General features: G+C 36.2%; 2 protein-coding genes across 12 annotated transcripts in view; both read left to right on the top strand.

Moving 5' to 3' along the window:
- The first annotated feature begins 21623 nt into the window (after positions 1 to 21623).
- Positions 21624 to 63218, top strand: LOC110797121 (uncharacterized). Of its 3 annotated transcripts, none has more exons than XM_022002216.2 (29): positions 21624 to 21830; positions 22043 to 22306; positions 24766 to 24926; positions 25953 to 26018; positions 26578 to 26695; positions 26859 to 26968; positions 27070 to 27165; positions 35664 to 35784; positions 37070 to 37137; positions 38018 to 38104; positions 39344 to 39496; positions 39596 to 39691; positions 39877 to 39936; positions 40023 to 40141; positions 40249 to 40336; positions 41694 to 41798; positions 41881 to 41982; positions 42060 to 42112; positions 42210 to 42273; positions 42375 to 42509; positions 44137 to 44249; positions 44337 to 44430; positions 45842 to 46061; positions 47577 to 47707; positions 51063 to 51209; positions 51474 to 51602; positions 52683 to 52781; positions 60173 to 60211; positions 62692 to 63218. In XM_022002216.2, exons 2-29 carry the CDS (start codon positions 22066 to 22068, stop codon positions 62827 to 62829), a joined length of 3153 nt encoding a protein of 1050 aa, XP_021857908.1. In that variant the 5' UTR covers positions 21624 to 21830; positions 22043 to 22065; the 3' UTR covers positions 62830 to 63218. The 3 variants fall into 3 exon arrangements, with proteins under 3 accessions (XP_021857908.1, XP_021857907.1, XP_021857909.1); XM_022002215.2 differs by having other exon boundaries at positions 41878 to 41982; XM_022002217.2 differs by lacking the exons at positions 21624 to 21830; positions 22043 to 22306; positions 24766 to 24926 and adding an exon at positions 24983 to 25458 and having other exon boundaries at positions 41878 to 41982.
- An 8217-nt stretch (positions 63219 to 71435) lies between these two features.
- Positions 71436 to 72089, top strand: part of LOC110797122 (uncharacterized) — a 21503-nt gene continuing 20849 nt past the window's right edge. For 4 of the 9 annotated variants that reach the window (XR_008933082.1, XR_008933079.1, XR_008933077.1 and 1 more), the window contains exon 1: positions 71746 to 72089. This exon is cut by the window's right edge. The gene's annotated coding sequence lies outside the window, so the exon portion shown is untranslated. The other 5 variants (XR_008933080.1, XR_008933076.1, XM_056843850.1 and 2 more) reach the window with 3 other exon arrangements.

Genomic DNA, 72089 nt, shown 5'->3' with positions numbered 1-72089 from the left:
TCCCAACTGGATCTCATCGGTCAAACCTTGCTCAAACCTTTGAGCCTTTAGCTCTCTGTGGCTACAACCCCAGGTGCAAACCTTGTCAGGGCTATACATTTACTTTAGTATTTAGCGATGGTCATATTCCCCATCCTAAGGTTTATGAATTCCTGTGCTTTTTTCTTTGTCATAAAAGGTAGGGTAAAAATTTCCCCTTTAAGCAGTAACAAATGAATCCTAATTGAATCTCTCAGCAACGCTAAGCCTAGCTATATTCTCTTTCCACCATAAATCAGCCTCATGTTTTAGGTAAATGACAGCTTGACCTACTTTCATGTTTTCAGGGCAGTTCAAAGCCCCAAATAGTTTCTCCAACTCTCTAACCCAGTTCTCAAGGAAGGTATGGTCGGCTTGACCCTTAAAGTATGGTGACTTAACTTTGACTAGCATTTCAAACATGTCCCCAACAGAATCAGGACGCTCAGTTCTCTCCTAGGTCAGTCTTTCCGCCAAAAGGCGAATAACATCAGCTAACTCACTCTTGTTTGTCATTCTAGAGCGCGACTTGACATTAATATATTCTACTTTAAGTTCGATACATCACTTAATAGTATCCTATACAAAGTAATATCGCCTCAACAAACATAATTCACGTAAAATAAACAATAATAACAATGTGCAACGATTATTTCAAGGTAATCCCCTCGATCATTTACGAACGATATTCATATAAAAGATATTCAATTGAGGAGAAATGAATAAAAATTCAATCGTCACGAATAATATCCACAAAGGACATACAATTTGGGAAATAATGAGTAAAATTTAATCACAACAATTAAGTAAGATATTCCCATTTGCGTGCCCAAAATACACCCTTAATCCTTTGGATATTCAATAATCTAACTTTTATTCCTCGAAAGAATGTTGATAACAATTCCTAAATCATAACATTGTACTTGTCCTAAAATAAAATAAAGGTTCTATGACATAAATATAAACAACGGTTGGGCGAATATATTTTCTAACATTATTCTCAAACGTAACTAGATAGTAAACAAAGCTAGAGTGAAACACCATTTTTTTTATCTTTCGACTCCTTGTAGTTTTCTGTAATAAATAGTTCATATTCACATTCATCTTCACTTTCAACACTATAATAATAAACTCGTCTTATCTCTCTTGCGGATCTTCCTAGAACTTCAAGTTGAGGCTCGCCCTCTTCAGATTCAGGATCAGTTTCAACCCTTATAAAAGCATGGTAGATATCCTTTTAGTTTGACCAATAACACAGTCATACTCACGAATGGACTCATCTTCACTATCAAACACACCTACTCTCATTATCTCGCGCCAAGTGCGCTTTTGCTTGAGGTTACTATCGAAGTCAGATTCATAATCCATCACATTTTTGTCGTCGCTTAGAACGATGGGGTTGGAGTAGCTCCCTACTCTGTTTTCTTCTATGTCAGACATGGTTAGTGATCTATAACAATTAAACATAGTTTTTATGTTAGTAATTAGTACTCTCAATTACCGTACGATCTCATAATACATAATAAGTAAGAGCAATTGCAATCGTAACGCATAGGAATGACACAAATATTTAGCAGGCAGAGAAAAATACAATCATGTTGAACTAGCTATTTAATGCAGACATAATGTTTCTACTCTATATGCCCTTTCCTATACTACCCATCTGTCGTAATAATTATAGAACTAAAGCATTGAAGTAATTTAAATAATAAATAAAACAAGAATAATAGAAAAAGAAGAAATAAAATAAAATAAACGTTTAGTAAATTATTTTATTTTTTGTTATTTTTCAAATAAGAATTAAAATAAGTTCGAAAAGTAAGATTAATTCGAACAAAAGAATTTAGATTTCCTTAAAAAGAAATTCGTACCCTTAATTCAAAATAAAAAGAAAATCGAATAAATTTAAATAAATTTCAAATAAATTAAAATTAAATTTCAAATAAATTTCAAACAAAAGCACTTAATTCAACTAAAAGGTTTCGAATCCTAAATACAAATAAAAAAATTGGATTTTTAGTCAAAATGAAAAAACAAAAGAAAATTCTGACTCTTTTTTTTTAACGATAAAATAAATAAATTCAAACCTCTTAATTTAATAATTGGACCTTAATTCAACGAAATTCGTTTTCAGTAAATAATTAGTTAGTTAGGTGCCTAAAACTTAAAACGTAGACACGAAAAGTCAATAAAACCTATAGCTCAAAAATACCACTTTGTAACACCCCAACAATTCTCTTTTTCTAGAATAACCCTTTTTATAAATATAACTCTAGAGAACTATCAAAGTATTATCGCCCGTGTGAAAACGTAACGGCTTATTCAGAATTTTGCAGCTGAAAACATAAAACTAACTTTAGGTTTAAAAATAATCAATTACAGAGTTAATTCCCAAAACCAATCAACGAAAATAAAGTATTGTAGATAGTACGACAAGTTTAAAGTCCAATTTAACAAACCCAAGTCACTTAGCAAATCAAAACTAAATACAAGCTCTCTAATCCTGATCCCAATGATGCATTATCTTCAAACCTGTAGATGGGCAACGCTTATTGATCCTTAGGGACTGCTCACCAAAATGGGTCATCACATGATCAATAAGGCATAGCCATGATCAACACACTCAAACAAAGCACGTAATCAGCAAAGCTGAATATTACATACTAAATCAATAATAATCCTAACATGATTCTATTAAACGAACAACCCTAACATAATACTAATAAAACATAAGTAAGGGCAACCAAAACATATTAACTTGAAGAACATATTTGACTAGACTAGACATTTGTATCATTAACATTATTTTAATGAAATAGTCAATGGATCGAGTTGTCCAACTAGAAGTCTTCACTAAAGAAGACGAGGTACATGCGCGACTCCGTAACCTTAGTCACCTGCGATATCGAGGAACTTTTGAATAAAATAGAACACGGTGATCAATCCGGTCCCAGAAAAGGCCATAGGCGACCCATGGCCCCAACTCCTGATTGTCCGTCACTTCAGACATGCACAGTCTAAAGCTATTGCTACTCAGTTTCACTTTACATGATTTACCAATTTATACTTTGTTATGACTCATCAATCACATAAATCATACAATCAACAAGTATTCACAACTGTTTTTATCTTGGAATTAAATAAATGACAAAGCAGTCAATCAAGAATTTATTCCAATTAATTAAATCCTTCCTTTAATAATGGTTAACCACCTTTATGTAGGTGTAAAGTATCAACTTACTAAATAAGGTCCTCAACCCTCATAAAGTAGTGAAATGCTAAAGGGGAACAACGATCAATTGATCTAAACCAACATATATAAAATAATATAAAGTTCCCAACTGACATGCTTGCATCAATCATCCATGAAACATGTTATATTTCTCATAATAAACTCTATGTTCAACATGTTCATCCAACGACATTAAACATGTAAATTTCAACACAACCAAGTTCATGGACATATTTAATCCTGGTCTCAGTAATAGCACACATTCACAAACACACAGGTATGTACGTACCTTGTGTAAAAAAATGATAGGCCACCTTAACACTTTCAATAGTCGCCTACAGAGAATTCTCCGCCTAAAACCACCAGCAAAGATTCCCAATAAACTTCTAATCATTCACCACAATAATAAAGCATTCTAAATACATCCTAAACATATTTAGAACGTTCCCCAATATCAACACTTGGATATTTGATCTCCTAGCATAATAATTATTGAATTAATGATTGAAATTCGTTGAAAGCTCTTCAAAAACATCATACTTTAAATTTTTAGCAATATAAACTAAAGTATCATGCTTAGAACATAAAAATAATAGTTTCTATAATTCATACTCATTCTACCATGATTTAAAATCATTAAAACATTAAATGCTTTAAATAATTCAAATTCTTGTTTCAATCGAATTATGTAATCTGAAATTTAATAATTTAGTTATGCAAACAAGTAAATATGAAATTCGTAAATAAATCATAAAATCATAAACTTAACTCAAGAAGAACATAAATTGAATTAATAAAACATAATTAAACCATTAAATTAGCTTTGGGTTTTAAAGGAATTAACCAAAAGAGGGAGGGAGCAAGGCTGCCGGCAGGCAAGGCACAACGGTAGCAGGAAAGGTGGTCGCAAGCTGGGCGGCACGACTAGCGGGTACAACCGGCGGTGGTAGCGCAACTGGTGATGTATCTTGCGAAAGAAGAAAGCAAAGAAGAGGGAAGCAAGAAGAACGTTGGCCGGAGGCAGCAGCGATGGCCTGCGCACGGGTGGTCTGTGGCGCGGCGCGAGATGGTGGCGCGAACGACGGTGTCCTGAGGTGTCTGGTTGAGTGAACAGAAAACAAGCATTAAGGAGGAGAGAAAAAAACAAAATAAAGAAAAAGAAAAACGAAAGAGAAAGAGAAAATGGAAACGAACGAGAAGAAGAGAACGAAGGAGAGGAGGAAGAGAAAGAATTACCGGCGGCGAGGACGGTGGTGGTCCGGCGGGTGTGCGGTGGCTGGCGGCTTAGGGAGAAAGAGGGTTGATGGTTCACGTGTATGGCTGAAGGAGAGGAGGGTTTGCTGTTGCTTCTTTTGCTTTCACGTGAAATTTAAAAGGGGAGGGAGGAGTGTGTTTTGGGTTTTATTATTTTGGGCTTCACCCAATTGGGCAAGGAGTAGGATTAAGTCTGTTTGAATCCAAAACGGTTACGATTGTTTTCCAAATTCAATCGAACGTGTTTTCGTATTCGAATTCTTTTCAACGTAAAATTTTATAATTACTTTTGATTTCGTAAATCGTTAAAAATATTCAAAATGTAATAAAATAAATATACGTTAATTATATATTTATTTCTAAAATTCGTAAATTCTTATTTAAATATAATTAACTATACGTTAAAATATATAAATAACGTTTATAAATTTACGGGGGATTACAAGCCCTCCTCCCTAACCTACACCACCCTCCTATAATCCTACACCACACTATACCACCATTATCTCCACTCTCCTCCTACTCCCTCAACCCTCCTTACCACGCATCACCTCTCACTACCACCTTGTCCTCCTTAACACAAACAACTACTCATCCTGCACGCTGCCTCGTCCCCCTGTCTCCCACCACCTCCCACCACCACTTCTAGCAAACCTCCTCCACCAACCCAACCTCCTCAAGCTAAGAACAAAACCGACGAAGCCAAGAAAAAAACCAAAGACAAAACACGTACGAACCCAATAAAAGAGCAAAAACAGAGCAAAATTTAGCTAAATTACGCAATTACACATACCTAGGAACATGAGACGAACTCCATTGAAGCCATTACCGGTCGAGTGGAGAGAATTGCATCGCAGGTGAAGAAGGAGCAACGGAGAATTGCATGCGAGTGTGTGATTGTGAAGGTTATCGCGCGCCGGTGAAGAAGCGGCAGAAGAAAAGCGTCGGTTGTCTCTCGCCGGCGGTGGAATGGAGTGAAGAAGGATTGAGAAAATGTTTGTGTTAGAGGACAAGGAGAACACGCGGAAGAATGTTTTGCTTTAGGTTAAAAGTTGCATTTGCACAAAACTGGAGGGAAAGTTTTGATATATTTTTTAATTTTTTTTCCTCAAAGGTGGCGCTTGTGTGATAAGCGCGACTTACAAGGATTTTTCTACTAGTGAAGCGAAGTATATCGGATGACATTTTCGTAAATAAATTGTCAAAATATACAATCTCTTCTCTAATAAAGTTATTTTCTTACATTTTTATTTATTTTAAAATAACAATTATATATCTTAAGTTGTGTATCATTTACAAGATATTTACAAAATGTCACCGATATGCATATTTTGTTAATCTTGAACATTATTTTTTGGACACAAAATCTTGTTTACATAGGTTGTACAATAAATTACTGTACACCAAACACAATTAACGGGCCTTTATTGCTTTGGGCTGAACTCACACGTGTGAATAGGAATAACGTTCTTTTTTTTCTCCCTTCTCTCGTCATTCTCTTTCATGCTCTCTCCTCTCTCTCTCTCCTCACACTCTGTCCCTCTCCTCTTTCATTGAAGAATGAAGACAGTGATTCAATTATCAATTCAGGTTTGTCGATCTCCTTTGCTTTCGTTTTCTCTTCAATTAGATTTATTTTTCTTTCCAATTTTGATGTTAAGTCTATCTTTTCGGTCCTCGATTTGCAAAGGTTAATCAAATTGGGAGTAAAAAAACTCTGCTAGAAAAAATTGAGTTTCAAATGGCCTTCAAATTCTATATTTTCAAGGTAATTCTATATTTTTGATGATTTTTATGTGTATTCTAGTGATTATATTAATTTTTAGGGTTTGAAATTATCATGTTCTTTTGTGGGATTATACAATTTTATTAATGAATATCATTGCATATGCTTGTTGTTACTTACATTTGTCTAGCTTAGCCTTGATGTTTCATTTCTTTTAGGTGGTTTAATTGTTTATACGGATGTCTGGTATTATGAGATTATTGGTGTTGATATTTATGTTGTTTTTTGGTTAAAGTTATGATTTTTGTGGTAATAGTTACGTTTTGTTGGTTAATAGTTATAGTTAAAATAGTCATGTTTATAGGCTTATGGATTATAAATGTGTTAAGAGGGGGTGAAAATAGTCCCAATTTGGGTTCAATTCAATTCCCTGAACTAGAACTAACATAATGGGGAAAAACCTTTTCAAATTGGTTGGATTAGTTGGAAAGCCTATCAAGAATGATGCGTTTGAAATTGATGTATGCTAGCGTCCTTGTAGAAGTGCAATTAGGATAAGAATTTCCTGGGGTTACTTGAAATGCAGCAGGACGTATTTTATAAATGGAAACAAGTATGTTGTGGTGAATGCAAAGCAATGGGGTTGGGGGAATGACATATAATTAGCAAAAATAGCTCAGCAATCTGTATCACATAAAGTACGGGTTCCCAAGCCTAAACAGAATACCATGTAGATTGATTGATGCAAAAGGCTATCAGCTGGTTCAAAGAATTATGTATTTTAGTTTTTTGGTGTTCTGAAACTCTGGTAGACTCTTAATGTTCATAGTACTTGATTTTGAGTCTAATATCATGTCATATTACGTCTGATCACCCAGTGGAAACAGGCTTTTGAAATCGCCTTGTTTCTTTGCGTCATTAGGTCTTGGCTCATACTATATTAAACACTAAGTTATATCAGAAATCAGTTGTTTTCGGCTTTGAATGTTCCTGATATCTTTTTCTGTTGCAAACAAGAGATTAATCCTTGAATGCGGGTATAGTGATCAGAGTTTCAGTTCAGCAGAGGTACGTTTTCTTTGTTACCCCTCTTTCTGAAGCTCTGCCTACAGGATTGGACATTGGTGAGAAAATGCACGTGCACATTCAGATCATTTGCTAGTTGCTTTGTTGATTAATACATAATAAGTTAAGAATATACGAGATATTGTTGAGGGCTAGGTTACACCAAAACGGATACGGATATGGACACGGACACAATACGGGTACGGGGATACGCCATCTTAAAAATGATGGACACGGGGACACGGGAAATAATTGAAGGAAATAATGCCCTTGGTCCAAGTATGCATTCAATGTTAAGTCTAATAAATGCGGTTCAGTATTAATTAACAAGTTAATAATTCAGTGAGATCAAGTGAGCTGAATGCCTAGCTAGAGGCCGCTTCAGTTCAAGTGGAATTAATGATATTAATCCACAGCTTACTCTTGACTGAACCCGTAGGGTCACACAACTAGTACGTAAACGGATCAAGTATTTAATGGCATTAAATACTCCATCTATGGATATTCGGAATCGGCGGATCTTGGTTTCAGAGGGAGCTGAGATCGTCACAGGCAAGAAATGAATACTTCGGAAACGATGATATTGCCGGAAACGGAAATATGGATCATATCGGAAATATAAATATTATCCAAGTCGTAGATGTTGCCGGAAACGGAAACATGGTACGTATCGGAAAATATTATCGGAAATGGAAATATTGCCGGAATCGGAAATATTGCCGGAAACGGAAATATTGTCAGAATCGGAAATATTATCGGAATCGGAAAATAATTCTGGAAACGGAAATATTAAATATTTGTTCGAAACGGAAATTGATTCCGGAATCGGAAATATTGAATATTGTTCGTATCGGAAATGAATTCCGGAATCGAGAATTTAATCGGAAGCGTATCGTACGAATTAGCATCGGACGAGGCCTGCTAGATGAAGGCCCAGCATGAAGCCGGGCCATCGCCCAGCAAGCCAAGTGCAACAACCACACGCCAAGCATACGACCAGGCCCAGCGCAAAAGCCAGGCCCAGCCGTAGCTTGGGCGCGCGCGCGGACAAGGCTGCGACAGTGGGCCTTGCGCTGTGCGCTCGGCGTGGGCCGCAAGGCCTGCGTGCGGGCGTGCGGTGCTTGTGCGCCACTCGTGTGTGTTACTCGGAATCCTAAGGCTACCGAGATTCGTAATATGATTAAATCTAATCCTAATAGATAAACTTTGTTTAATTAGAATCCTAGTAGGGTTATAATTAAATAGATTTGTATTCTAATAGGATTATAATTCCTTTCCGTAAACTCTATAAATAAGTGCCTAGGGTCACATATTTACAACGAGTTTTCAAGTATTCAAAGTGAGTTTTTGAGAGAAAAATTCAGTCACACATTTGCCTAAAAGTGCCGAAAATTAATAGTACCTTAAGGGCGATTCTAGTTGGTCAATCTTAAGGCGGATCCGGACGTGCTGTGGACTATCTACGGAGGGACGACACTTGGAGTCCTAAAGACTTGTTCTTGTTCGGTTCGGTCGCAGCTAGGGAAGGCACGCAACAAAGAGTATGCATCTAAATTGTGCTAAATGATTATGTGTAAATAATATGTATTCCTGGCTTAATGGTTGTTTCCGCATGATTTATGAATTGTCATATGTATCATAACCTAACAGTGGTATCACGAGCCTCTTATTATTTTCATAATCTAAATTGCATGAACATGGTTAAATATTACAAATTTGCAAGAATTAAAAGGGGTGATTAATTTTCGTAATTGTTAATTAATTGCAAATTGCGTTTATTTAATTATACGTACGCAGTTTTTCGGCAGTTTCTTCGTTACTCATCCAAATCGAGTGATTTTTGTGTCAATTCCGCATGTAAAAGGCATTCTAAAATTTTGACAAAATTAGTATTTTTCTGCCGAACCCAGAATTCTCAAATTCGAAGCCTAACTATGACTTTTCGAAGGTTTTAGTTTTTTTGAATGCAAAATTTCGTAAATTTAAGATGTTAAATTAAATATTTGCGATTCTTGTTGATAAATCTTCAATTTTTGATTGACCTACTGTATATGTTTAACAAGTTTGAATGCCTAGCCTTGTTAATTATGCAATCTAATTTGTAATTATGATTAATTTGTTGAAAATTAGAATAATTTAGAATTAATTTGATTTTCATAATTAATTATGATTTAATTAGATACCTATGATTAAAAACCACCATAAAAATTGTAAATTTATGATAAATTTTAAATTTTTATGACCTAGGCTTGAATCCATGTTAATCAGAAATCAATTGAATAATAAATTTTCGATTTTTTCGCCCTAAAATTATGAAATTAATATTATTTATTAATTTGTCATTAATTTTAAATATAAAATTTTTAAATTTTATGCAATTCGTTCATATAACTTGCACGCACAAAGCAATGGACGCTACGTGTTACCCTTAAGGGGTGTTGTATAGTGCGGGCATGTGACGACGAGCAAGGGAGCTCGTCGCCCATGCGGCAAGAATGCAATGAGCAAGGCCATGGTGCACGAGCACAAGGCAGCAGCCCTGCCTTGTGTCGTGGGCTATGAGCAATGGACGAATGGGCATGGGCGAAGGCAAGGCACGACAGTCGCGTGTGGGCAGCAAGCGAGCTGCGCCACAACGCGCACTGCCTCGCACAAGCGCGCGCAGCCTCGCGCGCAGCGAGCGCAAGCTCGCGTGCCACGAGTGCTGCGCCCAGCGTCGATGCCTCGCGCAGCGAGCGCTGGCTCGCATCAAGCGAGTGCTGGCGAGCGCGCGCAGCGAGCGCTGGCGAGCGCGCACAGCGAGCGCTGGCGAGCGCGCGCAGCGAGCGCTGGCGAGCGAACGCAGCGAGCGACTGCTCGCGTGCATCGAGCGCTGGCGCGCGCGCAGCGAGCACAAGCTCGCGTGGAGCCTTGCGAAGGATAGCAGCAGCAGCTATGCAACGCAGCGCATGGGCTGCGCGCACATGGCCAGCGATGGCTGTGTGCGTGTGGCCCATGGGCGTGCGATGCGTAAGGTTGTTGCGTTACGATTAGATCGTTTTGAAATTTTAATTTGAAATTTTCAGTTTACGTAATTTTAATTAATTTTAAAATTAATAATTTAAATTATTTTTTTGGATTTTAATTTTGAATATTGTAATTATAAGAAATTTTATTTATTCTAATTATTTTACTAAAATTAAAATCATGAATTAATTTAAATACGACTGAAATTAAATTAAACTTTTTGGATTCAATTATAAATTTATATGAGCTTTAAATTTTAATTAAATTTGTATGTTTCCGGTTAGACTAGAAATACATTTTTATGTTTAAAATTAGTAAAGCATATGAATTTATTGGTTTGAGTGGGAGCCCTTTTTAGTCATAAACTCTTGATTAGGTCTACAAATCCTTAAGGTTAAAACAACTTGATTAGAATTAATAAGGACTGAATAATTGGTAGATTATTGGTGCCCTTGATTAATTGCTGCAAATGTTTACGTGATGCATAATGTGTTTTACTAACCAGCTATGTGGGCCATTCATGATAATGAATGGGTGAATGGTATATATTGTATATGTACTGTTTTGCAGGTTATGAAGTGACTAGTATGGCCCAAATAGGATACAAAATATGGTCTGCGTACCATTAATTTGAATGTAATTGGTCTAAAGTACCAAAGTTGTTTTTCAATTCAAATATGGTCTGCGTACCATCAAATAGTTGTAATTAGTTTTAATTATAGCTTATCCTATTTGAAGAAAATGGTGCCTCCCACGGAGATTTTCAAGACGGACTTTGAAGTTAAAGCTTCAAGATGAAGTCGGGCCATACTAGATCACATTTATCTTATGCATGTTTTAAGTTATTTATTGCGTTTAAATATGTCTTAAAATGCATGAGATCAAAAGCTTGATTATGTTGCATGATTAAGGATTTTAGTTCACTTAAAATCTAACCAACATAGTAAGAGCCTTAAGTTCCAAACTTAAAAATTGAGTTATAAGGTGCCATGCCAAAATATACACTTGCTTGGATATCCTTTACATCAATCTAGTAATAGTTTTCGCTCAGCGAGGTGTTACTTATTGGTCCTAAAGGGGCAAGGTACACAAATAATTGTGAGTACATGTTAGTTTTGGTGAAACTCAACGATATAAGTAAGGAGTCCTTTTATGTCGTGGCAAAATCGATAGGTTTACCTAATAAGTTCTTAGACGTACCTATCAACCAAGAATAGTTTCTAGACTATTAGCAAAAGGCTTTTGCTTACCTAAGATGTTTTAGGATTAAGTCGACAAACTGTGCTTAGTTCTTCAATGATTTTAGGATCTTGGAATCATTTTATTCACACCTGCCGGAACAATAAACTCGAATAAAATGCTAATGACTTGTTTAAATTGCATGATTGCTTTAATTTTCAAGTTATTATTCATGATAAATGTTTAGACTTTGCATGCTTCAATGTATGTTTTAATTATTGTTTATAATTAAATATCTTGCACTGCAATAAATCCTTTTAGAAAGGTAACAGTAAATTTCCTCGATTGGTAGTGAATCCAAGAACGATTCACGGAAATGAGAGAAAGTGAGCAATTTAAAATGTACGTTTCTTATAGCAACTTTTATGGTTGTTTTCGAACATCAAAATCGAATGGCAAACCAATTGGTGCTTGTGAATTCAAAATACAATGTAGTTTTGAGATCATAAAGCATTGAGTTTAATACGCTCAGCTTTACCAATGGTTAACAACCTAATATCTTTGTCCATTTAATTCTCGAATGAGTCTAGTCCCTAGACATTCGAATAGATCGATGCTTAGAGAACTTTAGAAGCTTCTGGTAAGATCATCTAGTTGAAACTTAATATTCAACATAAATTAAATGGTAAGAACCTTGTTGGGGTGACATTGGACATGTCTAACAAAGTATAAAAGTCAACACTAAAGAATTCAATTCTTAAGACTATAAGAAAGGGTACAAGAAATAGGAAAACGAGGAACAAATGAAAGGAATTTACGATTCCGTTTCTACCTATAAGTTTATGTTTAAAGAGAAGTGACCTAGCAATCAAACTTCCTTGGTATCATATACCGCTTGAGGTTCTTACTTCGGTAATAACTCAAACAATGGAAGCTAGGATACACTAATGACCTACAAGTGGGAAATAAAGCATGGCAATGCTACATTAGTTGTAGGGTCATCTAGTTTGTTTTAAGTCCTTTCAAAGGCTGGAACTTAATGGCTATTTTGTTCCATAATCAACATACCTAAATTTCTGTTTTCAAACACAGAAAGACTCACATTCAAGTAAAACAAAAACAATGTTTGTTTGTTTATTTGAATGAAATGGTCAATTACAGGATGAGTCAATATGCTTGATTAAAACAAACAACTCTTTAAAGAACTTTACTAGGTTCAAATCAACCCCTTGATTTGAGTTCCACTAAATCTTTGGCATTGTTGCTTAGACCATATCAACAAGTTAACATTCAAAAGCTCTATTTTGATGGACTTTTGAAAGTTCATTGATTTCTAGATCAATTTAAGACGACTAGTCTTACTTGTTGAAAGTAACAAAAGATATGAACTATTGTTAGAACGCCTAGACAATAGAGTTCAAAGCTAAAGAAAGATTTTATGACTTTATATGGATTTGAGTGAATATAGGTTTATTTACTCAAATGTGATATAAGTTGAATCTATTTGGCTAGTTCAAAGATTCAGAAGTATAAAATCCACTTGGCAAGAAATCATAAAGATCTAGGTTAGATCATGTTGATGATTACTTGAGACCAAATATGATCATCAATGATTGTGTGTTGTAATTTCACAATCTAGGTCCATAAGATATGGCATATCTTAGTTGGAATAATCGAAGTCAATTAGTACTTGATTAGATTAATGATGAATCATAAAGACTTTTCCTATAATTTCTAAAACAAAATGCTCAACTACAACCAAACTAAACCAAATTCGTCAAAGCTATTGAAAAGTAATTTCAGGATATCTTTTCAATTATATATATCTAAAGAGTTGCTAAACTCAGTGGGAGCTTAGTGTTTGTTATTCAACAAACTAAGGCCCAAGTCTAGATATATGTTTCATTGTGATTTATTCAAATGAGACACAAGGGTATTGTTTCTACAACGAATTTTTGAGAACATAATGTTTGTTTGCTCGAAATAATGTCCTTTTGGAGATTCGTTTCCAAAATAACAAGTGGGAGAAAATAGACCTCGAAAGTCTTCGAGGCGAACAACAAACATAAACGGACATTCCGGAGGCTTTTTGAAGTGCTTCAGAAAATCCGAACTTATTCTTTAAGGACTTTAGAAGTGGCTTTAAAGAATAGACATCTCTTAGAAGACTTTACAAGTGCTTCAAGGAGAATAGAATATTCAAAGGACTCTCAAAGTGCCTGTTGATATTCTATTGTTTAATGTTCTATACCCAAGTAGGCATAGAATTCAAGTCACTGAAACTATGAGATTCTTCTATTAGATAGTGAAGAAACATAGAGATTAGGTCAATGAAACTATGAGATTCTTCTATTAAATAGTGAAGAAACCTACAACTTGCAGTCAAACTATTATCATATAGATTAATGAGTTTGTGACTTGTAAGAAAGCTATGACGAAATATAGATTCCCTAAAATGGTTAGAGGCCATATATAGACTATATGTTTAATTGGTTAAAGGCCATAAAACATACTCAATGTTTTGATGACAAAATTGAAATTTTGTTGATTTGCAAGAATAGTTTCACACCTATTGGTTGCAAGTTTGTTTTAAGGATAAAAACCATCAAACATGAAATTGTGTTCACACACAAAGCGAGATTAGTTGCTAAAGGTTACAAGCACATTCATGGTGTGAATTGTGTTGAAACCTCATGCATAATCGTAATGCTCAAGTCTATAATTCAAGCAATGATTGCATATTGGTACATATAGCAATTGGATGACAAAACGTATTCCTCAATCAAATGTTGGAATAAACTATGTACATGGTATGTCATAGGATTTGTGGATCCAAATAAATGCTTGAAAGAGAAAGCTAGCTTATAAAATCTAAGTACAGATTTAAGCAAGCAATTGGGGATTGGAATTATATTTTAATGAAGCTAATAAGTATTTTAGTTTCATAAAATATACATGATTCTTATAGATATATAAGAAGTTTAGTGGGAGTACATAAAAACTTAATTGGTCCTATGTGTATCACACACATATCTCTCTATTGTAAAATAACATTCAAATGCTAATGACTTAGATTTGAGATTATTCATCAATGATGGACCATGGCGAAACTTAGTACATACTGGGTATTAAGATCTATTTACAAAGATCTTATGATATTGTTTTGGATTAAGTAATGGCATTTACTAAATCAAACACGAAAGTCTCCATTGGAGATATTCGACCCATATGAATAAATCTAAGTAAAGGATGTTTGAACTATGTATAAGCATTTACTAAGTTAAACATCAAAGAGTCTAAATGAGAATCTTAACCTATATTATATGTCAAAGAATTTAGCTGAATTTAGTATCTACTGAAACTAGATAAGCTAAAGTTACATGAATAGAATTCAATTGGGAATTATTCTGCAAAAGAATTTATCATGTATGATATAATATGAGGATTGCCAAAAACGTATCGTATGACTTTAGGCATGACGAACATATACCAATCTCTATTGATCTAAGTGAAGATCAACTAGATTGAGATCAAGAATACTTATGGTACTTGAAAAGGTACATAGGAATAGTTCTTGATTCAAGGAAATAAAGATATGCTAAATATTGATGCTACACGCATAAACACTGGCAAAGGATCAAGCAAGACCCTTTGGAGTTAACCATTGATAAGGACGAGCTATAGAGCATCGTGTTTTGAAATGGCAACATGGATTGGAGACCATGAGTTGTTGCGTGGGATATTAAAATATTAATTTCTATGTTCTAAGATACAGTTGGAAAGTAATCCACATATCTGTGAACTGCTTGGATAAGTAATTCCAAACAAAGCATCACTAGCAACCTATAAAGTTGAAGTAAAAGTACTTATTGCCTAAGAAGCAATAAAACAGGGTTGTTTATGTTAAAGAGTTCTTCACTGAACTTAGGTAGATCACATGTCTGCTGGCTTGATGGTTCTTCATTGAAAAATGCGTAGAACCACTCTTGAAGTAAGAAAGACTAGATCACATATTAAACATACTCAAAAGATCTTATCATCTATCTCGAAGAACATTCGATGAAAAGGATATTAAGATTGGCAAAGCATGATAACTAAACCTATGCAACAAGTGAGAAACAACACTCACATTGTAGCACTGGAAATCAAGCATAGCTTTGAATTCCATGAACTGTTTTAGAAGATGGGTTTGAGGCCCATGGTGGTAAAACATTGGGGTTGAACATTTATCATATATGAAATGAATTTTCATATTCCATTTAATCTTGGTTTAGTATTAAATGATGAGTCCCTTCAATTTGACGATATATTCAAGATAGACTGTCAGGACCAGTCCTGTGACTAAGAAATGTCTATCAAGTGAACTTGAATGTCAAAGGTTGAAAATGGTCCCTAGTCGGAGTTTTCTATAAAATTGGACGCATAGAAAACGTTAGACGATTAGAATGCAAGATGACTAGTAGTTCTGTTTCTTGAACTATGTGGACATGGCAATGTCATAATCATTTGCATAGATACTTACTTTGGGAAGACTAGTATCGGACAAGACCTATGAAACTTTACTGTAAGAGATGAAAATATGTCATAAGTAAATTTCATTAAAATTATTAGACACTAAATCCTCAATACCTGAGTGATTTGAGATTACTTGTTTGAGAACTGGTTGCTTTGACGTTGACCAACCGTCGCACCGTAAAAGGAGGCTATAAAGGAAACGCTCAGGTAATCACCTATCAAACGAAGTCTAATCTCAAGATCGCAAGATTGGGATTGTCCTCCCATAAATCGGGATGAGATGCTTAAAAGTTGTACAAGGCCACTCGGAGAGCTAGAAACTGTGAAATGCATGGCCGTGCTCGGATGAATCATAGGCTATGATTATCTGTTTATTTGATCAGTTGAACTCTAAAACCGAGGAACACCTCTGGACATAATAAGGATGACAACTCTTACCTTATGTTCAAGAGCAAGCATCGAGCGACAAAGGAATTAGGAAATGCGCACTTGTCCCTAAGGACAAGTGGGAGACTGAAGGAAATAATGCCCTTGGTCCAAGTATGCATTCAATGTTAAGTCTAATAAATGCGGTTCAGTATTAATTAACAAGTTAATAATTCAGTGAGATCAAGTGAGCTGAATGCCTAGCTAGAGGCCGCTTCAGTTCAAGTGGAATTAATGATATTAATCCACAGCTTACTCTTGACTGAACCCGTAGGGTCACACAAATAGTACGTAAACGGATCAAGTATTTAATGGCATTAAATACTCCATCTATGGATATTCGGAATCGACGGATCTTGGTTTCAGAGGGAGCTGAGATCGTTACAGGCAAGAAATGAATACTCCGGAAACGATGATATTGCTGGAAACGGAAATATGGATCGTATCGGAAATATAAATATTATCCAAGTCGTAGATGTTGCCGGAAACGGAAACATGGTACGTATCGGAAAATATTATCGGAAATGGAAATATTGCCGGAATCGGAAATATTAACGGAAACGGAAATATTGTCAGAATCGGAAATATTATCGGAATCGGAAAATAATTCCGGAAACGGAAATATTAAATATTTGTTCGAAACGGAAATTGATTCCGGAATCGGAAATATTGAATATTGTTCGTATCGGAAATGAATTCCGGAATCGAGAATTTAATCGGAAGCGTATCGTACGAATTAGCATCGGACGAGGCCTGCCAGACGAAGGCCCAACACGAAGCCGGGCCATCGCCCAGCAAGCCAAGCGCAACAACCACACGCCAAGCATACGACCAGGCCCAGCGCAAAAGCCAGGCCCAGCCGTAGCTTGGGCGCGCGCGCGGACAAGGCTGCGACAGTGGGCCTTGCGCTGTGCGCTCGGCGTGGGCCGCAAGGCCTGCGTGCGGGCGTGCGGTGCTTGTGCGCCACTCGTGTGTGTTACTCGGAATCCTAAGGCTACCGGGATTCGTAATATGATTAAATCTAATCCTAATAGATAAACTTTGTTTAATTAGAATCCTAGTAGGGTTATAATTAAATAGATTTGTATTCTAATAGGATTATAATTCCTTTCCGTAAACTCTATAAATAAGTGCCTAGGGTCACATATTTACAACGAGTTTTCAAGTATTCAAAGTGAGTTTTTGAGAGAAAAAATCAGTCACACATTTGCCTAAAAGTGCCGAAAATTAATAGTACCTTAAGGGCGATTCTAGTTGGTCAATCTTAAGGCGGATCCGGACGTGCTGTGGACTATCTACGGAGGGACGACACTTGGAGTCCTAAAGACTTGTTCTTGTTCGGTTCGGGCGCAGCTAGGGAAGGCACGCAACAAAGAGTATGCATCTAAATTGTGCTAAATGATTATGTGTAAATAATATGTATTCCTGGCTTAATGGTTGTTTCCGCATGATTTATGAATTGTCATATGTATCATAACCTAACAATAATAATATTAAAATAATATAATATATCAAAAAAAATAAAATTAGAATCATTAATAAAATAATATGCAAAAAGTAATTAAATTTATTAACGACATTCTAATAAGAAAATAGAACTATTCTACACAAAATGATACGATAATGACACAATAATCATCTCCTCCTACATCCCACACTCCTCCTAGAAAGTAGACGGAGATTGTTGTGAATGAACACCAAGCCTTCATTAACATAAGATCAGATTCACATGATGGATGTAGAAACCGCAAAGGAGACCTTAATTAATGTCATGGTGGCTTGTGAATCTGGTCCTATGTTTATGAAGGTTGTTGATTGCTCATGACGCCTTAATAGTAATATGAAATATTACTCCATAATTAATAATGAAATATGTGTTCAAGACGTGTCCATCGTGTATCCGGCCGTGTGTCTCATGTCCTAAATTTTCGAAAAAACCCGGATACGTAATTTCGTGTGTCGGACACATATTTTCGCGTGTCCAAGGCGTGTAGGTGTCCAATACGTGTCGGACACGGGACACGGCAGCCCAATGGCGTGTCCGTGCTTCCCAGGTTGAGGGTGATGGTGTGACTGCAGAGGAGGATGTACAGAATAATACGCTTGCATTGGCAGCCCACAAGGAGAGGGGTGGTGTACATAATGTGCACCAACAGAAATATATTGCTGGGACTGTGGCTGAGTTATGAGTTTTCAAAACAAGTACTTATGGTTCATCACCTTCTCGAAGCAACTCTTCTTGATACACCTTGAATCAGATCCCTCGTCTATTTTATTGCTTTTTCCAATGCTACTACAAAAGGCTATTAGCTCAAATGGCAGAGCAATGTGCAATTATGTACATGATGTGGGTTCAAATCCCGCATAGCCCACATATATGTTTGCAAGTTGCGAACTAAGTTATGAGGTTTCACTTATTTGGAAAGTCAAGAATACCAACATAAAAGTCATGAAAATTGTTATAAAAGTTAAGGCAGTTTTTCGTCGTCTCAAACCTAACTTTTACTTTTATTAATTTAACTTTAACTACTAAAAGTCTGACTTTTATATTTCTACCTTTTTTCAGCTAATGTGAGTCATGCAATATGTTTTATTCCACACCTTGTAATTTTATGTGTTAAAGTTGTGGTTATGTTGGTTAAAGTTATGGAAATTGTTCTAAAAGTTAAGACAATCTTCCGTCGACTCAAGCCTAACTTTTACTTTTAATAACTTAACTTTAACTGCTAAAAGTCTGACTTTTATATTTTTACCTTTTTTCAGCTAATGTGAGTCGTGCATTATTTTTATTTCACACATTGTACTTGTCTGTGTTAAAGTTGTGGTTTTATAGGTTAAAGTTATGAAAATTGTTCTAAAAGTTAAGGCAGTTTTTCGTCGTCTCAAACCTAACTTTTCCTTTTACTAACTTAACTTTAACTACTAAAAGTCTGACTTTTATATTTCTACCTTACTTTGGCTAATAAGAGTTATGCAATCTGTTTTATTCCACACCTTGTAATTTTATGTGTTAAAGTTGTGGTTATGTTGGTTAAAGTTATGGAAATTGTTCTAAAAGTTAAGACAGTCTTCCGTCGACTCAAGCCTAACTTTTACTTTTAATAACTTAACTTTAACTGCTAAAAGTCTGACTTTTATATTTTTACCTTTTTTCAGCTAATGTGAGTCGTGCATTATTTTTATTTCACACATTGTACTTGTCTGTGTTAAAGTTGTGGTTCTATATGTTAAAGTTATGGAAATTGTTCTAAAAGTTAAGGCAGCTTTTCGTCGTCTCAAACCTAACTTTTACCTTTATTAACTTAACTTTAACTACTAAAAGTCCGACTTTTATATTTCTACCTTTCTTCAGCTAATGTGAGTTATGCAATCTGTTTTATTCCACACCTTGTAATTTTATGTGTTAAAGTTGTGGTTATGTTGGTTAAAGTTATGGAAAATTGTTCTAAAAGTTAAGACAGTTTTCCGTCGACTCAAGCCTAACTTTTACTTTTAATAACTTAACTTTAACTGCTAAAAGTCTGACTTTTATATTTTTACCTTTTTTCAGCAAATGTGAGTCGTGCATTATTTTTATTTCACACATTGTACTTTTCTGCGTTAAAGTTGTAGTTTTATATGTTAAAGTTATGGAAATTGTTCTAAAAGTTAAGACAGTCTTCCGTCGACTCAAGCCTAACTTTTACTTTTAATAACTTAACTTTAACTACTAAAAGTTTGACTTTTATATTTTTACCTTTCTTCAGCTAATGTGAGTCGTGCATTATTTTTATTTTCACACATTGTACTTTTCTGTGTTAAAGTTGTAATTTTATAGGTTAAAGTTATGGAAATTGTTAAAAGTTAAGAAAAGTTTTGTACCAGTCTACCCAATATGCAAATGTTTGAACACTAAGGCTATTAGCTCAAATGGTAGAGCAATGTGCATTTATGTACATGGTGTGGGTTCAAGTCCCATATAGCCTACATACTATTGGGTTGTGTTTTGCTATATTGAGAAACGACTATCAATAGAAATAAATTCATCCCTAAATTGGTAAAAGTTATCCAAAATGCCGACTTATTTTTCAAGTAAAACCAATAGCCTATGTAGGATTTGAACCTACATCTCCACGCAAGTTGCACGGTGCTCGTCCAGTTGAGCTAATAGGCTTATTAATATAACACTAAAAACACACAATGTAGAACATATATAGCCACACATTTCATACTATTTTGGGGTCAGAGGATCGGTTGAGGGTATCAACAATGCAGCAGCTACAACGGTACCTACCACAACATATCTCCAAATTGGCAGAATTTGATCTTCAGATACTAAACCTGTTTGTCCTAGCAAAAGTTGTATGAATGGGATTAACAACATAAAGATCATATTTAGCTGCTCTATGCATAAAGTACAAGCAAAGAAAGATCTTTTATTGCATCCCCAAAGCACCATGATTACGATAACCATCATCACCCAATATACTAGTCAGAAACACACTGACCAGGAGGCTTGGCAAAATCAGCATGTATGCAGACCTCACCGGTAGAGAACACCCATATCCCATCTGTCCATATACCTAAACCAAATGGAAACCAAGATATAAAAACTTCCAAGGTAACACAAATTCATACGACCATCAAAAGCTTAAGCCAAAAATGGCACCTGATATCTTACAGGGTTTCTTCAATTGAGAGATATATCTTGCGCTCCATTACATTAATCCCCACCGTTTTCAACAAATTGCCCTTGTGATTCATAACCTCAACCATACCTATTTTATCTGTCAATGTTGACACAACCTATTTCAGAAATTCACACAGACAATTCATCGAACACCTAGCGGGCAATCCCAAATTTGCATTCGAAATTCAATCAAAATCAAAAGAGAACAAACTTACACTGAGATTTTCATGCGGTTTGTTTGATCGTAGTAGTGCCATTGGAATGGATATGACCTGAATTTTGCAGCTTCTCTCTCATTTGATTTCGCGGCTTCTTCCTCTCCTCTAATCCTCTGTTCTACATTATTTCTCTCTCCTCTTCAGCGTTGTTTCTTTCTACTTTTTTGTTTGGTAATTTGGCACGTGTGAACCCTTTGGTGTACGTTAATATTAACGTACCCCCGTTGCGCGCAAGACCGATTGTTTTTTGGAATTTCAAGTTTCTTCCGCACACAAATATATACTCCGCATAAAAAAAGACATTGAAACACGAAAATAAAAGCAGTAATAAAATATTTTATTTCTCCAAACATTTTGATGCACAAAATTTGATTCTGCTACTACATTCTTCCCCCTTTCCTTTTCATATTGAACAATGTCAGCAATTTCTCTACGTAAATTCCTCTCAATTTCTCACTGAGTTAAGCGATTCGACTCGTTGATCTCAACTTTGCATCTCAAAATTTTTTCTAATTGTACAAGGTAATCGGTCGATCTTCACGCTTTCCAATAATTTTTTTTTTCTGATTTTTTGTTGAAATTTTCGACTATACTCTGTGAATTAAGTTGAAGCACAGTTTATACCTCGTATATAGCATTTTGTTATGACGAAGTTTCATTTATGTTTGTTGATTCAATTTAAGTTATGATTTGAATGTTTGGAAGTTGAATTTGGTGTTGATTGTTTGTTGAAGGAGTTCGATTTGAGTGTGAAAGTATGGAGAGTTTGCAGCAATTGGAGGCATTATGTGAGAGGCTATACAATTCACAGGACTCGGCCGAAAGAGCTCATGCTGAGAATACTTTGAGATGTTTTTCGATGAATTCGGAGTATATTCCGCAATGTCAGTACATTCTAGACAATGCATTGACACCGTATGCATTGATGCTCGCGAGTTCGAGCTTGTTGAAGCAAGTTACGGACCATTCACTATCGTTGCAGCTTCGCCTTGATATCAGTATGTGCAGCTGACTCTGCCCTTCTGTTATTTTTATTCTCTCCATGTTTCCTAAAATGATTATGGTTAGTGATAAATTTTTTTGGAATACCATTTCTCCGAAATATCTTTACTAAATTGAGTAATGTGTGTTTATATGGCACTCGGGCAATGTGACAACTGTTTATGCGAAGGGAGTATCAATATCTAGTTGATGTTGAATGAATGTTTGAATGGAACTGAAAATCTTCTTTTCCCTTTGATTTTGAAGAGTATACTTTTTATACACCGTCTACTTTCGAGAATGAGTTGCTTAATTGGATAAATTGTAGAATGGACTAAAGAAAGCTGAAAGCATCACGAGTGCGCAATCTTTTAAGCTTTGGATTAGTACACTGAGATGGACTATAGCTAACATGTCATGTATTTTCATGTAATGCCAGTTAATTGTGATGCTATTGTTTCCTAATCAAGGGTCAAACAGAATCCTCTTGAAAACGGTATGATATGAGACTATATGGCTGTGTAGATCTAAACCATGCCTCCATAGAAGGGACTCTTGTGTGAGGATCAGTGTGTGAAGATCAAGGTTATTTATGATTTGGTTTGGTCTTTAGGAAGTCAATTTCACTGGTTGTGTATTTTACAGAAGGGATGAACATGCTGTTTGTATTACTTGTATATATTTATAAGTAGTATGCTTTGGTTTAGTATTAAAAAACCGAGTTTCATAAGGCGACAAGTACCATCCTGTATTTTAGAGGAGTGATGAATTAATAGTTTGGTTTTCCTTAAGTGATGCCATTCCATTCTTATCCAAATATTGGCAATGACAACGTTTCAATGTTGACATATTCGGAAGCGTCTATATTGAGTTACTTTTATAACTCAAATTCCAAAGTTCTAGTGCACCTTAGGTATGAAAAATTGACAAGAAATGTCCACAACTGTGGTCGATCTATTGTATAAGGTTCCAACTTTCAATTAACTAGGATGGTCCCAACTATTAGACTATCTTCTCAAAACGGTCTTGTTTGACTGATGACCTAATAAATCAGTAATTTTTTAGTTACTTTTTTTTTCTCTCCTTTTGGCCCTTCTACACCTTAATTACCACCAGCCAGCCTCTTCTAACCACTACCACTACAACTTTTTTGGTTCCGGGAGGTCAAATCTTCCTCTCTTAGATACTTCCAGTCATGACTATCAAAGTATGGCTTTAACCTCCTCTTCTCTCTCTCTCTCTCTTACTCTCTCTCCACCATTTCTAATCCACAACAACCAAAACAAACCTGCAAAAAGGGGCTGCAAACAAGGTGTGCAAACTCACAATAATCCATCTGGTTGAAAAGGAGAACACTAGAGGGAAAACCTAGAGAAAAGAAAGCAATTGAAGAGAGAATTTTGAGGTTCTGCAAGTTTTCTTTGTTACATTAGTTGGAAGAAAATTATTTGATTTCTAAGATTTAGAGAGAGTGACAGTACCGCACTACCATAGTACTATACGGATTATCAACGAAGAAGATCTTTAATTTTCAATTTTAAAATTTTAATCCAATCTGCACACGAGGACCCAAAATGTGAAGGCTCGTATTTTCTTGGAGGCTGAGTTTTTTTGTAAGGGTGATGAGGAGCAGGTGGAGAGGTTAATTGAATTAGTGTGCAGACTGAGGCTGGTTCTTGGTTGTGTTTTCGATGTGGGAAGGTGATGTGAAAGTAAAGGATTGGTGGTGGTGCTGGATATTTGTGGAAAGGGTTTAGCAAGATTCAGGTGGTAGTTAGAGAGGTGTTTCTGGATAGTGGAAACTTGCAAGGGAAGGGTTCAACTGTTAAGGTGGGGGTGGGGCTGTGGATTTGGTGGCAGCTGAGGAGGGTGGTTACTGGTGGGCTGGTAGTATTTATGGGAGCATGGGAGGGCCAAGGGTGAGAGCCCGGAGGGGTGCTATTATAGGAAAGTGGGAATAAACTAATTGAGTTTTTTAGAAAGACCAAGAAACATGCCACATATCACATTCTAACCTGCTCAGAAGGTTACTTCTGGTTAATGACCGATTCCAGAAGATGTTCGCCAAAGTCAGGACTGCTCCTAGTTACTCAAAAGATAGGACTGGTTACAGAAGGATGACCAAAGTTGGGACTTTGACAAGTTTCCTCTTAGATTTCATGCTGTGAAATTTGCATCTGGTGCTGGCAAATGTTTTTTTGCTGTCATGTTGGCCTTATACATCCAATTAGTGATTTAGTGATATGTTTAATTGCGGTGAGTGGTTCTGGATAATTTAGAAGTGGTTCGTTGATCTGTATTACCAGCAGTATACAATCTTGTACTCTAACTTTCAGCTTGGCATCGTGTCTTAAAGCAGGGTGATCCAAACCGCAGGGAGTGTTGGAATCATCGGCTTAAAGCCAATCTCAGCTATGTTTGAGCTCACTTTTTACTCTTGTCTGATCTCTTTGTTTATTTTCTACTTTTGTGCAAGGGAACTATCTGATAAACTATTTGGCCACAAGAGGGCCAGAATTACAGCACTTTGTGATACAATCTCTCATTCAACTATTGTGCCGACTCACAAAGTTCGGCTGGTTTGATGATGATAGATTCAGAGACGTTGTTAAAGAGTCCATGAGCTTTTTTAACCAGGTGCTTGCAATACCACGTTTCAAATATATTAATTTATTTCATTTGTAATATTGACATTTTGCTGCATAGTACTCAAGAATGTTATATTATAGATAAGTCCTGTACTGCCTTTGAGTTGTCTTTAAACCTTGTTCAAGTTAGCAAGTATCTTCACATGTTTTTAGTCATCAATTCAACCTAGCAGTTTCAAGAAAAGGCATTTCAGAAGTAGAGATGACAAACACATTCCTCTATATTTAGCAGACAATTCATTTCCGGACATATTCCAATTTGCTGCAGTTTTCTCTTTAGTTAACTTATCCTTGTCTAGATTGGCCATAAGTTTTACTGTTTCTTTTCCGTTGCTTCTCTAAATTCTAGGATTGGAGCCCTTCGTCTACTACTTTTTGTTCATTGGACTACTTTCCTTTATGACTTTATCATTTTTGTTTTTGTTTTGGTGTGGAGAGAGTGAGAGACCAACTAGTTACAGGAAAAACTGTTACATTTACATTCGGACTTCGCTAGCCTGTCGGTGATGGGATCCATACAGGTAAATTCATAGACTAGTAGCTGCTATTGTGACGGAAACTCTGAAACAAAATATACTATGGCAAGTTTGTTTAGCTAGTCGTAGTTTGATGTGCATGGACAAACCTTATTAGTTGGATTGAAGCTCAACAAGAACGAGACACTAAAGATAGCTTTGGAACCTCAAATGGGGTTTTCGGTTTTCCTATAAATCTAATTTCTTGTGATGCATGATGTAGTGGAGTTTTACTGCATTATTTTCTGTTTATGGCCAGGTCCATTCTAGAAGGATAGAATCGAGTATGGCTAATTATTTTGTTGTTGATGGAGCTAATTATATTATTATAGTTATCGTTGCAACTATCTAACTAATACTAGCCAAAAATTGATGTTTGATTGGAGAAGCTATGAACTTGCAATTATAACCTCCTTTTGAAGAATACAATTAGAATTTAAGCATGTCTTTCTTGTCATTTTGTGAATTAATCCTGATTCTCTTTCTTGTAAATATATCAGACAACACCGCATCACTATGCTATTGGGTTGAAGATACTAAATCAGCTTGTTTCTGAGATAAATCAGGTTTGTCTTTGCATTAATATGTTTCTAGAGTTTGTAATATAGGGACTAATGAAGTAGTGCATTATTTTTATTTAACCGCCACTGCTATTCTATTGTACTTCGTTTTGTACCTTCTTGTATTTTTATTGATCAAAACCTAGCTTCGCGGTTTGGAATTATTTAACCGCCACTGCTATTCTATTGTACTTCGTTTTGTACCTTCTTGTATTTTTATTGATCAAAACTTAGCTTCGCGGTTTGGAATTAATTTTAAAAAAAGAAAAAAAAAGTCACCTTTTGTACCTTGCCAATAGTTGAACTTAAAGATATAAATGAAATGCAATTTGCTGAGTACAGATTTTATTGGTTACTGCATTCGCAGTTCAATGTGCATTACAAAATATTTATTCGTGCATTCTCTGTTGTCCTAGCTAATATTGCTTTCATGGTATTCATTCTGGGTTACTTCATCAGTCTTCTTTTTATTTTACTATCATTTAGTTACTTATTACTTTTGAGTATTATGTATATTTATTTATAACTGCCTACTTACGTCTATGTTCATTTCTTTAATTGGTAGCCTAGTTCAGGGTTACCAGCTACACATCATCGGAGGGTGGCATGCTCCTTTAGGGATCAGTCACTGTTTCAAATTTTCCAAATTTCTCTAACATCCTTGCAGCAACTCACTAGTGATGGTAATATGTCAAATCATCTATCTTGTCTTGTTTTTCTCTTTGCATTAACATTATAATCTTCTTACTGTTATAATTTCCTTTTAAATTTTGATACATTTCGGTATAATTGATGCCGATTTCTAACTTTTCTCTATACAAAAACTTATATTGATGTCACTTGTAGTGACAAGCAAGTTGCAAGAGCTGGCGCTTTCACTTGCACTTAAGTGTTTATCTTTTGACTTTGTTGGCACAACTGTTGATGAGAGCTCAGAAGAGTTTGGTGCTGTCCAGGTCAGAATCTTATTTAAAACTCATACTATCATTCTTGTTCAGTTGTTTAATGCCTGAACTAAGTCAATGTCTATCATTGTTTACTCCTGGTGTCATTGCAGGTTCCATCCTCTTGGAAACCCATCCTTGAAGATCCTTCAACACTAAAAATATTTTTTGACTACTATGCTATAACACAGCCCCCAATCTCAAAGGAGGTAAATGATGCATTTTTCATTTCTATTTTTATTTTTCTGTTAATTTTTATTTTTAACATAGAAGGTTGGTTATAGATGGTTACTGAACTCTATGGCTCCATCTGAATATATCTTTTAACCAATGTTGTAATTCTCGGACTCGCGTTTCCCCCAGCCCTACCTGTGTCGACACGACCTCACCCGAGTGCTGACACGGAATACTAGTCGGACATGGGAGTGAGTAAATGGACTCGCCACTTTCTAACCCTAGATCTGAAATTGATCCCAAAAAAAAAACAATTAAGACATTTGGGTTTTCTTCTGCTTGTTAGAACAACTCGACTGGTAAACTACTCAGGCATCTAAGCTAGAGGTGTCAAATCGGGTCACCAGATGGACTCTGGGTTGACCAATTACAGTTCGAGTCTATTCGGTTCGATTAAATTCGGGTCAAAAGTTTTCAGGAACAAATCGGGTTTGGGTCGGGTCTATTCAACTGGGTCAATTGTTGTCGGGTCCGGGTAAATTTCGGGTCGGGTCAAGTTCAGTTCAGCTCATAAATGGACCAGGTGAAACCGTGTCGGGTTCTAACCAGGTTTGGTCGGGTCAGACTCGGGTCGGGTAGACTTTGACTCGGGTCATTCCCGTTTGGAAAGATTCAAGTCGGATCAATTCAAACCAGGTCGATTTGGGTTCGGGTCATTCACTTAGGTATCGGGTTGGTTCAATTTCAGATTAGATCTTTTCAACTCATTATCGATTTGTTTTTTCATTCTATTTCTAATTAATAAACTAGTAATCTACGTCTCTACGAGTATTTTTAATTTACTAATTACAACATTGTTATAATAGTTTGTTACTCCCTCCGTATTTATTTAAGGGATACACTTGCCTTTTCCGGCCGTATTTATTTAAGAGATACACTTGCCATTTTTAATAACATATCAACCCCACCATCTAATTAAATAATACATCTAATTTACCTTATGACCCACCATCCTATTAAACAAATATTTTCATAAACCCATTATAACACCCCGACAATTCTCCTTTTTCTAAAATAACCCTTTTTATAAATATAATTATAGAGAATTATCAAAGTGTTATCGCCCGTGTGAAAACGTATCGGCTTATTCAGAATTTTGCAGCGGAAAACATAAAACTAACTTTAATTTATAAATAGTCAACTACGGAATTAACTCCAAAATACCAAACCACGAAAAGCAAATTCAGCGAACTAATTCAATAAGTTTAAAGTCCATTTAAACCAAACTAAATCCAACTTAGAAAAATATATTAAACTACAAGCTCTCCAATCCCGAACCCAATGATGCATCATCTTCAAACCTGTAGATGGACAATGCTTATTGATCCTTAGAGACTGCTCACCAAAATGGGTCATCACAGGATCAATAAGGCATAGCCATGATCAACACACACAAACAAAACACGCAATCAGCAAAGCTGAGTACTACATACTAAATCAATAATAATTCTAACATGATTCTATAAACGAACAATCCTAACATGATTCTATTAAACAAACAATCCTAACATGATTCTATTAAACGAACAATCCTAACATGATACTAATAAAACATAGGATAACCAAAACATATTGACTTGAAGACTATATTTGACTGAATTATACCTTTGTGTCATTAACATTATTTTAATTGAAATAGTCAATGGACTGAGTTGTCTACTAGAAACTTCTTCACTAAGGAAGACGAGGTACGGGCGCGACTCCGTAAACTCCAATGACCTGCGATATCGAGGGACTTTTGAATAAAATAGAACCGGTGATCAATCCGGCCCAGAGAAAGCCATAGACGACCATGACCCCAACTCCTGATTGTCCGTCACTTTAGACGTGCACAATCTAAAGCTATTGCTACTCGGTTTCACTTTACATGATTTACGAATTAAAATCTGTTATGACTCAACAATCACATAAGTCGTACAATCAACAATTATTCTCCACTGTTTTATCTTGGAATTAAGTAAGTGATCACAGAGATGTTAATCAAGACTTATTCCAATTAATCCAACTTTTCCTTTAATGCTGATCAACCCCTCTATATGGGTATAAGGTTTCAACTTACTAAACAAGGTCCCCGGCCCTCATAAAGTAGTGAAAAACTAAAAGGGAACAACGATCAATCGATCTGAATCAATGTATATAAAATAATCTAGTGTTCCCAAACAACATGTTTGCATCAATCATCCATACTAACCTGTTATAATTCTCATAACGAAATATATGTTCAACATGTTCATCCAACAATATTAAACATGTAAATTTCAACATAACTAAGTTCATCGACAAATTCAACATGGTTTCAATAATAACACACATCTCCAAGCACACAGGTATGTACATACCTTGTGTAAACAAACTGCAAGACTACTTTAATAATTCAAAAGTCGCCTAAAGAGAATTCTCCGCCTAAAACAACCAACAAATATTCCCAATCAATTTCTAATCGTTCGCAACCATAATAAAACATTCTAAATACATCCTAAACCTATTTAGAACCTTCCCCAATATCAATACTTGAGTATTTGATTTCCTAGCATAATAATTATTGAATTAGTGATTGAAATCCGTTGAAAACTCTTTGCAAACATCATACTTTAATTTTCAGCAACATAAACTAATTTCGAACTACTCCAAAACATAATTAACATGTTTGAAATCATAAAAACAATAACTTTAATCATTCTACCATGATTTCAAAACTATTAAAACCTTAAAAATTCATGTTTTAATAATTAAAATTCTTATTTCAATTCAATCATATAATCTGAAAATTAATAATTTAATTATGCAAAACATATAATATGGAATTCATAATTAAATCATAAAAACAATAAATTTAATTCAAGAAAACATAGATTAAATTAATAAAACATAATAAAAACATTAATTAGTTTTATAAGGTTTAAGAATTAACCAAAGAAGAAGAGAGGAAGGAGTTGTCGGCGGCCAAGGTGGCGCGCAGCGACGGTGGTTGCGGGGAATGGGCCGACGCGGCTGGGCGCAAGTGGTGGCTGTGGCTGCGGCTGGCGACGTGGTGGTTCCGCATTCGAGCAAGAAACAAAGAAGAGGGGAGTGCTGGTTCACGAAGGAGAAAGGAGAAGCAAGGTTGGCCGGCGGCTGGGCACGGCAGCAGCCATGTCGGCGGCGGTCAGGGCTGGTGGCGAGGAACTCGCAGTGATGGTTGTCGCAGCACATAAAGCACGCATTAAGGAGGAGAGTAATAAAGAACGAGAGAGAAAAGGGAAACGAAACAGAAGAGGAGGGAAGAGTTTACCGGACGGCGGAGGACTGACCGACGGCGGAGGACTGACCGGACTGTCGTGTGGTGGAGCAGCGGCAGTCCGATTGATGCGGCGGCTGGAGCAAGGAGGAGGCTGAGTTTGGCGAGTTTCACGTGAAGAGGAAAGAACGTGAAGAGGGAGGAAGGGAAGGCAGACGTGAAAGAGAGGGGAGAGGAATTAGAAAATTATGTGGGTTTGAGAGTGTATTTACTTGGGCTTTACTAATTGGGCTAGGGTTAGATTTGTGTTCTAGTGTTTGAATCCAAAACCGATTAGAAATGTTTTTGTTCAAATTCTTTCAAAATATAATTTTAAAATTATTTTTGATTTCATAGATCATTGAAATATTTAAAATGTATAAAAATAAATATTCTTAAATTACATATTTATTTCTAAAATTCGTAAATTCTATTTAAATATAATTAAATATACATTAAAATATATTAATAAAATGTATAAAATTACGGGGGATTACACCCATCCCATCTCCTACCCCACCAAAATGACATGGTCCTCACTTGTTTACTTATTAAAATATCTACCCAACCCCACTTTCTTTATTATTTTATTTCATTCAATTCTCCTTCTTAATACCCGTGCCCGACCAAGTGTATCTCTTAAATAAATACGGAGGGAGTATAATTCCGTAAGTTATAAGATGATTAATAATTATATTTAATGAGAACCACATGTAAACACTAAAGTACGTAATATATAAATCTATAAGAATATAACTCTTAAGTTGACATGAAATCAAACCTGACTAAATAATTAACGATTATAGTCTATAAGAAGTTAAGAACATATATCATAATTAAATATACTCCAACTACAACTGAACAACTACTTTGTATAACTTATCACATCAATTCTTCAATTTACTAGTAGTCCTAACAAGTTTATGAGTTGAATTGGATCATAGCAATAGACATAATATTCATTTGCATATATCATGAATTGGATCATATCAATAGACATTTAATGATTATTACTCGTATACAAGTACTTAACAAGAAGTAGCTAGCTAATTAGAACTGATAACGTTATATCGAGACAACATAGACTTAAAGTATGAAACAATAAATCTATGAGATTGTCTCTCTTTCAATCGACATGAAACCAAACATGGCTAATATGTCAAGTGTTAACGAACGTAATGTGTATAGGAACATAAATCCACAAGACAATAATGTACTTTACAAGTATAAGAATTGAAAGTATAACAACTAGCCGAAAATAACTTATTATGAATTGGATTAAATCATTAGATATTGATTGATTTTTACTACGGGTGTTTATGAGCTAGCAGAACTCGCGAGCTACTCGAACCCGACTCGGTCAAAGCTCGACTCGAATAACCTCGACTCAAGCTCGAGATCGACTCGAAAAAGAGTCAAGTATCGATACTCGGCTCGGCTCGGCTCGTGAGAAGCTCGATTTATTTATACATAAATATAACCTTTTATAAATATAAATGTTTTATCATTTTTACTCAACATTTAATCCCTGGGAAACTTATCGAAGTTATTCACACATATATGATACGGAGTATATCGTCAAAGATAGTGTATTCATTCGTTTCTTTATTTAAAGGTTTGTAGTATGTTGGAAGTAGATAGACAGTGGCGATCTCATCTTCATTCATCATGACGTAGTACTTGCTTGAACTGCATGGCACAAATTAAAGTCTAGCTAGGTTTGCATCTTCTTCAGCAATAACTTTTAGCAAGGTCGTATAGTTTGCCTTCTCTGCATCATGTTTATAGATAAAGCTCTGTTTTCTAGTAAAAAAAGCTATATTATTTATGCTCCCTTCTTGAGGGGCGATAATTATGACTCACTTGTCTTGGCAAATACTGGTATGTGTTTTTTCTGTCCCTCTCTTAGACCAGAATTAAGGCTCCTTCTTAGCAACAACTTAATGTCTTTGCGGCAGAAACATTTGCTTCCCTTGCTGATTTTCTTACCTCTTTCTATCCATTTTTGCATGCTGTATTGAGTGCTATTGAGCTGTTTGATATCTATTGGAAGGGAACTGAACTTGCCACAGGCCTACAGCATGTTGATTACGTTCTTCCTTTACAGGATGCCTAAAATCTTTAGTTAACCAAATGAATATTCATTAATTTGAGCTGTTGACGTTACGGTGTTTTAAAAAATGTATTGGGTTGGAGTTGATCTTGTATCTAAAATGTAAAGTTGAAATGAAATAGCAATATTCCATCATTAGAAAGCTGTTCGTGCACAATCAGGCATGAACGGAGGAGGAAAGTTAGATAAAAGTTAAGAAACATTTTGTCCCACATTGGTGAAAAAAGGGAGGGAGGAGAGAAAGAAATATTATAAATATAACTCTTTTAGTGTGAGAGTGTTACAAATCATTTCCATTTGGGCTCCCATTTGGGCTCATTTTGATATATTGATTTGAAGTATAAGCTTTACATGATATTGAAATTCTCGAGCTTGAGTTTGATATTTTGAGTTTATTTTGAGCTTGATTTTAGTTTTCGAGCTTGAGTTGAGTTTGATGTTTTTGAGCGTGTGAATTTTTGAGTCGAGTTGAGCTTGACTCTACGCTTTTGAGTTTGAGTTGAGCTTAACCAAACTCGAGCTCGGCTTGGCTTATTAGAACCCCTAATTAATACTAGTATACAAGTACTTCTTGTAACTTGTAAGTAGCTAATTGGAACCTAAAACGCTATATTGAGACAACATGAACATTAATCTATGAAATTGTATTTTTTTTAGTTGATACGTAACCAAACATGACTAAAATCTCTAGTGTTAACAATCAAAATGTTGTATTGGTGTATCTCTATTCTATAAGTATACAACAAGACAATAACGGGACTCCACAAGTATGAGATGTACAAGTATAACGACTAGCCGACAATAACTTACCACCAATTTATCAATACTTCATTAGTTTAAACAAGCTATTAAACAATTATAGCTTTATTAGAATAAGAAAGGGAAAATAAGTTATCAAATAAAAAATAAACAAGTACGTGAATTTTAGTAATTAAAAAAGTTGGAGGTAAAATTAAGTGGGGTCAGATATTGGTCAGGTTGAAGCCTAATCGGTTCAATACTAGGTCGGTTAGATAATAGTTCGGGTCAAATCAAATATTTTTCGGGTAAAATCGTTGTCGGGTGGAGTTTAGATCGGGTCAAGCCGGTGTAGGTTAGATAACAGTTCGGGTCACACCAAATCGGGTCAAATCAGATATTTTCCGGGTCAAATGGTGTCCGGTGAAGTTCAGGGTCAAACCGGTGTCGGGTGTAGTTTGGGTTGAATCCAACCGATGATGGGTGGAGTTCGGGTCGGACCAAACCGGTGACGGGTGGAGTTCAGATCGGGTGAAACGGGTGTCGGCTAGAGTTCAGTCGGTTACAAATCGAGTTTGAGTCCTGAATTTTCCGGGTCAAACCAGTCCGGTTACACTTCGAAACAGGTGGTTTTTTCGGGTCGGGTCAGCTTCTAACATCTCTAATCTAAGCCCCTCCAGCCACCTTCTCCAGTGACGACTTATTGATGTTACGGGTCTACTGCTCACTACTGAGTTTTTATCTACTTTCTCGTCTATCTATAAAAGCATTATTTTTAAATGGAGGACAGGCTGCCCCTTTTATTTTCTTTCTCCAGTATTATAGGTTAATAGAGGGGCAATTGAGTGGGCTAGATGTCTTGTTGGTTTTGGGAAGTAATTGAGTAAAAAGTAGGCAGATTTATCCTTTCCCTATTTAAGCAATTGCATTTCTCAAGTTGTCTATTTTAACCTCTAATATGACTTAATTAAGTACATATTTTTTTTACTAGAAAATCATTCGCATTCGTTTATGACAAATAATTCTAAAATAATATAAAATAATATCATCATTTGATTGCCCATGTCCCGGAGTCCATATCTGAAATTTGGACACCTCTGAAATGTGTCCGCAGGTGCTTGATTTTAGATTTTTCTATGGCTGACTCTTTGGATCCATACCCAAGTCGTATATTCGTACCCTAGTCGAGCATCATAGGCCAATGTTACTTGGACTCTTCATTTTACTTATAGTTTCTTAAGTACCCGTGTCATCTTTGACTATTTGACGTGGGTATGGACACTAGACATTTCATTTTGGGCCAGAAAATATGGAATATTTTTTTATAACATTAGCTGTAGTCTGAAACTTGGGTCTTGGGCACTTATCCATGTCCGACATGAGTATGAAAGTCCAATTAACAAAGCTTTAACTGTTTCTCTAATTTTGCATGTACTGTCAAACTATTAAAACATCATCCTACAGGTTGTAGTAGTTCTTGTTATATAGGTCGTTGGGTGTTGTTGACCTCTATATTTTACTATTATCATTTTTAACTGAAGAAGAGTCGTACAGGAATTACACTATGCCATCTTTGTGGGCAGCCATAGAATAATTCTTTTTCAATCTTAATGGTAGTTCCTTATTTTTTCTTTTTCCTCTCGTAGCAAGTTCTCATTTACGTATACTAACTTATATTCCATTTTCCTCTTCTATTTTCACTACTTTGCTAGACAAGGCTTAGGATTTGCTTTGATGTAGAGGAAATCAGTATCTGGTATTGTTCTCCTGATAAGGAAATCTTCTGGTTTTAATTCCCCCAAGCCCTGTATGTCTAAAATCAACTTACATTTTATGCATATGCATCTTATCTAGTTTGCTTCAGCCACTAGGTTTACCATACCTATTTTAAGGTGACTTTAACATTCGTATGCAGTCACAACCTCACAGAACAGGACTGGCACTAAAACCAGCTATTTTTGTTTAACAAAATTAGTCTCAAACTTGTGTTGATTTCAGCATATCTGCGAAGGTATGCACAATTTGGGAGCTGATAGGCTATATGCATGACCCGAGTCTGTTTTAATTTCTGAAAATTATTACAAATATGTATAAGGTTCTCTGGTTTCCAGACATGGTGGGTTTTACCTGGTCTTGCTACTGTCACATTTATTGTACAGTGTTTATTGATTTGGCATATAGACTCTCTTCTTTAGTGCTTCCTTGGTCCTGCACTCCTATTGATGTTGCTCCATGACTTTAGATACGACTGAACAAAGCATGAGCAATTTGATTATTATTAGTCATGGATTTGGCTACACATGTCTCTTGATTATGTTTTTACAGTTGACTTATTCCTAATTATTCAATCTTCCTTTTGTTATCAGGCTCTTGAATGTTTAGTACGTTTGGCTTCAGTACGGCGCTCTGTTTTCTCTGACAGTATACGTTCCAAATATTTGGCCCATCTAATGACAGGAACCAAAGAAATATTACAGAGTGGACATGGTACTTTTTACTCATTCAAATTTTATTACTATGAAAACATTGTTGCAACCTGCAGACAATGATTTTCTTGAGTCTGTGGTTAATGATTAATGAAATAAAAATTTGATTATTCTAAAATAAAAAAATTAAATTTGTTTTGGTGTTTCTGTTATGATGGGATGAGTATTATACTGCTTCCTCTGGACAAGAAACGTGGGGCTTATTTTTAGTGTCTTTCTGCTACTTTGACTTAGAGAGTTGTTTGTTGGCTGTTTGGTAGCTCAAGCTGTAGGAATTTTCTTAACTGTATACATATTGAACTAGGTTATATTGTAGTTTCCATGTGTTCATCTTTAATTTCGCTAGTTTGTAAGTTCATATTATCTGAATATGATCATCTGGATGTATTCCAGAGGTTTTCTGGAATTGGGGGGGGGGGGGGGGGGGGGGGGCGATGGTCTAGATAATCGAGCCCGAGGCATCCTCCATATTAATGTAGACAATCAATCATAGCTTAATATTGGAATGGAAGCTGAAGTTCACATGCCCAAACTTCTTTCGAAACGTCATGGTGTAAAAGAGACGACTACTAATTTCATGAAGAAAAAAAGTAGGCTGGCGAATAAAGAAAACAGAAGACTTCATTGGATGTATGTGGTGTATTTTACAATGTTTGAAAGAGGGTTGGTCTTTGTTTTGCTAGATTTACTGTTTGCACTTGCTAATGGAATTGGATTGATTTTTTACGTCTGTTACGACTTACGCCTCTTGCTAATGGCTATTTGGGCCTTTACTCGTATTCAGTTTGACTTGTGTAAACTTATGCACAACTGGAACTTTATTGGACTTCTGGGCTTCTACTTTTCTGTATTTTCTCTTCCTATTAGTTGAGGCTTATCTTTGATAGAAAAACAGCAAATATAAGTGTTGTTGCTGCAGACCAAACCAGTATATAGAACCTTTTTCTAATTCTGCAAACATAACATTCTGCAAAACATCACACTCTTAAAGTAAATACAAAATCCCTAGTCTTTCCAAATTCCATATGATTTCTGATGTGTATGTTGAAGCTGGAAGGTGTAAGGGGAAGCTCATTACGAATTGGAGTGAAAATTAGTTCCTCTTAATTATGACATAGGTTCATCATGTTAACACACGAGGTTTATGCTTTTTTTCTGAACAGTTTTGGCTTTAGCTTTTTATTTATTTTTATATTTTTTATTTTAATGACTTTTGAAGAGCATGACTATGATGGTCATCTTTTTCTCCCTTTCTGATATTCCAAGAAAATTCCAACGCATTGCAGGTCTTGTGCAGCATGAGAACTACCATGAGTTTTGCCGTCTTCTTGGTCGTTTTAGAGTGAATTATCAGGTTAGAATTGCATAATTTTATTATTGATATGTGATACATAGAGGTCCTTCTGAAGGGTACGGTGGAAGTCAATGACCGACTATACTGACTCCTGCCTTTTATTAATTCAATTTTTTGTTGGTTTATATTGCTTAAATGAAGAAGACTAATATATGAAATAGGATTAAATTCTTGTTGCAGAACTTTGGATGTTAGAGCTATAATACTTGAAATTTTTTTATGCTCACTATCTGCATTAGTAACTTTTGGAGCTCAACCTTCAATATATTAGGTATTGTTGCATAAGAAAAACTTCTTGAATTCATGACAAAAATAATTTCCAGTCCAGCTCTAAGCACAAGTCTTCTTGGTCTAGAAAGAATTAGGGAAAACAATTGTTGAAAAAAACCTCGCTTAGCTGTGCTGGATTTTATCTGACCAAAATTTGAATGAGAAATCATAACAAAAAGGCCCGATAAAAGATATTTGAAGAATTGTTTGTAGCAGGGCTGGGTTTGTGAGAAGCAATCAGAAGATAAAGAAGTTAGAGTACCTCTACAGCTCTAGTTGAGTAATCCACAAAATCAAAATCAGCTCATAAATCTTTTTGGTAGAGAAAAGCTAAATGTGTGCTGATTCTTCACTAATGAATTACAAAGAAGAAAATTATATGGAAGAACATCCTCCCTATCAGATTCTTTACTTGGGAGAACGTTACCGACTTGTTCAGAATACATATTTTTTTCTCTAGTGACCAACGGGAAGACAAGACAATTTTATGTTTATGGCTGAAGGAATCTGCTGGCTTGTCATTCCTTCTTGCATTCTTTGTGGTCTGTAATTGCTTGATTAATATGTGTTTCTAAGTTGTCATCTGGGAAATTCAATATCTGTATTACAGTTGTCAGAACTTGTGAACTTGGAAGGTTACAGTGATTGGATACATCTCGTTGCAGAGTTCACATCAAAATCTTTACAATCTTGGCAGGTTAGTTTCATGTATACCTTTTAGAAAATTTTATACTCTGACAGTGACCCCCTGTAGCTCAAAAGAAATATCTGTTTATTTTGACATCAAATATCTAAATGCACTTTACCAGTGTTTATCCTTTCTAATTTGAGAAATTTCTAATTAAACAGCTTCTTCCCCATTTTACTTCGGGTTTTGTTAGGAAACTTACATAACGTGAAGGTTTAATTAGTGCTAGATACTAGTCCTCCTAATCCAAAATAAGTGTTTTTGTGAGTCATATACGTAGGTTCGAGTATTTGTTTGATGCTTGATTAAAAGGATTATATTACCCTCAACGTTATTTGTTGGAAGAAGAAATGCACATGTTATAGGGAGTGAAAGAAGGGTAGATCAGGAAAATAAGGTGTTTTTTTTAAGATCTGGTCATCTGTAGCAGTGACATGGTTGCTTGGATTGGAGTATAATGACCGTATTAATCATAACTAAGCACATGGGCTGAAGGCATTATGGGATTTAAGTTTTTTATTGAGCTTCTATGTATTCTGTTGCTTGCGGTGCTTTCCCTTCATATTTTGTTTTCCATGTTTATTCTGGCAAGCATAGTTTCTTATACTTGCCCGAAGGAGAATGCCTAGTCCTCTTGTTGTATTTGGTTGTTTCCCACATTTCAATTATACTCCTGCTGACAAAAAAGAAGCTTCATGTTTGAATTTGGCATGGGGTTTAAGAGTTGTTCATAAGTATAAATTAAATACTTGGAAGTAGATAAAGGGAGGAAAAAAATTAGCAGAGGAAGTGTTATAATAGGCTTTATAGAGAGAGAAAAAGGGCTGATGTGAAGGTGAGAGTAGAAAGGAAAATATATATTAAACCATTGACTTTTACTTCAAAGGGTAAGAAGATGTTTTTGTTGTGAGTTGGGGCATCCAAATACAGTAATGTTGAACTTTAATTTGGGTCGGAGGGAGTAAATTCTTTATTGTCTCAAAAAGTTCTAAAGCAGCGCTTAGTTTTTATTATTGCTATAGTGGAACTTATCTTCGATTATTGGCTGTAATGTACTAATGTTATAAACTCCCTGTACTTGAAAGATCTGTCCTCTTTTTGTCTGAGAGGTCGTTGATGTATATTTACTCGTACCCTGTCGTTGTATTTGTATATATTGTCTTCCATTTGGCTCTATTCTATTCAATTACTTTTGATAGTTTACGAGTTGGCATAACCCTATTGTTTACCTTGTGAATGGTGTATAAGTGGGCCAGCAGCAGCGTATACTACCTTTTAGGGTTGTGGTCAAGGTTGGTAACATCTGTACCATATTTAAAAAGTGATGCGCCAAGTTTGCTTGATGAGTTTGTGCCTAAGATCACGGAAGGCTTTATCACTTCCAGATTTGACTCTGTGCAGGTTTAGTCTCTGATGATGCATTTGCCAGTGTTGTTTTGTTTCACTTTTTACATTTTTAGTTCTGTATGGAATTTCAATTTTTTTTTGTTTTCCCTCTAGGCTGTGCTTCCTGATGATTATTCTGAAAATCCCCTTGACAATGTTGAACTTCTTCAAGATCAGCTTGATTGTTTCCCTTATCTTTGCAGATTCCAGGTTGATCCTTTTCCTTTGCTTTGAATTTACTTCTTTATATATGCCTTTTTGTTTGATATGCTTATATCCCTACTCTTTAGCTGTTTTATAGCATACATACGGAGTATGATATAGAGATATAGACTACAAAATCAATCTTCATATCTTTACAGCATTGTTTTCTATTGGTTTACTTTGTTTTGCAGTATGAACGCACCAGCCTCTATATGATAAATATTGTAGAGCCCATTCTGCAGAGCTATACGGTAATGTTAATGATTTGTGGATGAGACTTCCATTTGATTGATCTTGGTAGTGAAAGTAAAAGATATTTACTAGTACGATGTTACAGGAAAGAGCCCAATTACCTGCCAGTGATAACAAAGAGTTATCTGTTATTGAAGCCAAACTCGCATGGATTGTTCACATTATTGCTGCTATTCTTAAAATCAAGCAATGTACTGGCAGTAGGTATTACAGAAAAATTGAGCCTGCTTTTCTTTTATAACATGTCAACGAGCAATTGTGTTTCTTTTTGGTGGGAAGTAATTGTTTGTTATCATTTTACGTTATTGCAGTACAGAGTCACAAGAGGTCCTTGATGCTGAACTCTCTGCACGTGTTCTGCAATTAGTGAAGGTTACAGACAGCGGATCGCTCAGTGAGGTATAGTCACAGTGATCAATTTAAGTTCTTTTAATGGAAAGGTCGCAGGCACCCCGATTTATTACGAACTAGTGTCTTGCTGCTAGGTGACTGAAGTGCTGTACCCTAGATTGTTCAATTCGAGTAGTTGGAAGCATGACTAGCTTATATTCTAGTGCGAATATCACTGGGCACATGGGATCCCTTGTTAATCATCAACAACCACATTTCAAGGATACATTCTCCCAAGTGGATGATATTGATGTAGTAACACACTACCGTGTGGTAAGGGTGGAAAACTTTCCAATTGTGGAGTGAATAACCATGCATGCACTTGCAAAATGCTGGCAGCGCAGAGCGTGCACTTGTAGTGGCTTTAATTTATGTAAATTTATTTGTTTTGGGATTCTGGTTGAGTCTTCTTTAGTACCTCATATACCTGCTTTCTTGGTTTTTTCCTTAGTGTAATGCTCCGTTTCCTTATGTTGTCGTACTCTTCCTCAATGGAACAGAGTGATGTTTCCTTGTCTTCTGTTGGTGTAACTTTATTTTTTGGGACTCGTTTATTTATCTGAAGAGATTCACATGGAATGGATCCTACCCATGTCATAACAAAAGAGGAAGAACAAAAATAAGGTTCTTATGGGGATTTTGATCTGCTTAACCTTACCCTTACCCTTAACCAGTCTACATCATGCTGGACTGTTTTTGTAAGAACTAGTACTGAATACCTGCAGACTACATGTTTGAAATTATATAGTCGAGTAAAAGCTGTGTTACGAACTGTGTTACGAAACATATTCACGAGTGTTAGTCTTTCGCTTCATTTCTCTATTGTTTACATGTAAAGCAAAAGTAATTGGCAAAATCTTTTGTTTTCACTTTTTTTTCTTTAAGTGTTGCCGGTGGTTCGCGTTAGCGCAATGGCTTTCGCGGTAGCTCTGCCCTTGCTTCATTACTCTGGATTTTTATTTTACAACATCCTATTGATAATTGAATTTGTTTGTAGTTCTTACTTTCCAAGGTCAAGTTTTTACTCTTGTTGCCTTCTGAAAGATTGGAATTTAACAGTTGGAGTAGGTTAGACTACCAACATGGTTTTACAGGGAAATTGGGGCCCGTTTTAGCAGGTTGTTGCACAATTTCTTAATGGAAAAACCAGGTCCACTTTGTAAGATGTTATTGATTGCAACTTCTTTTTCAATGTGAAAGAAAAGGTTATTGTTTCTTCTGCTCTTTAACATTTATTAAGCATGATAATAGGTTGAGAGAATTTCCGAGACTTGCTTTTGCGATAACCATTAATTCTCTTCTGATTGAATCTTTTTTTTCCCCAATAATCATTTATAGAATAACCTTTGATTTATGGATTTTGCAGAGATATTCTGAATTAAGCAAGCAGAGATTAGATCGTGCAATACTCATGTTTTTCCAGAATTTCCGGAAGTCTTATGTTGGCGATCAGGCCATGCATTCTTCCAAGGTAGTGAGGTCTGATATTTTATTACCACACAGCATCTGAACTATAAAGTTGTGCTTGAGACTCTTATCTTTAAGTGCAGCAGTTATATGCTCGTTTATCGGAGCTTTTGGGGCTTAATGATCATCTAGTTTTGCTAAACGTGATTGTGAGCAAGATAGCAACGAATCTGAAATGTTACACTGAGGTGTGTCTTGGTTGGTCATTTATTCTCAGCAGGTCAATATATTCGCCTAAGCTAACCTCCACTTTTCTTATATATAGAGTGAAGAGGTTATTGATCATACATTGAGTCTATTTTTGGAGCTGGCTTCTGGGTTAGTATTATGTTCAGCTTGATTGCTTTATGGCTGTATTCCAAAAAAAAAAAAGAAAAGACAAATAAAACGACGTAGTTACTGGTTGTTTTTGCAGCTATATGACCGGAAAGTTTCTTCTGAAGTTGGACACTGTCAAGTTTATAGTTTCAAACCACACGGTACTTTGTCTTGTGTATTAATATCTACTTATATCTGTTTTGGTAGTTGAGGTACTTAAGTTCCAAGTGGTACTGACTCTTTGTTGACCTTTTAATTTCAGAGGGACCACTTTCCGTTTCTGGAAGAGCGTAGGTGTTCTCGTAGCAGAACAACTTTCTATTACATCATTGGGTGGTTAATCTTTATGGAGGACAGCCCTGTCAAATTCAAGTCTTCAATGGAGCCTCTTCTGAAGGTATCTCTCTTATATTTGGTGGAAAAGTGATGAAAGAAAGTCATACAAATAGTTGCAGTCAAGAAGTTTATGTTTAGAGTTTGATCTCTCTTGAGTTGCCATTCTTCATCCAGCCGTATTATCTAAGGAACTGAGGACTTAGGACATAATCATTCTTCTTATAATATTGTCCTATTTGCGATTAAGTTTCAGTAATGTGTTAGGATAAAGCCCATAAAATATTTGATGGTATAGAAAAAGCTGGCAAGGTTTTGTAATCCGCTGTGTTTAATTGGGTCTTTATTTCATCATTTAGTCTTTGGCAAATTTCTTGCTGGGTTTTAGTTGATTTATGGAATTTGTTTTTAGGATGACTGGCAGACTTTTATTTGCTACTCCCTCCGTCCCAAAATTATAGTCCTGTTTTCTAAATCGGGCGTCCTATAATTATAGTCCTATTTCCTTATTTGAACATGAAATATTTCCCATGTTATCCTCACTTGGGACCACAAAACAAAAAGAAAATGTACTTTATTCCTTTTTACATGTACTATTTTCTCTTCCCCATGTACTTTATTCCTTTTTACATGTACTATATTCTACTTTTTCAACATCAATGTACTATATTTCAATTTCCCACACACTATATTCCACTTTTCTTAAAATCCATGTTTTTAGTCAAACAGGACTATAATTTTGGGATGGAGGGAGTATATACTTAAGAGCTGCTAACCTTTTTGTATAGTACCCTGAGATTTTATTTCTTAGTTATTTCAGCCTACCGTAAACGACTCTTAAAATATAAATTCAATGCCACCCTGTTTGCTAAAACATAATACATCCATAAGTATATCAATGACAAGGAGCTATGCTTTTGGAGAACCACAAAGTCACAAAGGGCGGTGATGAAGTCCATGTAGATGAGATTCAAGCACAGGTCCTAGGCATCGCCCCAAGACTTTACCAATTAAGCTAGCTGAAATCCACGACGATGAGGGCTTTGCCGTTTGACTATAATGCCTTATCTAAACAGTTCACTCTCTTAGTGTTCATTCTCCGAGAAAAGTATTCACTTTTCCTGATTTTTACTGGTTAAACTGATTTTAACTGATTGAAACTGAATGTTACTAATAAAAGTGATTTTTTACTGTTTTAGTTGTGTACTTACCTGACTCTGTGAAGTTCTGACTTTTAGCGACTGAAACTGATTAGAACTGATTTTTACTGATTCAAACTAATTTTACTGGTTAAAAACTGATTTTTACTTAATTTTATATTTTTAAGTTGAAATAAACAGGGCCATATCCAAATTAAGCTGTTTAGTCTTTTATGGATTGGGGACACTCCCTGATGTCTTAATATATGTCTTTATTTTTAGCCAAGTTCCAAATTAAGTTGTTAAATCTTCACTGATTAGTAGGAATTTAGAAAGTGCTTGTGCTCCCTTGATTTACCAATGAACCAACCAATGGCTGGAAAAAAAATCACCCAGCTAGGTACTCTTTTGTTAGAATCAAGTTATGACTGTGAAGACCATATCAACAGCAAAGGCGGGACTTCTGTGAACTTCTTGTGTTTAAAGTTACTCTTTCGGCCGACAAGTTATTGAGGTTCAATCCTGATTTCTGATATAGGTTGTACTTTGTAGGTTTTTTGTTTATTGGAGTCAACTCCTGATACAATGTTCCGCAGTGATAATGTTAAATACTCATTAATTGGGTTAATGAGGGATCTAAGGGGAATTGCTATGGCCACCAACAGGTAACTTTTTCTTGGGGGGTTTTTGCTTGTCTTTCAATCTTGTTATGGAGCTGGATTTTCATGATAAATTTTCTTTGTAAACTTTAGTCGAAGAACTTATGGGCTCTTGTTCGATTGGTTGTATCCCTCAAGAATGCCAGTTCTCTTGAGAGGCATTTCACATTGGGCTGACACTCCTGAGGTATGAATTCTACTTATTCTTTGATGCCTCTAGAATATAACTTATATGGTAATGTGGATTAAGGCCCTATGTTTTAATGTTAGACTTGGTATTTTACACTGAATGGGTCTGCATTATGTTATGCTCTCGTGCTTGCCCTTGTTAACTTAAAATGAGTTATTAACTTGGCCATTTCTTCTGTGTTACTGACTTACTGTTGTGCTAGTCTGGATCTTATATTATGTTGCCTGCCTGCGAGGTATATGCTTGTAGTTCTTTAGCTGTAAGTAAAGGAAATTTAGGAAACATTCTCATCCTGCTGAATAAGAATTTTGGCTATTTATGGTCTTGGGGTCAAACTCATTAAGTAGTTCCGCCTCCTTTTTTAAATTATAAAGCATGCTAACCAGTAACCACTAACACATAGAGTTTAGCCAGCTGAAGTAAAAAATACATAATATAGTACCCCGACCCAGATTTAAGTTGTCTTGGCTAATTGCCTTTGATGTCACCGCCACAGGAAATGGCACACATATTTACGAGTATGAAAAAGTAAGTGGTAGGGCAGTTAATTTTTCAACTTAATTACCCAACTCCACCCTCCTTTCCTCTTAACTGCCAGATAGTCAGTATTCTCATTCCCCACGGCCCGCTTGCTCAATCTTCAACCCCCTCCCCCCCCCCCCCCCCCAAATTTTTTGTGTATGTAACAAGAAAGGAGATTGAGGGGAGAGAAGCCATAATATAAGGTCCTCAGTAGTTGGAATTATTGCAGATTTTAGTCAGTTGGTGGTTGGACATCCTACGCTAGAAATTCCCCCATCCCCCCTCAAGCTTTGAGATAAACACAGGAAAAGAACATCTTACATCATTTTCTTTTGGTCGAAGGATGGTTGGTATATGGTAGGAGGACTTGGCCTACGTAAATCCTACACCCTCCTTGATTGCATAGAGCTAAGCCTAGACCAAGTCGATCCTGGAAATAAGCTCAAGTAGATTGTGATTGGCTAGGCTTATTAATTCCTCGAACAGTAAATTGACTTCCAGAGTTGCATTATTGGGTGACAAAAATATTCTTGCTTCACATCTGCACTTCAACTAGTTACTTCTTTTATCAAGTTACTTTGCAGGAGATAAATGCGAGGTTGCTATTCTCTTTCAAGAACTGTGTTTGTGATCTCTTTCAAAGTTATAACCATGCATTTGATATGCTCGTTTCTTATCATTTCTCTGCTGTCATTATATCTTGTGTTTTTTTCCTCAAATTTTCTGTGTCTTATTCAACTGTATATGCTAGATAGTCCTTTTCAGCTTTGTACATAATAATCCTGTTTCTAAAAACGTATGATTCTGCTTTTTAAATTTTTTTTAAGAATTTTGTTTGGATGAATTATTCACTTTGAAAGTTGAATTCATGATTACATTTTTACAGGTTACAACCCCATTATTAAAATTCATGGCTGAGTTTGTTCTGAATAAGGCCCAACGTTTGACATTTGACTCTTCTTCTGCCAATGGAATACTACTTTTCCGGGAAGTAAGCAAATTAGTTGTAGCTTACGGCTCAAGGATATTATCTCTACCTAATACACCTGAAATCTATTCCTTCAAGTACAAGGGCATATGGATTTGCTTAACTATACTGGCAAGAGGTGAGAGCATCTGTGCTAATCTGCATGCTGGAGTTATTTTTGTAATTTTCCTGCATGTTTTAAGAGATGAGTGTGTTGTGTGTGATCATAGATCCTTCAAATTAAGGCCTTATCCTCCCGACACAACCTGCAATCTCTCCTGCTAAAAGACAACTCAAAGGATGACGACTAACGTTAAAAAAGGATGGTCATAAAATCAACGTGAATGCATCGGTTCTATCTGTGGTTTGCTCAAAAACTTTCAAGTGGTAGTTATGTAGTCATGTAGACGTCTCGCAGGTGTTATTACGGGGATGCATGTCTAGGTGTGGAACTTATACATTTTCTGAAGTATCTAGTATTTTACTTGGAAATGCTCATGTAACATAGGGCCATTACAATTTGTAGTATCAAGTGTGTAGTATTGTAAATGGAAATGTTAATGTAAAATAGAGCCATCAGAAGCAAAGAGTACCTATTAACGTCTTCATTTGACATTCATAATCTCTTACTAAAAAAGGGTAGCCAAGAGAAACTTTTTATTTATGTTGTTAGTGGAGATTACGTTACATGCATAGTTACTATATAATTCTATAACATGTCATGTATATGCCTCCTATTTTTCATTTCAGTGTCAGCTTTTTATCTCCCAATTAAGTGTGTAGTCCTGTTCAATAAATGTTTGCAGATTTGTGATTGGTTTGGACCAAAGGCATGTAAATCTAGATGTGCTTGCTGATTGTCCAGCTCGTACACCTAAGTTGATTGAAAATTGTGTGTACTATGTTTTTCTAATGCATAACAGTATAAATCTAGATGTGCTTGCTGATTTGTCCAGTTGTCCTACTCATACATAATGAAAAATTAATCACCTAACTACATAAGTTGATTGAAAATGGAGTATACTATGTTTTTCTGATGCATAACAGTATAACTCCCTTCGTTCCTAATGATCGAGATCCTTCTTTTGGTTTGTCTCTTTGATTGTCTTCATCACTGAATCAGTGCATATTCTTACAATAATGTTTCACTGCAAAAGTGGGTGGCATCATATTTTCTCTCTGAGGGTTTTCCGGCACAAACTGGACCACTCTTTCGTCTAAGGATGCCTAACCGCTCACGTTTTTTGGCTGAGCCGTATCTTGTTGGGTGATTCTAAGTATTGGTGAAACGCTTAACGTTAGTTGCTCTTTTTATTATTTATGACAAGTCAAATAGGATGATCATGGTGTGATGGAGGGAGCATTATCTTTCCCCTGAACAGTATCCTAGAAAATTTGAATGAAAAATTGTGTTTTTTCAAATTAAAAAATGTTGTACCCTTGATTGATGACGAATAACTTATGCTTGATGATGCTCTAGGAAGCACCAGTAAAAATGAATTAAACGGAAAAAAGAAAAACAAAGGAATTTAATGTAAAAACTACTTGGTCTATGTATTCTGGATGAAAAAACATGTTCTGCTTATGTTTTGGGGTTCTTGCTTTCTAGACATTTCTTATGATGATTATTGTTCTTGTGTATATACATTTGTAGCTCTTGGTGGAAACTATGTCAATTTTGGTGTATTTGAACTTTATGGCGATAGAGCTCTTGCTGATGCCTTTGACATGGCTCTGAAGATGACATTATCAATTCCTCTAGGGGACATCTTGGTGTTCCGGAAGGTATGTTTTGCTTTACATAATTACATGTGGTGTTCTTTCTGTCTGAAATCATTGTTCTGGTCTATCGACATCCATAGCTGCTGTGAACTTAATAGGTAGATAACCCAAACATGTTATATAAGGAAGATATTCTATAAGGATTACCCCGCATAATTGTTTGATTTTCTGCAATTATCTCCGTTCCTCTGTGTAATAACCCTCTATTGGTTCTCAGCCAACAGCACCTTCACCATCTAAAAATACATCAAAACATCCTTTTTCAGTTTTTCTTTTGTTGCCACGTACACCAAAGTATCTCGAAGGCATAAATTCAGTCAGAGTCGCACTAATTTTAGCATTGGTTGCAAGTCTTTTCCTGTGGTGTTGTCTCTCACTACTTTTAGGCCTCCATAGTAGGCAGTGCATAGTTACTTCAGTATACGTTAGGGTAACTGTTGAAATAAAAGAAGTATTTGGAATATGAAAGGTTTTCTATCTGCACTGTTGGATATGAATGTTTTGGGTTTCAGTAGTGGAAGGCTCATCTTTGGCTTTTTTCCGTTTACCTGTCTGCCACTGTCCTGAAAGATTGAAAAAGAAACCCACACCGGACTGCAAGTACCTAAGTAATATGTTGAAGGCTTGTAGTTGTAGGGAAAAAAGCATGGCGTATAGTAGACTTGTAGAAGCAACATCTTGCTGAGTGTTATGTTGCGCATAGAAAATGGAAACTTTCATATGTGGCTCTGGGCAATCAGCTTTTCTATATTTTCTTTATTCCTACTTGAAAATATATCTCTTAGCTCCTATCATTGAATGTTTGAAGAAATAAAATGGTTTAAAAATTTGTACTGATTAGATTATGAACCTAAGGTTTTTCTCTTGTGACATTTGTATCAATATGTATAATGGCTTTAAACAAGCGATTGTAATGGCCGATAAAGTAAATCACTATTGTGGTCGCCACTTTGGGATACTAAAATACTTATCATAGGTTTAAGTACGACGACTTGAAAATTCTTTGAAAGGTGACAATAATGTATTTGAGTAGGCTTTTTATGTTCCACGCTCCATTGTTTTTCATAGTAGATTTTACAATATGTTGTATCTCAAGTTATCAATGTATTTCTTGATTCCAGTAACAAGATGACGTTTTTTTTTTCTGTTTAATTACTGGGCTCTCTCCGTGTGTATGATCTTTTGTGTGTGGACGTACACATATTCTAATGAGCCACTCCCTCTGAATACTTTCAACACTTAGCTCTTTTGGCCGTTTCTGAATACTTGCAACACTTCTTCTTCTGGCATGGGACTACTATTCTTTATTGTTTCTCTCTCCTTCTTACCCCACTTGCACCAACTTTATTATTTATCTCTCACGTAAATAATTGAAATATGACCACTAACCCCACTTGATGACCACAAACAATCCAAAAACTACGCGCAAAAGTGTTGCGAGTATTCTGAAATGGAGGGAATATTTTGTTACTTTTCCTTATAATCTTACAATTTAAAAATGAAATTTTTGTGGGAAATCCTCTTTATTTACCTACAACTTAAAGTTGAAGTCCTGAGTTCCAAATGTCAATGCTTTCAACAAGATGAGCAGTAATGATGAAATATTTCATGAAAAATATTGTGTTGTTATTGAATTCACTGTTAGTTATCCACCAACTAGGACCCATTTTTCTCTGGCTCGTGGTCTGTAAAAATCTTGTAACTAGTGTCTATTCGTGCCACGCAACTGTTGTTTCCTTTTACTTTTCCTTGTAGTCTGATTTTTTTTATATTCATGACGCAACTGTTCCAGTCATACAGCTGAATTTCTTTCTAAATAGGCCCTTTATTAATAATCCCTAATCCGAGTTTGTGTATTTACTAATGAAATACCCCCTCCATCCAACAAAGCGTTACCGGTTTCTCTATGTTAGTTTTTCCTAATTATCTTACCCTTTTGCTGGTTTTGTATGGGTCCACCTAATATTGTGTTGTTTCTCTAACCATTCTAAAGCATACTATGTGGAATGATCCCCCACCATTTCTTTCCTCAATAGATGTGAAATATCGGTGTTATAAAAACATGTAATTCAAAGATTTTAAACGAATGGTAAAATGAGCAAAGGAGAATTATAAAAAGAATATGTAGGCATCCAATGCAAAGGGGCATTATAAAACAAGAATATGTAATTCATAGAATATTGAAGTATATAATGAAGGTATTAAAAAGAACAAATTGAACAAGTAAATCATAGAGTTGGGATAGTGGTAGCTATCGCGTTGTCAACTTGTAGTGGATAAATAGAAAGGATCATGACTAATGCAATATTTTTCCAGCATAATATAACCAAATCTATGATATTATGAGTGAGTATTATATTTGGTGATCAAATAATTAGTTAAATCATCATGTTTCATAAAATACATAATTAATTAATGAAATATTTAGCCAATTTACTAATTTAGACGAAAGAACATAAATAACGAGAAAAAAATGTACTAATACGGTAAGCCGGCAAGTCACAGTTACGTAATGGACAAGCAGAACAACACGTGGAGATGGATATGATTTTTGCGGTGTCACAACCAGATTTTGCGGAATGGCAAGACTGGTTATGTATGTAACGAAATGGCCCCATTGTAACCTCATGGAGGTTACTTTCATGAATTACTCTAGTTCACATTATCCACGGTTCTTTTATTATGTGAATTGCTCTTTAATTGTATTGAATCATTGTTGTTGTGTTTAGTTGTATTTAAATTGGTATTCAATGCATAAAATTGCTTGTTTGTGAGGAACATCTTGTAATCATAAGGGATTGGTCACCCATTAGAGCATATCCCTATGGCACTCCAGACCCTAAGCGATAGGGTCTCATTCGCTTGCTTGCATTTTTGTACCAACACGATTGAAGAAAATTAGTACAAAGTAAACACTCACCTGTTCAACGTAAATATATTTGCATGGAGTACCAAATCACACTTATTAGTTAGGACTTCTAGTTCAGCTCTTGTTGGTCTCATGCTCGAAGCTTGCTAGAAGAAATTTTTCCTATCAATTGTCGTATATGTTCCTTGTTGAATGGAGGACATGGCATGCTTCTAGTGAAGGAGGCGGATTTCACGTGTGGATGTGCCACATATTCTTTCTTAGGAGAACTTTTAAATATATTGGTATAATTTTCTCTTGCATCAGACTCCGGACGACTTGACATAGTTTATTGTTGTGTCCATAAGTTAACTATGAAAATTTGATTTTGCTTTTATCCTGGTAGGAATTTTAAGTTTAATCAATGCACTGGTACTCTTGTAGGCATCAGCTTTGCCTCTTTTGTATTAATGAAAAGGCTGATGTGATTTCTTTTACTTTGTTTGGCAGGTAACAAAAGCATATTTTGCCTTTCTGGAGGTTTTGTTCAGCAGCCATATTGCTTTTGTACTGAATCTGGATACAAGCACTTTTATGCGCATTATGGGATCCCTTGAATCTGGTCTTAAAGGTCTAGATACAGGCATCTCAACACAGGTACGTCCAAGTCCCCCTGCCTCTCTACAGCCAATTACATTTTTTTTGATGTATCTACTGCTGTATTTTTTGTTCATTTGCATATTCTCTAACTTTAGATTAGTTCACTCTCTTTGTCTTCAATCAAGTTAAATGATGGTAGAGCAGAAGCTTTATACCCTTGTAAGATGGTTCTATTAAGTAGACTGAATGAATATAAAGGATTGCTGTTGCCTTCACATAATAATCACTTACTAGCTTGACCTCTGTAAATGTTCTTCTCAGTGCGCATCAGCAATTGAAAATTTAGCAGCTTTTTATTTCAACAACATTACCATGGGGGAAGCTCCTTCTTCACCAGCTGCAATCAGTCTTGCACGGCATATAGCAGAATGCCCCACATTATTCCCAGAAGTAAGTTTTTACATCGTCAAAACATCCTAACGTGACGATGAAATATATTTGTGCTTTTCCTTTTCTATAGTGCATAAATATCTATATATCAATCATTTGTGATCTGTATTTTATGTAATTTTTCTTATAGCTAATTTATTGACTTATATCTAACTTCATCCCCCCTGCTTTATCCAAGAACAAAACTATGCACTGAGATCATATATTATTTGAGATCCTTTTCATAATTTGTACAGTTGATAGATTAGATTGGAGTTTAATGGACACCTTAATTTGGACAATGAGTAAGTTTGAAAAGGGTAGAATTGAGTGGTCATTTATGTAAATTGATTATTATTTTCATCATTGGGTATTGCTTTCAGTTTCCAATGAAAGTTTACACTGTTTTGGTGGAGATATGTGATTGATCTGTTGTATCAGTTCATATGCTTGTGCAATCTGTTTACCTTCGAATTTGAATTATTTGTGACTGTTGATATTGAAAGTTATAGAGAGCCGTTTTTATCGTGATTAAGAAGTAATTTGATTAGACACAAAATTTAGACCAAGTTACACTAACATTATTTTCATAATGTATTCTACACCAGTAAGCTGCACCCGTTATGAGCTATGTTACTCGAACTCTCATTTTACCTCAAGTATCCATGTTTGATTTTTCGTCGACATCGGCATGGACAGTTTACATTTATTTTTGTACAAAAACATGCATATGTTAAAAATAAAATAAAATAGCCACTATGACACCTTAACACACACCTGTGGGTGGTTGCAAGATGCATGCAGTCTTATTGTTAGGATTACAAAAAAAATTATTGTACTTGACCCTAGCTATCGGAAATATTTATTAATAGCCAAGAAGAATTAGAAGATAGTTGAGGGAAAGTTTTTAATTTTTACTACCATAACTCGGGGTTGAATAAAGAACTCGATTGTTTCAGTCTACTCAGTTGGAGAAAAGTTGCAAAAACTTCGTGACAACCTTTGTTTTTTCTTTGTCAGGGGAGAGGGGGTTGACGTAATCTTCTTTTGGATGAATTTTTGTGTCCTATTATGATGATTATTTGCTCTTATTTTCGACAGATTTTGAAGACCTTATTTGAACTTGTATTGTTTGAGGACTGTCCCAACCAATGGAGTTTGAGTAGGCCGATACTAAGTTTGATACTGATTAGTGAGCAGGTAATCTTCGTATGCTTTTCTACATCCTGCTTCTGTTTTGGACAACGTATTGCATAAGTAGATTTGTCTTTGAATCACTATGAAAAAAATCTCTCAGCATGTCAAGGAGACTGTGTATAGAGTAGACTGTTATCACATGATTATGTTGATAGTAGTTGAGTAGTTTATTAAAATTGTCTTTGTGATGCAGTAATGGTTAATATGATGCAATTTTGCAAACATCAAAGCAAAGCGGAAATTATCCCGGCTTCTTTTTAGTAAACTAGCATTTATGCAAGAAATCGACTAATTCCTTGACTGACAAAACTATGAACACAGGGAATATGGAAAGTTGTTGATAGGGATTGAAGCTTTACAATACAAAATATCCAACAGACATTAGAGAGGTCTCAACTCTCCCACTTCACTAAAATACTCTCAAGATGCCCTGCTATCTTTCCCCCCAATTCCTTTTATTTACAAAACTCCACATAAGACAAATGTAATTAAGATAAAGTAGCACAAGACAGATGTAGCTAGCATAAGACAAGAAATGCGATCCGTGCCTCCACTAAGCGGTGTGGTTCCCTGCCTCTGCCAAAATATCTTGCTGCCAAAGTAGTTGTAGTTGCCTCCTTGGTGTGTTGCTGCTTGTGTGGCCTCCTTGCATTTGTGTGGAAAACAGAAGGTCTTGGTCAGTACATTGCAATACTCCCCCCCCCTCCCCCTCCCCCCAAAAAAGCTCACCTTGTCCTCAAGGAGGAAGTCCGGAAAGAGGAGGTCAGTCATCCGTGCCTCTTCCCAAGTGGCCTCGAAGTCGGACATCCCCTTCCACATAATTAGAACCTATCATTTCTTCTTCATTCTTGTGCACTAACCGTGCCTCCTTAACTGCGTCCGGTTCCACAATTAGTTCCAAATCAGAAGTGAGTTTTGCTGGGATGGCCAACGTGGAAAACCGGGTGAATCTTACTCTGTAGCTGGAGTTTATAAGAGACCTTGTCTACCTTCTGGATCATCGGAGAAAAGACCATAGAATCTCGCCGCTAATTTCTCAAAGGGTCTCCTTGCGACAAATTTTTGGTGGTAGAGCTTCAAATACACCATATCTCCCATCTCGAATTGTACTTCCCTCTTGCGATTTTCCAGCTCCTGCACGTGCTGTTGGGATTTAAAGCGGTTTAATCTCAACTCATCCAACGTCACATCACGTTCTTGCAAGTTCTCTTCTAATTTGCCTACCACTTTTTCTCCATGTTGAACCTGATAATGGAAGGCGGGACTCTTCCGTAGACAACCTTGAATGGAGTTACCATGGTGGAGGTATGAGGTGAGGATTTGTATGAGAATTCAACCCAAGCTAGCCACTTATCCCAAGCCCTTAGCTGTCCGGACTTAAAAACATCTCAGGTATGACTTGAGTCTCTCGTTTACCACTTTCGTCTTTTCGTCTGTTTGTGGATGGTAAGTCGTGCTACGCTTAGAGAGATGTTTTCCGAAGACGAAAAAGCTCTTTCTAGAATATACTTAAGAATATCCGATCACGATTTGGTACGATAGAGGTAGGAAAACCATGAAGGCACACAATTTCTTTAACGAAAGCCCCTTTGATACTCACAACCCCCTCCACAAAATCTATCCCCTTCAACAGTATTGTGTCTACCCCCTTCACAATATCCACCCCCTTCAACAATATTGTGTCCACCCCCTCCATAAAATCCACCCCCTTCAACAATATTGTGTTCACCCCCCTTCGATACTGACAACCCTTTCCACAAAATCCATAGATATATCCTCCCAAATTCGATACGGAATAGGCAAAGGTTATATTAGGCCGGGTCTCTGTTGTGACAACTTGTTTCTTTGACACACCTCACATCTTTTAACGAATTCGCCATTGTGTTCCTTATTTCACCCCAAAACCATTCATGTGCGATTCGCAGGTATGTTTTCACATCGCCTCCGTGACCTCCAATAGCCCAGCTGTGATATTCTTGTAAGAAAACTAGGATTATAGTTGAAGTTTTAGGGATGACATACCACCCCTTTATACAACAACCTTCCATCCACCACCTCAAAGCCTTCTTTTTTCTACCTTGCCATTAGCTTCGTTGTAATACCCTGGATTAGAGTATCCTCACTAATCTCCTTCTCTAGCGCTTTCCAATGTATTCCAATTGAAGAAACCAGTACCCCTAACTCGACCTCTCCATACTCCTTGCGAGAAAGTGCGTGCCCCTGCCAGTGCTACCCTATTAGAAGTGTCGGGTTTGTAATGGGCCTCAAAGTCGTAGCCCATTAATTTACTTACGTAACTCACCCATCTTCGGTAGTCCACCCCAATCTCAGCCCGTTGATGTATGAATCTCCGATTTTGGTGGTTCATTCTCACCACAGAACATCGGCCTACAAATAATGCTTCCACTTAAGAGCTGAAAGACAAGCCGGCATTAATTCTTTTTCGTAAACCGATTTGTATCGAGCCCTAGGCCCTAAAATTCTACTATAAAACGTGATAATTTCCCTCTTTCATCAACACCGCACCTAAAGCGAAGGCAGAAGCGTTTGTTTCCACCACAAAGAACTTCTTGAAATTTTGCATAGCCACATAGAGCCCACACATGAATGATTTGAGTTTGTCAAATGCCTCTGTAGCTCTATCGCAACCACCCAAATTAATCTTTCTTTAGTTGCTCGACAAGGGTTGGGTAATGTGAGCATAATGAAAAATAAACTTCTTATGGTATGATCTTGATTCGACATTAGAAGTGCATTGCTTTTCCCCCAATAACGGAATACTTTTGTCTAGTAAATACTGCATATTTGATTCCATCCATAAATTTATTTTCTTCCATATGAGTTCGAGTTTCAATAAGAATGCTAGTTCTTACTGTTCATATGTTATGATATGATTATACCACACCAATTCTTTATGTATGGATGATGAGATTCCATTGATGCTGATCCTAGACTAGGAGTGTAATAGGAACACCCGTGTTGGTTTCTTTTGTTTCCAGCTACTAATTCCCGCATCTTCGCTTGAAATTTCTCTTGGTCCTTCTTCATCGCCACCGTTTGAGTGGTGTGGTCTTCCTGGAAACGGTCTATTCTTCCCTCTAGTCGGGTAGTTATGGTCTCTGCTGCTGCATGGTTTCTTTCTGCCTCCTCGTCACTCTTGGCCTGGAGCTTCTATGCTAGTGTTCTTTGGAAAGCCGCTAAACTTTCCGTCATTTGTTGGATGGTGTTTTCCATTCCTTCCCGCCTCACCTCCATGCCTAACACCAGCGAGCCCTCCATAACATCCATTCTTTGAGAATTCGATGTTCTCAAGGCTAACTCTCTTACCTTCCTGAATACGTAATGTTCTGATACCCAAGGAATCGACTAATCCCTTGACTGACAAAACTATGAACACAACGAACAAGGAAAGGTTATTGATATATAAATGATAGAGCTTGAAGCTTTACAACACAAAATAGCCAAGAGACATTCGGGAGGTCTCAACTCTCCTACTTAACCAAAATACTCTCAAGATGCGCTGCTCTCTTTCACTCTTTCCCTTTTATTTACAAAACCCCACATAAGACAAAAGTAATTAAGATAAAGTAGCACAGATGTAGCTAGCATGAGACAAGAGTCTTAATGAAATACAATCCTTGCGTTCACTAAGGGGTGTGGTTCCCTGCCTCCAAAGAGGCAAAGTATCTGCTGCTGCCAAAGTAGTTGTAGTTGTAGTTGTCTCCTTGGTGTTTTGCTTCTTGTGTGGCCTCCTTGCGTATGTACGGAAAAACAAAAGGTCTTGGTGGTGGTTTGTGGTGTATTGAAAGTCTAACGGGGGGGGGAGGGGGGGGGTAAAACCTGTGGTTGATGTGTGTACACACGTAAACACAAATATGGAACACGCTAACATGCATTCATTTCCTTCTTTTTCTTCTTTTTGGAATATTAAGATTCACATGTTCATGTTGTAAATGCACAAATGTCATGTTCATTTGCATGTGATATAGGTAATTAGTGTCGATCATGTTAAGGAGGGTAGATTGAGTGGAATAATGTTTTGCATTGGAGCTTGTAGTGTTATTTTTCCAATCCTCTACTTTGCAGAGGATACCACCTTTGAGTCCTTTCCACGTGTATCGCACTTTTACATTAAACTTAGCATGTCTTAGTGTGATCTCCAACCAATTTGGCTTGGCACTCTACTTTGCAGTCTTTGAACTATCTCAAAACTTCTTTTGAGGATATCTGTTGATTCTTTACTTTCAAATTATGCTTTCTTCATGTTTTCTTGTTCAAGGCAACCTCTTGGCTGTTGTTTGTTCAGCCACGTCCTTTTTCCATGAAGTGATTGATTAGCTTCCTTAACTTATGTTTAAACTTGTCCTAGTCGCCTATCATCTTTCTAATATTCGCTCCGTCCCACATTAGTGTTTACACTTTCCATTTTCATCCGTCCCAAATTAGTTTTTACATTTCTATTTTAGGAAAGACACTACAATTATTTCAATATCTCTCTCTATCCACTACCAAAAAGTAAGGGCCTACACCCTCTCACATTCAATTAAAATAATACCCCACTATCTCATTTCACATCTACTCTTCTAATAAATTAATATTTGATAACCCAACAACTTATATCCTAAAACTTTATGTCATGATAAGTGTAAAGACTAATTTGGGACGGAGGGGGTAGCTTAGTAACTTTCTGCCGGATGGTGCTTCATTTTTTACGATTCTCCTTGGTAGAAAAATATTTATGATGTTCTTTTGGTTCCCCGTGGCTTTGGCAGTGTTGTGAACAGTTTTACTACGAGGTAACAAAGCACTTGCCATTAAAAAAAGGTCTAGAGGATAAGAATTAAATAATTGAACCTTTCCTTTATTGCGCACTTCAACCTTCTTTACCTACTACTACCTCCGTTTCTGAAAGTTTTTAACTTTCTGAAATTTGGGTCCAAAAGTTGAAAAACTTTGACTGGGAATTCTAACTATTATATTCATCAAAATGTAAAGAGAAATTCTCAATGGTAACCCTGTACTATTGCCTATTCTCAATGGTAGCATGAAAAATTACTTATTGTCATTGGTAGCCTTTTATTTTTAACTTTTCTACATTATGACTTTATCAATGATTTTTTTGGATAATTCTCTTAATAATTAATAATGGTAAGTTTATTAAAAATAAAAATAGGAAAAAAAAATTCATTTAAATTTCTGGAAACTATAATTTCCCCAAAACAATTCATTAAAAAGCTTTAAGTTAGTTATTCTCTTTTGTAGCTTTTATTGCTGCTTCTCCTCCCTTACCGGCTTTTGCCTTCAATTTTTTTTTGCTGCTTCTCCTCCTTACTAGCTTTAAGTGTCTTTGCAACTTAATGAGGAAATGTACAATAAAATGGAAAGTCTTCATTTCTCATAACAAAGTTCTTAATTTCTGTACTTTTAGTCAATTGAATTTGATTTTGAAGTTTGGTTGCATGAAATTTGGATTTTATTTTTATTTTTTTAATTAAGATGGAAATGATACTAAAAGTTAACTTAGGAGTGTTTGTGTAATTCTACCCATCCCTTACTTAGTTGTCATCAAGTAATATACAAAAAATTAATGTTAAAATCTTTATTCATGTTGTTGTTCATAATAAAAAAAAAATAGAGGACTACCAATAATAATAACATTTTTTCTGGCTACCATTGAGAAGTTCCCAAGTATAAATATGTGAAATCTTGTTAAATTTGTTTCGGTACATGTTTTCAAAATATCAACTCTATAATTTTTTCACATTTGAAATTGGATACATTAATGGTTAAAGATTGGATCGAGTCTGTGCAAATAGTAAATGTTAAAAACTTTAGACGGAGGTAGTATATATCAAATTGAAAAACAGAAAGAAGATATGGAAGGGAAACAGAAAAGAGAGGGGTGAACAAAGAAAACAGGTTGTAGAAGAAAAAATAACGAAATACTTCAAAAGCCTCGTCAACACTGATGGTTTAAATTGATGGAAATTTTAATGAAAGGCTTTTATACAGAACCGGGGGTTGGGAGAACCAAGTACTAGTAATGTTTGGGACACCAAATAGAAACATCAAAAAAACAAATAAATAGTAATATAGTATATACTACCTCCCTTTTCCCGATTTATACCTATTTTCTGTTTTCACTGGTTTTCTAAGCTCTATGCACTTCTACTTAATTCATGGTATAGTAAGCCTTTTATTTATTTTATATCATCTCCTACACCACCTTATGGGACTCATTTATATTTAATAAAACCAAACACTATATCTTTCTCTTCCTAAAAGTCAAAGAACTCAAATGGCTGGTCCCTGTTATGAGTTCTCCTTGGTTTCTGTTGCTACGTAGCTGAGTACAATTTAGGTAAACTAAACTGAGGAAGTATAATACTTTGTATCTTCATAGAATTTTATTAGATTTGTATAATTTCTCTTAAGGTTCTTGTCATCTCTTTCCTCTTGTTAAATCTGAACAGCTCTTGGTCGATAAGTTTAGTTGTGAGGTGTTCTTCCTTTTAATTTTTGTTCTGATTCACTTAAGTCTTTACTAGCTTCTCCTTTCTTGCAGTCTCCATTTTTTGGAAAGCCAGGGTATCGAAGTAAAAAACAGCCTTTATATGGACTATGTACTCGATTAGGGTGAATAGTTAATGCTAATATATCTACTGGTTGCGCCATGATTATTAGGGAATTCCCACAGATGTTTGTGAACTGGACCTTCAGTACTGTAAAATGGCAGCCATAAGTATTGAGTTTTTGAGTCTATTGCTATGTGGCACATTAATTTGCTTCGCAGGCTCGTTAAAGGAACTTTGAGGGAAATATTCCATGGAGGTTTGCTATACGATATTATGATGAATCAGGTGATTCAGATCATCACAAAGATGGATATTTAGAAACCAGATGCTTATCTTTGGAGACTAGTATTCCTCCCTCCACATTGCCTCCCTCCCTTTGCAGGAGATTGTTTATTGGCTGGACTAAAATTAAATTATTCTACAAGACTGAGGTGAGGCAGACTTGCAATATCTTTTTGTAAGCCATTAAAACTTATTTAAAACAAAAGTAAGCAGTCAACCTCTCACTCCTTAAAAAAACCAGTCATCAGCGCTTAATTAAATTTGCAAGTCCCAGGATTTACATTATTATGTATTTTGATCTACTTATAAATATATGTAACTTTTCCCCTTGGAGGCTTCTTTTCCAGTCATTCATCTTGCTGAATGAGCGTTCTTACCCAAGATTGGGGTTCTGAAATGAAAAAGATCCGACATAGACATGAAATTGATTATCTATACCCTTCGGTCCTTCTGGCAAGTAAAGGGGAACAAATGATTATTTAATATCCCTGTGATCAGTGATCCTACTTGACTATGAGCTTACACTTGTGTTTGCAGATATTTACGGATTTGAAAACTCAAATTTTGGCCTCACAGGTATGTGTTCATATTTTTTCGCAATTCATATGTTTTGTTGTTTCAACTGCTTGAGAATATATAAACAAAGAAAGAAACTTATGGTGCACTCAGCTTACCATAAACAGTTTCCTGTCTCGGTCTCCTAATATTCCATTTGGGTAGGTCATTGGGTATTCAAGTAAGTCTGTTTTCTTTGGTTTTTCTATACTTTGATCCCATTGAAACTTAGATCTTCTGTTCCATTTATTGGCAATACCGGGGTTACTATATGGGTCAGACTATTGGGCATCAAAATAGCATATTAAGAGAATGGTGTAGTAGATATGCGTATGCTGAGATGAGTATGTGGGAGCACCTTAAGGGATAATTAATATTTGGAGGAAAGTTGGAGTAGCGGACATTAAGCGTAAGATAAGGGAGAATCGGCTACTTTGGTTTTGGCATGTGAAATGTTGACTGGAGGATGCACTGGTAAGAAAGGTGTTGAAGAGCATGTTGTACTAGATAGAAGTGAATGAATTAAGAGAATCTTTGTCGATGATTAGAGGAGAGAGATTCTTGGTTCATGCAGCCTACCCCATCCTTTTTGGAACAAGGCTTTGGTTTTGGTGTTGTTGTTGACTTCTTGTTGTACGTGGGGAAACTTGGTAAAAAAGATGAGACTAGACTAAGTTGGATGCTTACGAAAGATATTGTTGTCATAATGTCGCAGAAACATCATCTCGCGAGTGTTACACTGATTCATGGTCACTGCTGCTTGAATTGATGAACCGGAGAAAACTCTAATTTACCATTTTTGTTTGGAGTAGTATATTTAGATTATAGTTCAAAGTACACAATTTTGACCAAGTTTTAATTTAATGTAGAAATAATAGGTTCTGCACAATTTTAGAGACTAAAATATGAATGTAAAGTTCTTAAATTTCAATAGAGTAGCATTTTTAACAAAATAGCCTTAATAAAGGATGACGACGGCTGAGGTAGTAACATAATGGTCTACACCGGATGTCTCAATGTAATTTTTGAACTCGTTACCGAATGTCTTTATGTAGGAAAACATGAAAAATCTGTTACAGTACAATCTCCGTGTATAAACTCTTTTAGTAAAGTTCCATTGTTGGGAAACTTTTCTAAGTTCAAGTCTGTAATCCAACATGGTTGGGAAAGGTTTCTAAGTTCAAGTCTGTAATCCAACTTGATAAGAAGCTTATATGACTAAATTCTTTAATTAAGCACAAGAAAGCTTTTAATTTTTTTTTATTTTTGCTAAAATGTAATTGCCAAATTGATACCTGAGATGAACGACTCCTTTGGTCCCATTTTAGTCGTCTAGTTTTTCATTTTTTACATTTCTTGGAGTAGTTGCCAAAGTTCCAATAATAATAAAATATAACAGTTATTATGGTAAATTAATAAATGGCTATTGGTCAAATTGTCAAAGGTTATTGTAAATGACAGGAAACATCACAATAGAATATCTTCCTATAAATTTTCATTTTCTTTAATATGATAACTACAATAAGAGTATAAGACTAAGGAAGAAATAATTTCGGGTGAAAAATCAACTATATGATCTCATGTTGTAAACGGTGTACACGAGTTTGGGCGTTTTTTATTGGACCTTTGGGAGGTGGGTGCGGGTGGGGAATCATGTTACAAGGATTTAGGGTGGTCAAAAGTTGGCACAGGGAAATGCAGCCATAAAACATGATTTAATGGAAAGAGGCTTCTTGATTACCTTTATCTTTCTTATAAACCCCATACCAACACCCCCTTAATATGCGTGCCCAATACCAACATGAAGTTTTTTAGTGGAGAGGGCAGAAGTTCAGTATACAATTTCGCATTTGGAATCACTTGTAACTTTGTTCTTGTTTTATTTTTTTCCCCAATATATTCGTCATTGTCACATTTTCTTATCTTAAAGTATCACCTCATTTTTTCCTGACTGCATTTGTTACCTTATGTCACCTTTCCGTATCTCTATACATTGATAAACCCTCCTGAATTTTCCTAGAACCTTATTAGCTACTCTACGTGGGGTCGTGGGGTCTTCCTCTAAGGACCGATAATTCTTTTCAACCACTATGTGAACAAATGGTAGCATATTATTGCTTTATAACCTCCAAAGTATGAATCCTTGCTTTGCTTGAGTCCTCAGTCTTTTTTAGGCATTTAGTTTGATGCATACATCAATAACCAAGAGTGTGTTACATGTATCTGAGATATATTGTGATGGGTAGGGAAGGGAAAATTTTGAGAAAGATCAATTGTTCCTGTGCATACTGCATAGTCCTATTACTGTGAAGGATAGCATCACTTGCATTATAAAGTGATTTGTTAAAGATAAGTGGGTCGAAATCTCATAACCATCTTCTCAAATAAAGCATGTTTGCCATGTTAAAGTCACTTAACCACCTCCTATCTCTCACCCCCATAAACTAACTAAAGAAAGAGAAAAATGCCTTATGCTGTGTTTTGCATCTTGCTTCTTGCAGCCCGTGGAACAGCAACAGCGCCTTGTGCTTTGTTTTGACAAATTAATGGCAGATGTATCCCGAAGTTTAGATTCAAAGAACAGGGACAAGTTTACCCAGAACTTGACTGTATTCAGGCACGACTTCCGTTTGAAGTAGTTCTTTTTCATATGTTATACAAACATGATTTGATTTGCTGAAGTGCCTGATGGGTGGAACTGACCTCAAGATCAACGCACAGAAGATTCGTGTTTGCTCTGTATAGTCTTGATAGCACACTAAATTTAGGAAAGATTTCGACATGTGGATATACTAACTAAATAGGTTCTAGTTCACATAGGCTTTTGTTCAGACTGCTAGGATGAAGTTTTATAATCACATGTCTGAAAGCCAGGGCAACAGGAAATCTTAGGTGAACTTTTGTTTAGTTAAATGGAACTGGATATCTGGTTGTACCAGAAGTCCATGAGTTCTGCATAATTTTTTGTACATGAAGTTTACAATTCTTTTGATTGTGGATAATGGAAAGATGAATCTCCTTAGCCTTGCGTCCTTTCTTCTCAATGTCACAGTCCAAAATGTTTAAGCTCAGCTTATGAATTGGAAACTCTTGTCTCTCCTGTTTCTTGCAGTCGAGTTACGTTTGCTTTGTTTACAGTGGACTTACTTTTGCTTTGTGTACATGAATCTCATTAATCATATGGATCTTGAAATCACATAAAGTAATTGGCCTGAAATTTCAAGGAATGCTAGTTTATTTAATGACCGTTGTTATGATGTACTAACATGCAGAAACCACAATCCAGGCAATTGAGTCATTTTTTGTACTTGGATTAATGCAAATTCTAGGCTACAAAAAATCATACTGCACGCAATAATTTGATGACAATGAAGAATAAATTATATCTCGAAATTATGTAATTCGACTAAGAAAGTCAATTTTATATGATTCGTGGAGATTTTAATCGAGTGTCCAAATATATGAAGTGCCATTCATTTGCGTTGAAAGTTGGTTGTTAATAATACGAAGTTCCAATCATGTGTTTTGAAAGTGTTTTTTTTTTTAACGAGGAAAAAAAAAGAGGGTTACCTCTCTTAAGGGCCTTCTTGTTGGGTTTTACACAATCTAATCATGCATTGGAATTAAACATTAAATACGCAAATTAATAATTAATGAACAGCCAGTACACATGTAAACGGTGACAAGTGTCATCCCTAAGTCTAACTGCGCTCTAACCGAACAAGAAAAAGAACGGGCAGAATTTCAATTGTAGTCCCTCCGCAGATTGTCCAGGATATGTCCGAGTCCGCCTTAAGTGTACTAGTTTAGAGCACGATCTTAAGGTAGGTGTTTATGTTCGTATCACACAGAGAGTAGCAAGATAATTAAAATATTCTTGATCCTAATAGCATTAGGATTCTAATAGAATTATAATTCCAATAGGATTAAGATTCCCACTTGAATTAGAATTCTAATCGTATACGAACACTTGCACATTGTAGACCCTACATTTGACCCTGGCTGGAAGCGGTAAGTTCAATGATGAAACCAAAAACTACTTGTCAATGCTTTCCCAAGTAAGCAACGAGCATTCTGAAACTGAGTAAAGTGATCACTGAATCCATATTTTCATTTTTAGTAACTGCTATTTACAGTAACTGCCACTCCAAGTAGCTACCAAATATAGTAACCGTATGAGATAGCTATTTAAGAGATTATATTGCACTACAATTAGTCTTTTAGAAAAAGATAAGAGTTGCGCTCCAACTAATCTTGTAGAAGAGATAGAACCGTAGAAAAGAGATAGAACGCAGAATATACCTGAGTAATCTAGAAAAACGCGTGGATAGAATTACCAGCGCTAGAATTTTTTAGCGCGTGGGTGCCACGCGCCACTTATTTCTAGCGCTGCACTCCAACACCACTCTTTTCTAGCGCCGATGTTTGATTCTCACCCCAATCACAGTAAAGGATAAGGTTCTAGAATGTTTTGTTGCAGACAGATTCTAACAGATCTGGCGCAATCAAGGCCGGCGCCACTCTTTTCTAGCGCCGGCAGGCACGCGCAAGGATTTTCTTGCGCTGACTTTTCAATTTCAGCGAACTTCTAACTCTTCAAATGTCTATCTTTAGCCGGCCATTTTCACTACAAATACAGGCCTAGAAATTCCGGAAATCGGTACCAACTCACCACCAGCTCCTAACCTTAAACTTGGGTATTAACCGAAGCTTTAAACACATCTCTACATTCGTAATAGCCTCGCCCGAATTAGCTCATGTTATCGAGACTTTGTCTGTATAAACACCTAAATTGTCCCATTCGTAGTACAAACTATAGTCGAATTATCACTCTAAACTAAAGGGAAACTCTTGAAGATTCGCATCAAGATTCAGGAGCGTCCAGGCAGTTGCCGGGAAGTACTAAGCCTAAAAGGATATCCAACAAAGACAAGTGATATGTGTTCCTAAGAACCTCAATATAGCCAAAACTATATTGCAACGTGCATTCTATCTTACTGATGTCACCAGCCTATAAATTGTTCACATAATATGTTTATCAATCACGCCTAATAAGATAAATTATGGACAAATTTTTGCAAGGCAGCTTTAATCAATCGATATCACTCTTTTGACGTTGTGTAGTTATTATTTGTGCATTAAAATCAATACATATTAGTAATGTACTCCAACACATGTCCATTTCGTCAATGCATTAAATAGTAAGGACCGTCACATGGGCTAATGATGGGCACTCCCCGTATTAGTAAATGTCCCATGAACCCTCAATACCTACTCTGCAGATGTACATTGAGAAATCTCCAAGCCAAGGATCACAAGGGAACCTAGGTCAAATACGTGAGCCTGAGTTTCGGTTGTTACTCGGGTATTGCAAACCCCGTATTTGTCAGTTTTCCTCAATGTCGTTGAAAATTGAATGGCGACTCCACGATCTAGTAAATAGGAGGCTATGGCCACCCAGTTAGTCACCATTACTTAATATTGATTGCCACATCTGCGAGGGAAGTCGTCTAGCCATTTATTTGGAAACACTCGTTTTTTTACCCCCCTCATAGTGGCGACTCCACTAGGGAGTACAATCAAATAACTGTGCAAGTAGTGCGCCGACAAAGCCCAAGGGCAGAAATCGGACAATACGTTGCGTTATTTTCTGATTAATTTGGGACGACCTGAAATCTTAATGCAACATTTTTGACCGGGACAAAATCGCATACAAATCTTGGCTTCCTTGGCATGTATCATCTTAGAAGTTGGGAATAAGGGAACCTAATAGCCACAGGGGGTGTATACGCCTCAGATGTTGTACATTCTACACTTTTGTTGTAGTCCACCTATCCTGAACCAAATCGTTTACCTCCTGTGTCAATTTGTTGTATGCGTCACTCCAACTCATACCAGATAAACCTTTTATGGTAAAATCCTCTCATGAACTCGTCAACCTCGATCGGAGCTTGCTTGGAATTGACGATAGGTTTGGTACCATCGGCACTCAGCCTATAAACCTTAGATACTTTGCATAAACTAAGTGTGCATTTTAAACTGAATTCATGCTCGTTGCTAGTTTTGTGTAAAAAAATTATGTGCTATGTGAAACTAATAAACCAGCGCATAGTTTAAGGTCAACAATGTCAATAAGGTCAGATAAAAATGCTTAAAACGATAAAAAAAAAAAACGAATAATAGTTGCGAATCAAAACGGCCAGAACTACGTGCTTTGTAAACCTGGACATGCGCCAGAAATTCCAACGCCTTCCAGGATGGCGCTAGAAAATTCCAACGCTGCTCTGTTGAGTGCTAGAATTTTAGAGCGCAAGCATGAATATTAAAGTTGTTCATGTCACGAAATTACAAGTGAAAAAAACCATACAGGCACCAGAAAAATCCAGCGCCTGTGTGGTCTGCGCAACAAATTTCCTCAATGCACATCCCAGCTCTAGAAACTATTAATGCACGCTCTGTATATTTCATAAAATTAATTTTGTACGTCGTGAACTATGAAAAAATAAAATACTTAAGTTTGATATTCGTGCAACTAATTCAAACGACTAGAAAAATGAATTTGCTCCAAGCGTTACGTTGGTCTACTTGAAAATACCCACCATGAAGTGCATATTCAAAATTGCGCCAAATATATTTTTACGGAATTAATTTTAATCGAATATAGTCATGAAAATCGACCGAAAGTGGTGTTTACAAGTTAAGCCAAAGGCAAGTACGCGCATATTATATTTTAGTGCCAGAACACTGAATGTTTGAGTGCATGAACGCCCAGACAAATTTAGGGCTCAATGCAGTAAAAATAAGCTACGAAAAAATTATATTGACACAAAATAATAGACAAACAAACTGCATGAATAAGACACGAACATCCTGCATGCGCTGGAAAAATCCAGCGCTCTGGCGCGCACGAGAAAATTCTTGCGCCCATTGGCTCAGTTTTCGCAGATGATTTCTAAACGTACTTAATGTCTAAATAAATGATTCGCAAGTAGTTGTTAGTTTTTTAATGACACTAGTGACCGGCCTAACAACGTTCATGCCAAAAACGATCTTTAATGTTCACCAAAGCAAGTTTTCGAAAATCATTTTCCAAAAAATTGTCCCGAGTCTAGACAAAGTTTTGTCCAATTAATGTCTGAAATCCTAAAACTAGTTGGCTAATACATAGGGTGGGTTCCACTACTTGGTGCTGTGAGGGGGGTAAAAAAGACGAGTGTTTCCGAAGAAATGGCTCGAACGACTACCCTCGTGGATGTGGCAATCATATTAAGTAAAAGGGGACTAACAGTGGGCTATAGCCTCCTTTTACTAGATCGTGGAGTTTCCATTCAGTTTTCAACGACATTGAGGAAAACCAACAAAACTCGGTTATTGTGATATGCAAGTAGAGCCGAAACCCATGCGAACATATATTTAACCACAACAGCCTTAGATTCCATTGTTATACCTGATGTGGAGATCGCTCAATGTACATCCGTATAATAGGGATTGAGGGTTCGGGGGATTTTTACTAATACGGGGAGTTCCTAGCATTATCCCATGTGGCGGTCCTCACCATGAGTTGATTTTAATGCACAGATAATTAGTTAAACAATGTCAAAAGATGATTTAGATTGATTTAAGGTTCTTAAAAATAACATATTTGTCCAGAATTATCTTATTAGGTGTGACTCAATAACAGATTAAGTGAACAAATTTATAATGGTGATGAAAGCAGTAAATAAACATATATTTGCAGGTTACAATATAGTTTTGGCTATATTGTCGTTCTCAGGAACACATACCACTTGCCCTTGCTAACTTCCGTTTCTGCTTAGAACTTCCTAGCAACTGACTGATTGTTCCCGATTTCTAGTACGATTCCTCCGGAGTTTCCCCTTAAATTTCTTAGTTTAGGCTAGAGAACTAGGTATAACTTCAGAAATAAACGGGATGATTTGAGTTTTTATACGGACATAGGCTCGATAACAAGAGTTAGTGCAGACAGGGCTATTACAAACATAGGGATGAGTTTAAGCTTCGGTCAATACTCAAGCTTAAGGTTAGGAATTGGTGAGTAGTTGGTCCTTCCGGGATTCAGAGGCCTGTATTTCTAGTGCAACTAGTCAAATACAGATAGACGTTTTAAGAGATCAAATTTCACTGAAACTGCAAAGCCAACGCTAGAAGTTTCTAGCGCTAGCCAGACGAGCGCTGGAAAATAACAACGCCGGTAAGGACGCGTCAGATGTGTTAAAATCTGAGCCAGCGACAACTTATTCTGGAATACTATCTTTTTCGTGATTGGGTGAGTACCAAACTGCACCGCCTCAAAAGAGTAGCGCTAGGGTTGGCGCGCTAGAAATAAACGGCGCGTATGTGCAACACGCTAGAATTTTTTAGCGCTGGAAAATTCTATCCACGCGTTTTTCTAGATTCTTCCGGTTTGTTCCGGACTCTATCTCTTTCACGGTTTTATATCTTCTATGATATTAGCTATATCATAGAAGAGATAAATGTAATACCTCGTATTTTCGTAATTTATAAATATGTTTTTATTATATTTATAAGGATTTTTATGAATTCAATTGCATTTAATGGGAATTAAATGTAATTTATTTTTAATTAATTTAATTATTAATTATTCACGAAAACCGGATTTTTTATTAAATAAATTCAACGAATTTATTTAATCGGGATTTGTTGGGTCGTATTTTGAAAACGAATTTAATTTAATCTAAGCCCAGTCAAATTTCACGATCAAACCCAACAAGGCTTGCAAGAAATTAATATTAATTAAGCCCGTAAGCAAGCTCAACCTTAAAACCTAAAACCTAGCCCATGAAGGGATGATAACCTATAAATACCCCTTCCCTTCATTACATCCCCAACCTTAATTTTCAGATTTTTTCTCTCTCTCTCTCTCTCTCTCCTCTCCCTTTGTCCGGCTCTTTCCTTCGGCTCCAAGGCACGAGCTTGCCTTGTTCGTGTGCCTGCTCAGCCGAGTGCGGCCCGCGCCTCACGCGCACACACTCGTTGCCTCTCTCTCGCCTTCGCAGCCAGCGCACACGCTGTGCCGCCGCTGCTCTTGTGCCCGCACACCCCTCGCGCCTCTGTCTCTCTCGCCCAACGCCCACACTCTCTCGCCCGCAGCGCACCGAGTGCTGCTGCCTCGTGCCGCTGCTGTTGCTTCGTGTGCTGCTGCTGCTTCATCGTCGCTGCTCACACACGCAACACACCAATTGTTGCGTGTGTGTGTTGTTGATTATTGATAATCAAATTGTATACTTTTAAACCTTTTCCAATTTCAGTTTTAAATTGTTTTAATTATTTAATTGCGATTATTTAATTATTTGGAGTATTTAAATTGCTGGGAACGGTTATGAACACTGTGTTTTAATATTTAGTATTTGAATTGATGAGATTGGTTTTGATTCAAAAGAATTATGATTTTCAGATTTAAAGGGTTAATTAAAATGTCAATTTTTAAGGTCAAAACATGATTTTATTAATGACCTATTAATAGGATTTCAATCCCGATTGTTTAAGCAATTGATTCACATAATTTAATGACGATTTAAATTATGGGAATCAACTTAAATTTTCAGATTTATTATTAAGCTTTAAAGTGTTGATTTTAATGATTTTAAAGCCAAAAAGTCAATGTTTTTATGCTGGACTTGAGTTGACTATGTGAGACTATTAAATTGACGAATAACGATTAATTTCTAATTAAACCAAGGGTTTTAGATTCTTAAATAGTTGCTGGAAATTTAGTAAACATGATTAATAATTAAGTTTCTCCTTTGTGTTTATAGGAGTTGATTTCTAGTGAGTCGTGATTCGCACAGTGGCCCCCGTACTTAGGTATTCCAAGTACGTACAAGACTAGGGTGACCACCCATCCCTTGAGGAGTTTATGAAGTATATTGAATGCGAATCATGTGAACTTATGTGTTGGGAATTCATGTTTGATGTGTAGACAAGCATGTGAGAATTGTTATTGAATCTATGTGATTGAGCATGTTATGAATTGATTAATTCTTTATAGATTCTGTTAAACTATCATTGAATTATGTCAAGTATGTTGTTCGGATTGGTATGCATGTATGAGTGTTGCGCATGCAAATTATTATGATTATGCTATAGTACAAGATGTCTAGCATACAATGAGCCTATTGAATATTGCCTCAGTGCATTATTTATTATATTGCCTCAGTGCATTATTTATTATATTGCCTCAGTGCATCGTTTAGTCTACCGCAAGTGTAGAATACATTTAAGAAGTTTATGTCAATTGAACTAAGGACTATTCGTGCTAAGGGCACACCCCGCTTGTTAACAGGTAATGCCGGGTTATCTCAAACAGTGTTTTTGAGAAGGAACAATGGAGTAAATTCACTTGAGTACGTCCTATGTTTGATCACAAGTCCTAAATGATTAAAATGAAGTATCATTGTTGAATTATTTGTTTGTGTAATTGTTGAATTACTTGTGAGTTATGTCTTTGGGTTGAGTCTTGAACATAACATACTAATTAACGTAAAGTATAACCCGAATGAGCTTCAAAACTCTTGGAACGTATATACCTTGAGTATGAACAATGGGGGGAGTCGTGTTAGAAAAACTCGTACTCCTTGAATGATACAAGACGTTGTTTCATTCTTTTGGTTATTCGCTTATTAAACGCGCAGGAATTCCGTCGGTATGGTCCGACTGTCGGTAGAAAGCCCGACTCTTTATTATTTGGTGCTTGGTGGGCTCCCAACACCCTCAGTTTCCCTCAATGGTTGTTTCCCTCGGTGGGTCTTTGTTATTATACCCGTTCGAAGATGAATTCTTATTAGCACTTGAGTTAAGAGTCTTGTCAAGTCTTGAGTTGGTCTTCATGATTAATTGGTTTACTTGAATGACTTTTGCATGTGGATTGTCTTTATTGTTGAGTGAAGCATGTTAGACTAGGAGTTATTCTAGCTTGTTCGTACTCAGCTTTTGCTGACTTCGTGCTTCATGTCTTACGGTCATGGCCTTCGCCTTAATGACCCTAGGATGATCCATCATTGCACTTGCATTGTTGGGGAATAGTTTTCAATAAGCAGGTTGGTAGAGATAACTTGCGGAAGAAGTTATCATGGGAATAGTCACTAGAGGAAAAATCCTTATAAGTGGCTCATCAAAAGTTGCCCTTATCAAACAAGTGCAACCTTTAAGAAATAAAAAAAATAAAAATAAAAAACAATTCTGAAATATTTTCCCTCCTAAACGTGAAGCGCAGCTTTTTCCCTAACATTTTGCTCCCCTTCATTCTTTTCTCTCTCGCATTACACTCCGGCCAGCATTTTTAACTCCGGCCAGCATTTTTCACTCTGCCCTAACATACACGTACCGCTTCACGTAATTCTCCTCCAGAATTCATCACCGGCCAACATCACCACCGGCCAGCATCAACACCGGCTTCTCAGTCACTCTTCGTCGGCCGTTCTTCGCAGTCAATCTTTGCCGGTCGTTCGTCGCAGCAGCAGCCCGAGTCTAGCTGCGTCCTCCTCAGCGTCATCTTCACGGGCGACGAGGTTCTCCTCTTCAATTTCCTGGGCTTTGCTCAATTTGTTGTTTTTGGGTCAATTTGCAATGACTTTATTTTGTTAATTTGATGTGGGTGTGTTTGATTTATGTCTGGTGTTAATTGGGGCTTTAGAAAATTCAGCACTTATTTGATTGATTGCTGAAATTCTTCGATTTGATTTTGTATTTTGGGTGTCATTTTTATATTTCCTGTTGATCAAGTGTTTGTGAATTTTGCTTTGTGTTGAGCTTGTTGAGTTGTTTGCAGGTGTTTGAAAGGCTGTAGTAGTATGAGTTGTTTGCAGGTGTTTAAAAGACTTGTATTTTTTGTTTGTTTGTTTTGATGTTACAGGTCACT

The sequence above is a fragment of the Spinacia oleracea genome, chromosome 4 (assembly GCF_020520425.1).
Source record: "Spinacia oleracea cultivar Varoflay chromosome 4, BTI_SOV_V1, whole genome shotgun sequence".
Taxonomy (NCBI): domain Eukaryota; kingdom Viridiplantae; phylum Streptophyta; class Magnoliopsida; order Caryophyllales; family Amaranthaceae; genus Spinacia; species Spinacia oleracea.
This window is presented reverse-complemented; position numbering and strand designations above follow the sequence as displayed.

Coding starts and splice junctions, on each gene's coding strand:
- LOC110797121 (XM_022002215.2), top strand. CDS start 22,066: ATGGAGAGTTTGCAGCAATTGGAGGCATTATGTGAGAGGCTATACAAT. Junction 52,782..60,172: donor TGATACTGATTAGTGAGCAG/GTAATCTTCGTA, acceptor TTGTGTTTGCAG/ATATTTACGGATTTGAAAAC. Junction 60,212..62,691: donor CTCAAATTTTGGCCTCACAG/GTATGTGTTCAT, acceptor TGCTTCTTGCAG/CCCGTGGAACAGCAACAGCG.